This window comes from Anolis carolinensis, chromosome 3, assembly GCF_035594765.1.
Source record: "Anolis carolinensis isolate JA03-04 chromosome 3, rAnoCar3.1.pri, whole genome shotgun sequence".
Classification (NCBI taxonomy): Eukaryota; Metazoa; Chordata; class Lepidosauria; order Squamata; family Dactyloidae; genus Anolis; species Anolis carolinensis.
Window position 1 is genome coordinate 154,387,983 of NC_085843.1, and position 72,089 is coordinate 154,460,071.

The 72,089-nt window shown below is 43.0% G+C and overlaps 1 long non-coding RNA gene across 1 annotated transcript; it reads right to left on the bottom strand.

The window, feature by feature from the left end:
- Positions 1-10,467: 10,467 nt before the first annotated feature.
- LOC134297617 (uncharacterized) lies at positions 10,468-49,889 on the bottom strand. The gene is made up of 3 exons (XR_010004416.1): positions 49,468-49,889; positions 13,602-13,769; positions 10,468-11,946 (listed from the first exon to the last, which is right to left on the bottom strand). It is a non-coding gene; the product is annotated as an uncharacterized LOC134297617 (long non-coding RNA).
- Between the last annotated feature and the right edge of the window lie 22,200 nt (positions 49,890-72,089).

Below are 72,089 nucleotides of genomic sequence, written 5' to 3' on the forward strand. Positions count from 1 at the left end.
TATGAGCGGGGGCCAAGTGCCATAGTTAGGAATGAAGAAACTAACTAGACACATATATTGTCCTCCCAGAGATATTCTGACAGGCTATTATAGTGCCCCTAATGAGGTTGTCATGCATTTCTCTTTATATAGCTATTAAAATCTCCCCTACATCTGCCGGAGTTTGCCTTAGAAAAGGCAAGAGTGGGGCATGAGAGTGCGCAGGGAGCCAACAATGTTGTCTCTGTTCTGCAATGTGTCCTTGTCTTCTTGCAAGCATCACACCTGACCTAACAACAGGAAGAAATAGCTGAAAATGCCTAATACATTGAAAAGAGTTTGACAGATTTCTCAGCAGAAAATCATCTTTAGAAGAGGAGATGGGATTTCCATGGTAGTCCCTTGCAGCGATGAGAGGGCATTATGGATGTTAATATGGTTAATGGGAAGCTTTTCATGCTCGCTTTTCTTGATCTTCCTAGACAGCGAATCGCTATTGAAATAAGGTGGGCCTCATTAAATGAATCCTGTGCACTGCTGGTTAAGTTACAGTGCGCTTTTATATAGACTTTGGGATAACAAATGGAAAAAAGCAATTAGAATTAGCACACCATACGCCCAAATTCTGATTGGAAATCTATGTATGAATATGGATATGTCTTATTCGTGCCAAGCATCACCAATCCAATCATGGCAAAAGGTTTTTTGTGTGTCAGGAGCGACTTGAGAAACTGCAAATTGCTTCTGGTGTGAGAGAATTGGCCATCTGTAAGGAAGTTGCTCAGAGGACACCCAGGCCGGGCTGTGGCGCAGGCTGGTTAGCAGCCACTCTGACCAAGAGGTCATGAGTTCGAGGCCAGCCCGTGTTGGGGTGAGAACCCAACAATTAAAAAAATAAAAAAATAGCCCCTGCTCATTGTTGATCTAAGCAACCCGAAAGATAGTTGCATCTATCAAGTAGGAAATTTAGGTACCACTTATATATGGGGAGGCTAATTTACAACACCATAGAAATCACCCAGCTGCCGTTGGAATGAGGAAGTTGCCGTTGCAGTGAATGATGAAGCAGCTGCTTCCCCTGTGGCTGGAATCAAGCATACCCTCAGGACGCTGGAAGCTGGAGAAGGTTTAAATTGCCTCTGTGTCTGTCTCTGTCTCTGTTCTATGTTACATGGCATTGAATGTTTGCCTTATATGTGTGCAATGTGATCCGCCCTTCGGGGTGAGAAGGGCGGAATACTGTAAATAAATTTAAAAATAAATGCTTTGATGTTTTTACTATCCTTGTGGGAGGCTTCTCATGTCCCTGCATGGAGCTGGATCTGATAGAGGGAGCTCATCCACACTCTCCCCAGGTTGGATTCGAACCGGAAACTTTCAGGTCAGCAACCCAACCTTCAAGTCAGCAATCATGTCGGCACAAGGGTTTAACCCATTGCACCACTGGGGGTTCCTATATGGCAAAAGTGAACCACAAGTAAAATCGCTAAGTCAGTAAGCTGTTTTATGAGACTAGTTGTAATTTGCTTGCAACTTTAAGAGAAAGCTTACATCCTCCCACACCCACAGCTGCACATATTACTTATGGCAAAAGTGAACTACAAGTAATATGTGCAGCTGTTGGTGTGGGAGGATGCAAGCTCTCCACTAAATCTGCAGGTAAATTACAACTAGTCTCACAAAACAGCTTACTATACAAGAGAAGGGTCTGACCTAGTGATTTTACAATGAGTCTTCTGAGATTGCAACTGGCAATACTTTCTTCAGAAAGCTGAAAGAGATTTATTCAAGGCATTGTTATCTGGGGTGGGCAGATCCATCCTCCATTTCAAAAACAGAGTTGGAAAAAGTACAGTCCATTCCCTGTGTCATTGGACTGGCACTCCCAACATTTCTGACCCTGGCTATCCTGAAGAGGGATGATGCAACAACATTAGTATGTCTCATTTAGTTTATCCCTTTCCTAAGCTTTTCATAATGTTTTTCTTTTTGCGTCTTTTGAAAATACTATAGAATTTCTAAAAGCCCCATGGGGTACTCTTCTTTTCTCACAACTATAGCTAATCTAACAGCAATGAAAGAGAAAGCTTGGTAGAAAATGTGTGTGGTATATAGGAGTGGGTCTGGCAGTCAGAGACAACAGAAAAACAAAAAACAAATCAGTATACATACTAGAGCCAACACTATCCCTACCAAATCAGCTCTTAAAAGCACTGCCTAATCCGATAGAGAGAGAGAGAGAGAGAGAGAGAGAGAGAGAGAGAGAGAGAGAGAGAGAGAGAGAGAGAGAGAGAGAGAAATATCTCAGTACAAAAGTCATAGAACAAAAACACAGAATTCTACCTCTTGGGTTTAGTGGCTATGAGGTTTGGGAATTAACTCATACCCTGCAGACTTGCTCAGAAAAGAGTGTCAAAATTTGCTATGTTGAATGTGTTGTCGAAGGCTTTCATGGCCAGGATTACAGGGTTGTTGTATGTTTTCCGGGCTGTATGGCAATGTTCTAGAAGTATTCTCTCCTGACGTTTCGCCCACATCTATGGCAGGCATCCTCAGAGGTTGTGAGGTATATTGGAAACTAAGCAATATATATATATATATATATATGTGTGTGTGTGTGTGTGTGTGTGTGTGTGTGTGTGTGTGTGTGTGGAAAGTTCCGGGTGAGAGAAGAACTCTTTGTCAGTTGGAGGCCAGTGTGAATGTTGTAGTTAATCACCTTGATTGGCATTGAATAGCTTCATCTCCTGGCTTCTTCCTGCCTAGGGGCATCCTTTGTTCAGAGTCGTTAGCTGCCCCTGGTTCCCATATCTGGAACTCTTCTGTTTTCAGAGTGTTGCTTCTTATTTACTGTTCTAATTTTGGAGTTTTTTTTAATACTGGTAGCCAGATTTTGTTCATTTTCATGGTTTCCTCCTTTCTGTTGAAGTTGTCCACATGCTTGTGAATTTCAATGGCCTCTCTGTGTAGTCTGACATGATAGTTGTTGGAGTGGTCAAGCTCAAATAATATACTGTGTCCAGGTTGGTTCATCAAGTGCTCTGCTATGTTGGGTTTGGAAAATCAGTGTCATTTCAGCTATGGAAATGGAGGGACCCTTTCAAAGCCATTTTTCCCCTTTCAAATCCAATCTCAAATAAATGTATGTCCAAAATTATACCAACTGTGTTCCAGACCATATGAGAAGGGCATTCAGAAAAGCCTTGTTCAGAAGTTTTGCCTTGCTCAGAAGTTTTAGGATACTGCAAAAATGTCGTTCACAAAACTGGTATTTGGTAGACTAATATTTTTAATGAATTGTATTGTTGTCTTTGTTCTGGCCTTTCAGCGCATTTATTTTAATATTTATTTGTTCCCTGTTTCTCAGGTGCACTAATTTCTCTGCCTTCATAGAAGGGCAGAAACAAAACCTATGTGCGGAATGAGTTATCCCCAAAGTGGGCAGAGGGGCTGGCCGGACAGATCAATTGGGACTTGATGTGTGAACCATCCTGAAAGAAGGGTGCACCATGAATATGTCAGATGCCTGTGCATTGCTCCACAACAGGCAGAGAAAGGGAGGTTCCTTGGCTCTAATGAGGCAGATTGAAATTGGTGAATACATTTCTGTGCACAATGCGTCAGTGTCTGGTTTGTTTTAGGGAAACAGTAACCTCTTTCGCTTTTCCAGGCTAAATGCCACGCAATAGGCCAGCACCGCATGAATCTATTATGTCTCGCAGAGCTTTTAGCGGGAGTATGACTGTTTAACCAGGCAGTGACACGAGAAGAATTACTAGCCAGCCCTGCAGCTGAAAGTAGAGATTTTATTGATTCACCGCATTGCCTGCCATTTGAGCCTTGATTGATAGGCGCTCATGAATTCAAGGAAGGTAATGCTCCTCTACAAAAAAACAACAGCAGGCCCTGACTGGAACCATCTGCTAGTTCAAAAGAAAGATGGAGGCACTTCTTAAAGGAGCACTCTAGTTCTGGAGTGTGCAAGACGTCCTATCTCATGCAGAGCTGTGGCAAGGAAAAATGCAGATCTCAAGATCTAGGGATAACACTATTTTTAATAGCTTCATTATTTTTATCTCATTCTTCCCAGCTAAATCCCGGCAAGATAGGCACCTGTTCCACTTGGTTCACTTTCCTTGCTTCACTAAGCAAGCAAGGGCAAAACCTTTATGCATACTAACAAGTACGGTACTGGAGAGATGGCTAAAACCACATAACGTTGCCCTTTGGAGAAGCGGAAAGTCATAGGTGTCCTCACCAGCACCCCACACAATGTTCCAGTCAAGACTGCGGCTTCTCACAGTAGCTCTAAGAAAGCATTTGTATGTTTGAGTGCTAGTTGCAGTTTGACATGAAGCATAAGGGATTTAGGCTTAGCTTCCACATCACTAGCCTGCTTTTTCACCATGTTTGTCTAGACCAGAGGTCCCCAAACTGAAGCCTGCAGCCCGGATGCAGCCCTCCAAGGTCATTTACCCAGGCCCCGCCCTAAACTTTAGACTTAGGGTCATCCTAAGTCTGAAACAATTTGATGGCACATAGCAACAACAATCCTAAGTAACTCAACTGCCTCATCAGCCAAATCCACACCTCCTATTGCAGGGGTCCCCAAACTATGGCCCGAGGGCCACATACGGCCCATTGAAGCCATTTATCTGGCCCCCATGGCACAAATGTTGAAGGGGTTGGGCTAAATGGCCCAAGGGTTCTCTTCCAACCCTTATTATTATTATTATTATTATTATTATTATTATTATCATCATCATCATCATCATCATCATCATCATCATCATCCACTATTGCAACCTCATTGTTTTTAATCTGATGTTTTAATTCTGCGTTGTGTTTTTTTTTTACTTATTGTTTATATTTTATTATTGGTTTTGTTTGTGTCCTTTGATGTTTTATATTTTATCATTGCTTGTATTTTGATTTTGCTGTAAGCCGCCCCGAGTCCCCTTCAGGGGAGATGGAGGTGGGATATAAATAAACGTATTATTATTATTATTATTATTATTATTATCATCATCATCATCATCATCATCATTGAGGCTGGGAGGCCATCTGTCAGGGGTGCTTTGGTCCACAAAGGCAGAAAGGGGTTGGGCTATTATTATTATTATTATTATTATTATTATTATTATTATTGACACAATGACACAGCAAACAAGATAGATATGCTGGATTATTATTATTGACACAACGACGTTATATGACACAGCAAACAAGATAGACATGCTGGATTTCGTTTCACAAAATCACAAGTCGAACACTTCCCAAGTGTCTAGAACTGTGTGATGTATTTTCGGATGATGCGTGCAGATCCCAGTAAGGTGGCCTTTTGCAGTTGTTGTTGTTATTATTATTATTATTATTATTATTATTATTATTATTATTATTATTATTATTATTATTATTGCTCGGTGATCACCTGGCCAACTATAGTCCGGCCCTCCAATGGTCTGAGGGATCATGAACTGGCCCCCAGTTTTAAAAGTTTGGGGACCCCTGTCCTATTGAAATACTGGTAAGTTTATGTTGGTTAAAATTGTTCTTCATTTTAAATGCTGTATTATTCTTTCAAGTTTTTTTTTTGCACTACAAATAAGATATGTGCAATGTGCATAGGAATTTGTTCATGTTTTTTCAAACTATAGTCTGAAAATCTGAAGGACCATGAACCAGCCCTTGGCTTGAATGGTTTGAGGATCTTTGGTCACTTCTGTAAGACACATTGGAAGAGAAGTAAACCCTGGCAATAGACATATGTTTCAAAGGCATTTTGGAAAGAGGGCAATAATACTGCCCTAAAAGACAATCAAAAGGCAGCTAAGAATGCCGTTTAAAAATAATCATTGTTGCACCAGGTTTCACCCTTTGTTCAGAACATGCCTCAGGCTCTTAAACTCTCACAAAACCTAATATTATATTGCCTGTGTAACTGCTACATAGTTTAAAACCTTTTTTTAAAAAAGAACAGATTACTCCTGTTCTTTCAATTTACTCGCCAGGTTATTAGTTAGTGCAGGACAGTGGCTATGATTTGTAATGATTTCACAATGTAATCCTATGCAGAAGTAAGTCCCGTTAGGTTCAGGCGAGGCTTACCTCCTAAGCAAATATAGGAATGCAGTCATAGTAACTGCCTCAATGCCTTTCTTACCAAATGTTCATTCAAGCCCAAGACTGGCCTTAATGAAAGACTACTGGGAATAACATTACAGTAATTATTTTATTGTGTATTATATTTATATATTATTGCACAAAGTTAGCCATCATTAAGCCTATCACGGGTGCTGTTGCAGAAGAACACATTATGTTGTGACTGCGCCTTCGGGGATTATGGTTGATGGTGATGGAATTCGAAGAGGAAGAAAAAACCCTCGTGATGAGGGTTCACTGGAGGAGTTGCGCAGGAAGCGACTTAGAGAGCTATATGGGGGATCTTCTGAGGAAGATTCAGATGGGGAGATAGATGCTGAGGAACAGGTGGTGGCTGGGGAAGCGGGCACTGAATGGGCACAGCCACCGGAGATGTCTGGGGATTTGGGGCCTATGGATACTTCTGAACCTGGGGTTTCTGCAGGAGCTGATCCCAATTGGGATGCTTGGAGAAGGGAGGATGGTTCTTTAAGTGTTCATGGGGCTAAGTGTGGGCAGGATGATTGGGACTCCGACAAATTGCTAGGTACTCCAGATCCACGAGCTCTAGCTGTGTGGAGTTCAGACTCTGAGTAGATTTGGGACACCTGGTGTTTGGGTGTGAGTGTTTGGTCACCCAGGAGGAAGGGGAATAAAATGGGAATGTTTGGCCACTGCACTTTGTGTGTGGCAAGGTGTTGCTGAGGTGCCATTGGGATCTCTGTGTTTCCATGAAGACTGGACTTGGACTATGATTTGAATCTGCTGATATCACCTAGCTTGGCTCTCGCTGTGTCTTATCTTGGACCTGTTTTGGATGACTGCACCCTCTTCGGACTTTGGATTGAATTTGATCTGGCTTCTGTCTACACCCTCTGACTGACGGCTACTCCCGGCTTCTGACTATTGGTTTGTCTTTCGGAATTTCTGCTGCCTCCTGACCTGACCTTGGATTCTTCTGACGACGGCTATTCATCATCCCTTTGAGGCTTTCGGCTTATCTGCACGGTGGAAGCAGCTTTATTGCTTTTCTAGTTTGTTTATTTTCCAGCAATTAACTCTATTTGTTTCCAAAGCTGAATTGAAGCGTTATTTAGTTTTTTATTGAATGCCAGCATGGGAAATTAGCGTGGCTCGTTTTTGAGTTATTATTGTCCAATCTACTCTCGAAACACTGAAAAGTGAAGTGTTTCAAGGATATTTCCTGTGTTTATGTTATTTTCTGGCTTATCTTTGGAATAAACTCTGTTTTGTATGTTAACTGGCGTCTGACTCTTGACACATTATGGAATACTTTCTTCCAACTTTAAAGTAACCAGTGGAACTATCAGAACATGATTCCGCGTGTGCAGCAAGAAAAATCCAGAACAGACTGAATGTGTTTAAGATGCAGAAAACAGGCCATATTTTTAAGGAACCATTTTTTAAAATGTTAACCATTCTGTTATTGTTATAGTTTTCAGCACTGAGAAGCTATGCAGAGAACACCAAAAGATATCAAAGGAAGCTCCTTACAAACATATCTCTGTGCATTCTAGTGAACACAGAAGGACTTCTTTGCACATTCCACAAAGTATGGGAAAACAACGGCACTCCTGTGGAATTTGTTAGGGCTGAGAAAAATTTTGTTTGTTCCTCATTTGTCATATCTATTTCGTAAGATTCAGACATATGACTCGATATTAAGAAATGCAAAGGGCACCCATGCAATACAGTTAAGATTCAAAGCACTGACCTAGATATAAAAGGGGATTGTTGGGAGTTGAATCAACCCTGAGAGGCAGGCAAAGTTGAGAGGTGGTAACTCCAAAGTTTATATAGTAGGTTCCCTATTATTATTATTATTATTATTATTATTATTATTATTATTATTATTATTATTTATTGTATGACACAGCAAACAAGATAGGTATGCTGGATTTCGTATCACAAAATCACAAGTCGAACACATCCCAAGTGTCTAGGACTGTGTGATGTATTTTCGGATGATGCGTGCAGATCCCAGTAGGGTGGCCTTTTGCAGTTGGCAGATCGTGATTTTGTCAATGTCTATTGTTTCCAAATGCCGGCTGAGATCTTTTGGCATGGCACCCAGTGTGCCGATCACCACCGGGACCACCTGCACTGGTTTCTTCCAGAGTCTTTGCAGTTTAATCTTGAGGTCCTGATAGCGGCTGAGTTTTTCCTGTTGTTTTTCGTCAATGCGACTGTCACCTGGGATGGCGACATCAATGATCCAAACCTTTTTCTTTTCCACAACTGTGATGTCTGGTGTGTTGTGTTCCAGAACTTTGTCAGTCTGGACTCGGAAGGCCCACAGTATCTTTGCGTGCTCATTTTCCAATACTTTTGCAGGTTTGTGATCCCACCAGTTCATTGCTGCTGGGAGGTGGTACTTGAGGCATAAGTTCCAATGAATCATTTGGGCCACATAGTTGTGCCTCTGTTTGTAGTCTGTCTGTGCGATTTTCTTACAGCAGCTGAGGATATGATCAATGGTTTCGTCAGTTTCCTTGCACAGTCTGCATTTTGGGTCATCAGCTGATTTTTCGATCTTGGCTGTAATTGCCTTTGTTCTGATGGCTTGCTCCTGGGCTGCAAGGATCAATTATTATTATTATTATTATTATTATTATTATTATTATTATTATTATTATTTTCAAGGCTGGGTGGGCATCTATTGGGGGTTTTTTGACTGTGTTTTTCCTGCTTTGCATAATAATAATAATAATAATAATAATAATAATAATAATAATAATAATAATAATTTTATTCTTATATCCCGCCCCATCTCCCCAGAGGGACTCGGGGCGGCTAACATGGGGCCATGCCCAAACACGACAGCACAAATCAGATAAAACATTAAACCGAGCAGTAAAACTTCAACATGATTAAAAACAGTCATAAAAGTCAATATACACAATAATATTAAAATCCTGATTGGGGTCAAAAGATCCAGGCCAAGGTGCAAAGCAATATCAAGTTATCAGGGAGGGATAATTATACAGCAGGTGTAATACTTAAAGTGCTGAATGAATCCTAAAAACAATCCAGAGGGTCTACTGCTTAATAGGTAAAAACATGATCCCACAAGGATCAGTCAACGAAGGCCTTCTGGAATAGCCAGGTTTTCAGGCTCTTCCTGAAAGAAAGTAGGGGCCTGCCTAATCTCCCTGGGGAGTGAGTTCCACAGCCGGGGGGCCACGGCGGAGAAGGCCCTCTCCCTCGTCCCCACCAACCGCAACTGCGAAGTTGGTGGAAGCGAGAGGAGGGCCTCCCCCGACGAGCGAAGAGGTCGTGCGGGTTCATAGGGGGAAATGCGGTCTCGAAGGTAGGTGGGTCCCAAACCGTTAAGGGCTTTGTAGGTGATAACCTGCACCTTGAATTGGGCTCGGAAAATAAATGGCAGCCAGTGGAGCTCTTTAAACAGCGGCGTCAGGGGACTGGACTGGATGGCCCCTGTGGTCTTCCAGTGAAATGTTCTCTAAAATGCCCTAAAAAATCTGTGGATGCACAAATCTTTCTGAAACGTGGGGGGAATGATGCCCTGGTTATATTGTATCATTGAAAATAAAAAATCAAGAAGACAAATTAAAAAAAAACAATGCTGTTCATAAAAACTTTTTTAAATTCCCAAAAATCAGTGAATGTGAGAAACGTTCTGAAACTTGGGAGGATAACAGCGGTAAATGTGTTCTGACATTGCAGCATGTTTCATTCTAATTCCTATAAAACTGAGGGAGAAAGGAGCCCCAGAAGCTCCCCCTGTGCAATTACACAACGAAAAAGTAACAAAAATGTTGTTACATCATTATAGAAACACTTAATTTAGTAATGGGTATTGAAGCTTTTTTTCATTGATCGTACAGGCTTAGTATATGCTTGTTATTAGTCTAGAAATTTCAGTCAAAAAAATTCAGTTGGGGGGGGGCAGTACTGGCAGTACTGGTACTTTTCCCTCTCCACAGAATGACCTTTGATTTGTCCATAAGTCAAAGACCAAAATTTTGACTCCCTAACCCACCCTTTACATGAGATAAACTTTCGCATGAGTATATATTATATATTTGTAATCAATATTGTTCATTCCAAAGCTTTGGAGCTCAAAGGTTCCACTGTTGTTTCCATTATTTGTTATCAAGGTGACTTGGACTTTTAGCAATACTATGAATAAGAGGCTTCCAAGGCCCCATCTACACATGCTATAAAATCCAGAATGGTGTAGATTATAGGGGATGGTGGCATCTTGAAAACGCACAACCCTAATGTGCACTGCAACACACATCCACATGGAAAACACGTGTTAAAAAGTCAGGAGAAATTGGCAATAAAATACACTGTATTTTAGCAATGTACAGATGCTGCAGAGTAGAAATTTGAGAGGAACATGCTCAGCATTCATGTAAATAGCACCATCACTGGAAAATTTGGATAAAGGAACCAAATATGGTGATCTCAGGAAAGTAAACAAACACCTCCCCCTCTTCCGCAGAGGAAATTGCTTTCCCCTTTTTGTTTTTGAGTTGGGAGATGAGTTCTACTGCTGGTTTTCATTTGATGGGCTGCTGCAGTTCAGCACATTTCTCCTATCCGAGTAAAAAAAAGTCCTTCTGTTGTATCGATTCGGCATGAGGGGAGCTTTGTGGATGCTGTGGGACCTTTTTCATGGTTCCCAAGGTGTGTGTGGATTCTCACCAGAGTGCAACTAGATGTCTTTAATCCATATTCTGATCTGGATTATGTGGCTGTATAGAAACAGCCCTAGTCATCTGCCCTGTTCAGACTGTGCAAACTCAGGGCCGTGGCATCTTCGATTGAATAAGTCCAACTATAAGGCCTTTTTACATGCTCTTAATGTTTTAATACTGAAGATTTGTTTAAGAGTTATATTACCAGGTTTTGTTCTTTGACGCTTTTAAACAACACAACCCCTTTATCCATATGTTCAATATATACCGTTTTACTTACCCATTCTCAAAATATATCCCCCCAAAAAAGTGATTGTGGGCCTCTCTGAGTCCTCTGGTGTAATTCTGTGGTATGCTTCTGGCCCAAGTATAATCAAAATATAAAGTCTGCTATTATCCACAGTTTCAGGTATCCACGAGAATCTTGGAATGTATTCCTTGTGGATACAAGGGTCATATATACATTATTCTGTTCTTAGCTAGACTCAGTGTGGAAAGGGTGGGATACAAACATACAAACGAATGAAAACAACTTAGTCCCTTGGTTTTTTGCACACAAACGCTTTCTGTTGTCCTTATGTTCTATGTCTTTAAAACAGGTAAATGTAAAAGTCTTCCCACGACATTACGTCTAGTCATGTCCAACTCTGGGGATTGGTGCTCATCTTCATTTCCAAGCTGAAGAACCAACGTTGTCTGTAGACACCTCAAAGGTCATGTGGACAGAATGACTGCATGGAGTGCCATTACCTTCCCCCAAAGCAGTACCTATTGATCCACTCACATTTGCATGTTTTTGAACTGCTAGGTTGGCAGAAGCGGGGGCTAACAGCTGGTAGGTGGGAAACCAGGTGATGGGAGGCATGGAGTTTCCCACGCCACACATACATACACACACACACACACACACACCACCAGGCACCATTGGATTTGCCACGATACACAACAGAGAGGTAAGGATTCAGTCACTTCTTGAAACTTTTTTTTGTTCAACTGAGCCTTTTTTGCCTTCTATCCTTGGTAGATGGAATGAAAACAAATAGCTTATTAACCTATAGAATGCACTGGAGTACTCACATTATGCCCTTACACTGGACTTTCTATGATCATGGCAAAATGAACAGCAGAAACATCCAACCTGAAAAACACATTTTAAAGAAACTATTAATACAGTCAGCTCAAGCAACAGACAGGGGAAGAATTGTACATTGTCTATAGACATCATCATAGGTAGAACCATGCAGGTCAAGTTACTGATTTATTTTCAAAAAATGATTTCCTTGGCTTTTGCCCTTGCCCCAGAAGATCCTCAAAGGCATTTTGAGATCAAAAACTCTGCAATACAGTGGATTGAATCGGAACTTTGTTAGGCTTAGAGCAGAACACTTTTAGAATATTCTTTGTAATGTGCAGAGCTATCAAGTCCCGTTGATTTCAATAGTTCTACACTAAGTGCAACTACACCTGAATCCAACTCAGTAAAAATAATGAGCTCAAGAGCATCAGAAAATGTGATAGTTTTAGAATGCAATATAATTAGGCAGATAGCATATCTGCTTTTGATTCTCTATAGACATAGCACTAAACATATTTACTCCTGCCAAATTCGTAGCTTAGAACAAGTGCTCAAAATGTCTTCCTTCAGCCACGGCATAAGTTCTACTCATTATTCTCTCATGCAAACTAACTATGCAAGTTGTGATTAATTTTCAACCAGCCATACAAAATGTCATGCTAAGGTAGCTGAAGGCTTCGTTCCTGCCCTGTTGCAATTTCCGTAAGAATGCCCCCTCTGTTTATTTATACTAGCCTGTAATAACTATTGATTTGCTCAAGATTATAAAATCCAGAAAACATTAGAAAATTCATTAACAATGGCTAGCAGGGCTTTAACTTCCCATTGCAATGTGCTTCACTTTCAAAGTATTCTAAATGAATGACAACATCTATTATATACGAAAGCACAGGATCCACCCCTAATTTGCAAAGCATATTATCTCTGATCAATACCGAATGACAGAGTGCAGCTCACTAAAAGCAGCAATTTTGGAATTCAAGTGACATATGGCGCAAATCCCTCAACATCCACTCTACACTGACCAAAATAAGAGGACATGCCATTTCTAGAGTGCAGTGCTTTACAATTAGCACAATTTTCCTCTTGGGAGCAATGCCCCTATTTACATGTTGGGGTCCCCGAAGCAGAGATGACCTTGCTGTTTCCGTAGAGGAAGGGCATCACACGGCACTTTATTAAATCTACATGCCTTAGAACCTTTAAAGCACTCTGAAAGAAAAATGTAGCTCCAGAGGAAAACTTCCTCCCCTCATTTGGCACATCCAAATGTATCAAAACGCCATTATTTTCCAGGGGTTCCCCCAGCTCTACTTAGATGCATTAATAATCATTTCATGAAAGACTGTTTATTTTATCTTCCACTGGCTTTCAATTGTGGATAATTAGCACCAAGTTTACAACTTCATTTAGATTCTAGCATTGTAGCCCTAGCTGTTTATCATGTTGGGAATTAACGATCAGGAATTCTGAAAAGCTTTTGTCTCGCTTTTATTAAGCACAAAGCTGCTTTGAAAAAATGTGCTCAAAAGCATCAATTACAACAAACTACACATTTGATTGTGTGCTTTGTTTCTAAAAGCTGAGATTCTAATTATAATTGCCTGAAGATATTCTGCAGGTAAATCATGCTGGGTCAAGCTGACCTCGATGGCATTACCACAGGAATCATCATGATACATAAAAGACATTACTTTTTTCTTATTTAAACAACATACTTGCTTATCAGCCTGTGTGGTTCTCCAGATGGTATTTGGAATGCAAACCCCATCAATCTTCACAATGGGCTCTACTGACTCAGGTTGATGGGAGTTGTAGCCAAACAACATTTGAAGGGCCACATATTCTTCATCTCCATTGTAAATGAATAAAACAGTCAGCAAATGCTGCAGTGAAATGGGGAAAAACGTATTTTTAAGATCCTGTTTCAATGTTCTGATGAAGCTGGTGCTACATGGGCATTATCCGAAAGCAGAGAGATTTAGCCTTACTTTTATAGCAGTTTCTTGATCAGTGGTTCCCAACCTTTTTTTGACCAGGGCCCACTTTGACCAGGGACCACTCTCCAATATTAGTACCAAAAGGGTTACGAATCAGGTTTTGGTTAACTTTAGATTCAGTTTGGTTATTTGGGGTGCTGGTTCAGAAAATTGCATTAGATAGACCACATCAGCCCTAGTTTCTGATACAGAACGTCTGCCATCCAGTAGTCGCCATCTGCTTGCCCACAGAAAACCATTTAATAAGCCTCGGCAATATAAGAGGGTTTTTTGAGAGTAGTTGTTCTCGTTGCAACGGTGTAGTAACGGTGAGGCCATGGACCATGTTTTAGTTCTTGCGGACCACTGGTGGTCCATGGACCATAGGTTGGGAACCACTATTCTAGATGAAGAATCCCTTGGCTGGGTGACCAAATAATAAGAAATACTGTGGATGGACTTATTCCATCCAGGCACATTTCCATTATCATTGTTTCACTCACTATGTAAATAGGAAAACAATCCAAAATGCCATACAATAGAGTCTCACTTATCCAAGCTAAACGGGCCGGCAGAAGCTTGGATAAGCGAATATCTTGGATAATGAGGGATTTAGGAAAAGCCTATTAAACATCAAATTAGGTTATGATTTTACAAATTAAGCACCAAAACATCATGTTTTACAACAAATTTGACAGAAAAAGCACTTCAATATGCAGTAATCTTTTGTTGTAATTACTGTATTTATGAATTTAGCACCAAAATATCACGATGTGATGACTCATGGGCCATGTAGTCCCATTCCTAGTGCTGTTGTGACTGATGAAGAGGAAAACTTAGGTTTTCCACCATTTCAGCCAGAAAAGGAACCATTTCAGCCAGAAATTGAGCCTTTGCACCTGCAGGAGGCTTGTCTTCCAGAAATCTGCCAAACAAGCCCTGAGTCGAGTTCTCCCCCTTTTTCGCGCCGTAATTATTATCTCCAGCAAAAAGGAGTGCAGCAAGCTAATCGCAGGAGTCTGAGAATTGCAGCAAAGCATTCAGATGATTAAGCCTGCTCCCATGAGAAATTTTAGGGAGTCATACATCTGGACACAGAGATTGACTTTCGTTTCTGATTCCCCAGAGAAGTGTTCTCTGGTGGGAAAACGAGGCCTATTTAGGTTCCTTGCTCCCGAAGGAATCTTGCGGAGTCAATTCGTCAGCTACCGGAGCAGCGTGTGTGGACAGCTACTCCTGCTCTCAAGCCTTTGTTCCTGTTCCAAGCCTTCGTTCTCAGCCTTGTTTTCTCCCCGGATCTTGCCTTGTTTCCCGGACCTCGCCAAGTAATTGCCACGGATCTTGTTCTTGCTCCTCGTTTCCTTGTTGCCTTGAATCAAGCTTTGTGTTCCAAGAATCAAGTTATTTCCTAGCCTTGCTCAAGTTCATGGACTAAAGGACCTTGTCATCTCCCCTCACTTGCTTGGCAAGTGAGTGTTTCGGTTATTGGATTACAACTTTGGACCTTAATATTTCATATTGGACATTGCTTCTTTGGACTAATTTTGACCTTTCCTGAAAGGTCTACTTCTGGACTATTTCCTATACTTGTTTTTATTAACTTTATATATTTCCTTAATAAAGATATTAGATAGATTCTGGCCTCTGTGTATGGTTATTGGTGCTCTGCAGCCTGGGTCGTGACAGTTTGACTCCGCCACCCTAAGCACCAATTAACCTAGGCCAGAATGTCTACCGGAGCCGGACCGGGGGCCCAACCACTCAGTTACACCATCGACAAGGATGAAGTGGACCGCATCCGTGATAAGCTCAATGCGCAGGAGGGAGAAATAAGGGGATTGAAGGAACGCGGAATCCGTTTCCCGGCCCTGGCGCTGCCAACCAAGTTTACTGGAGAAGCTTCTAAGGTTCATGTTTTCCGTCGCCAATGCCAGGCTTATCTAGAGGCCCGTAATGCCGAGTTTCCCCAAGAAGACATCAAGGTGGCGTGGATCTACAGTCTCCTGGACGGGCCAGCGGCCAACTGGGCGACGGCACTGTTCGACCAAGACTCCCCACATCTAAGATCAGCGCAACAATTCTTGGATCACATTAAGGCGACTTGGGGGATTGAGGACAATTTGGAGGCAGCCGGCCACAAACTCCGGCGCCTCTCCCAAGGGGACAGACCCATGTCCCAGTACATAGCCGAGTTCCGAGTGCTGGCCCATAACACCGGATGGAACGATATAGCCCTCAGAGGACAATTTCGGGAGGGTCTCAACATCGAGATGCTGGAGGAAATCTCCAAGGTGGATCCTCCACACTCTCTTGAAGCACTCATTGATCAATGTTTACGAGCTGAAGTCATGATTGCCAACCGAAGACAATGGATCCGAGGCCAGAGCGGTAGGACCGGAGCGAGACCTCCCGCTCCCACCGCCGTCCAGCCGCGTCCAGTGTGGAGACCCCCGCCACCAGCCCCATACCCCAGAGGAAGCGAGGAGGTGCCGATGCAGTTGGGCAATGTGCGTCCCAGATTAGATGCCGCCGAGAAGGCCCGCCGCCAACGCCTAAATCTCTGTTGGTACTGCGGAAACGGGGGCCACTTTGCCAGAGAGTGTCCAGCCAAAGGGAAGCCCGCCGCTCGTCTGGCGGCGGCGTCCTCCACGGAGACGAAGACGTCTGAGGCGGCTGGCGCGCAGCCGGCGGGGGAAGCCAGCGACCGGGCGTAGAGAGGCTCGCCAACCCGGTCAAAAAACCCACTCAAGAGCCGCCAACCGGGGTCCTATTTCTTCTAGTGGTCACCTTGTGGTCAGCAAAAAAAGGACCCGTCATGGTCCATGCCATGATAGACTCAGGAGCCACAAACAACTTCATTGATAGAGAGTATGCCGACTCTCTGGGATTACAATATCACGACTTCAAGAACGCCCGTGTGGTGCAAGCCATCGATGGCCGCCCCCTCAAGACAGGTCCAGTAAGCCAGTGGTCGGAACCCACCAGAATGTGGATAAGGGAACACATGGAAGAGATTTCCTTCTTTGTTACCGAGGTTCCCCACTTCCCTGTGATTTTGGGAATTCCATGGCTGACACTCCACGACCCAAGCATCTCCTGGTCCAACAGAGAACTGCAGTTTGCTTCAAAATATTGCCAAAACCATTGCCTTGTAGCCAAGGTCTGCCATGCCACAGACGCTGAACCCATCATCACCTTGCCCAAGAAGTACTCAGAATATTGGGATGTATTCAATGAAAAAGAAGCCGAGAGACTACCCCCACATAGACCTTATGACTGTGCCATTGACTTGGTGGAGGGGGCCCCGATTCCGCGAGGACACCTCTACTCCCTGACTGAACCAGAGCAAGAAGCTCTCAGGGAGTTCTTAGAGACAAACCTACGCAAGGGGTTTATCAGACCCTCTCAATCCCCAGCCGCTTCCCCAGTGATGTTTGTGAAAAAGAAGTCAGGGGACCTACGCTTGGTGGTGGACTATAGAGCATTGAACAATATCACTAAACGAAACCGGTATCCCCTGCCTTTGATCTCAGACCTCTTAGACCGGCTTCGAGGGGCTAAAGTTTACACCAAACTGGATCTTCGAGGAGCTTATAATCTAGTTCGCATCAGGGAAGGGGACGAGTGGAAGACTGCCTTCCAGACAAAATTCGGTTTATTCGAAACCCTGGTTATGAATTTCGGTTTATGTGGAGCTCCCGCAACGTTCCAGCATTTTGTCAACGATATCTTTCAGGATTATCTAGATCGGTTCCTGATTATCTACCTGGACGATTTTTTGGTGTTTTCTAGATCACAATCAGAACATGAGAATCACGTCAGAATGGTGTTACAACGATTGCGGGACCACGGACTTTATGCCAAGTTGGAAAAATGCGCTTTTGATCTACAAGAGGTAGATTTCCTGGGATATCGTGTCTCGCCACTAGGGCTCACCATGGACCCGGCAAAGGTTGCAGCAGTATTGGAATGGCGGGCGCCAACCAACAAGAAAGAGGTGCAACGATTCTTGGGGTTCGCGAACTACTACCGCAAGTTCATTCCAGACTTTGCCCGCTGGTCTGACCCAATCACCAGCTGCATCCGTGGGAAACAGCCTTTCCGCTGGACAGATCAAGCAGAGAAAGGGTTCCAGCAACTAAAGAAATTATTCACGTCCCAGCCAATCCTTCAGCACCCAGATCCTGAAACCCCTTTTGTCGTGCAGGCGGACGCCCCCGATGTGGCGATTGGGGCTGTACTCCTACAACCAGTGGGAGATCATCTCCATCCTTGTGCCTTTTATTCCCGTCAATTGACCGCGCCAGAGAGAAATTACACTATTTGGGAAAAGGAACTTTTGGCCATAAAGGCAGCCTTTGAAACTTGGAGACACTGGTTAGAAGGGGCCAAATTTCCCATTGAAGTCCATACTGATCATCGGAATCTAGAGCATCTAAGAACTGCCCGCAAGCTAAATCAGAGGCAACAACGCTGGGCTTTATTCTTTGAACGTTTTAACTTCCAAATTCATTATGTAACCCCAGCCCAGACCAAGCAAGCAGATGCTCTGTCACGGAAACCGGAATACGCTGCAGGGCGCAAGGAGACCTTTGAGTCCCAGCTGTTACAACCCGAGAACTTCGCCACGCTCACAGTGGGAAACACCAAATCCACTCCCATTGAATCAACTCCCTCTACTCCAGGGCCCCTTTGTGCTCAGGAAATCAGGGCTAGTCAGCAAGCAGATGCTTGGGCACAGGACCAACTTCGCCAAGGACTACGTTTTCCCTTTTCGCTCAAGGATGGGCTACTATGCTATAGAAATCATGTTTACATCCCCCCAGGACCGGGCAGGGAAAAAGCACTTCGTCTGTGTCATGACTGCAAGCCAGCAGGGCATTTCGGACTATTCAAAACCATGCATTTGATCCTAAGAGACTTCTGGTGGCCCAAGATCCGCAAGGATGTGGAAAAATATGTCAACACCTGCCCAGTATGCCAGCGCTCCAAGACAAGAAGGGAAAGACCCTCAGGGCTTCTGCATCCCCTCCCTACCCCATCCCACCCATGGGAAATAATCTCTGCGGATTTTATCACTGATCTACCACCTTCCTGTGGATTCACCACGATCCTAGTGGTGGTGGACCTTTTTACCAAGTTAGCCCATTTCATTCCCTGTGATGGCCTTCCCACGGCCAAAGAGACTGCAGATCTATTCCTTCAACATGTTTTCAGATTGCATGGATTGCCCAAGAGTTTGGTCACAGACCGTGGGTCCCAATTCACCTCTCGTTTCTGGAAAGCACTACAAAAACTATTGGGCATAGACTCTCGTTTATCTTCGGCTCACCATCCCCAAACGGATGGGCAAACTGAGCGCACCAATGCCACTTTGGAACAATACCTTCGCTGTTATGTGAACTACCAACAGGACAATTGGGCTTCCCTGTTACCGCTGTCGGAGTTTGCCTACAACAATGGGGTCCAGGCTTCAACTAAAGAAACCCCGTTCTTTGCAAACTACGGCTTCCATCCACGTTTCTTTCCTCCTGTCATTGAAACCTCAGAAGTTCCCGCAGCAGAGGACTGGCTGCAGGAACTCACAGCGGTGCAACAACTTTTGCTCCAGCAACTGGACCAAGCCAAGGAGGACTATAAACGCCACGCTGACAAACATCGCCAGCCGGGCCCCGAAATCAAGGTAGGAGACCGGGTTCTTCTGTCCACTCGCTTTTTGCCCTCCCATCGCCCTTGCCGGAAATTAGATGCCCGTTTCATTGGGCCCTACCCAGTGGTGGCGCAACTTAACCCCGTGACTTTCAAACTCCAACTTCCGCGCTCTATGCGCATTCATCCAGTGTTCCATCGCTCCCTGCTCCTTCCGGCGGATGGTGTGCGCCCTGATGCAGACCGGCCGGCCCCCGCCCCTGTTTTGGTGGACGGAGAGGAGGAGTTCGAGGTTCAGGACATTTTGGATTCTCGCTTTCACCGCCGCCGCCTACAATATCTCATTGACTGGGTGGGTTTTGGCCCCGAGGAACGTTCTTGGGAGGACGCTTCCACAGTCCATGCCCCCGATTTAACCCGCCGCTTCCATCAGACCTATCCCGCCAAGCCGCGGCCTCGCGCCTCGGGGAGAGAGTCCCAGTTTGAGAGGGGGCTTGAGGAGGGGGATAGTGTGATGACTCATGGGCCATGTAGTCCCATTCCTAGTGCTGTTGTGACTGATGAAGAGGAAAACTTAGGTTTTCCACCATTTCAGCCAGAAAAGGAACCATTTCAGCCAGAAATTGAGCCTTTGCACCTGCAGGAGGCTTGTCTTCCAGAAATCTGCCAAACAAGCCCTGAGTCGAGTTCTCCCCCTTTTTCGCGCCGTAATTATTATCTCCAGCAAAAAGGAGTGCAGCAAGCTAATCGCAGGAGTCTGAGAATTGCAGCAAAGCATTCAGATGATTAAGCCTGCTCCCATGAGAAATTTTAGGGAGTCATACATCTGGACACAGAGATTGACTTTCGTTTCTGATTCCCCAGAGAAGTGTTCTCTGGTGGGAAAACGAGGCCTATTTAGGTTCCTTGCTCCCGAAGGAATCTTGCGGAGTCAATTCGTCAGCTACCGGAGCAGCGTGTGTGGACAGCTACTCCTGCTCTCAAGCCTTTGTTCCTGTTCCAAGCCTTCGTTCTCAGCCTTGTTTTCTCCCCGGATCTTGCCTTGTTTCCCGGACCTCGCCAAGTAATTGCCACGGATCTTGTTCTTGCTCCTCGTTTCCTTGTTGCCTTGAATCAAGCTTTGTGTTCCAAGAATCAAGTTATTTCCTAGCCTTGCTCAAGTTCATGGACTAAAGGACCTTGTCATCTCCCCTCACTTGCTTGGCAAGTGAGTGTTTCGGTTATTGGATTACAACTTTGGACCTTAATATTTCATATTGGACATTGCTTCTTTGGACTAATTTTGACCTTTCCTGAAAGGTCTACTTCTGGACTATTTCCTATACTTGTTTTTATTAACTTTATATATTTCCTTAATAAAGATATTAGATAGATTCTGGCCTCTGTGTATGGTTATTGGTGCTCTGCAGCCTGGGTCGTGACACACGATACATTGAAAACATTGACTACAGAAATGGTTTGGATAATCCAGAAACTTGGATAAGCGAGGCTTGGATAAGTGAGACTCTACTGTATTTAACAACAGATTCTTGTTACCTTAATGGCTTTCAGAGAACCAAGGATTCAGGTGTTGGCTTTGATCATGATTTCATATGTTGGCTTGTTTAGAAACTACTAGCTGAATTCCTAATTGATTTCTTGGTTTTCCTTCCCTTTGTTGATGGCAGAAGAGCTATAAGTGGAAGCAGGATTTGATCACCTAAATAAGGCCATGCTCAAACACATTATCTGAAATTAACACATCTCAGAATTGAAACAATGCTCACTCATCTCCAGGTCTCACATGTGAGAAATGCTGAAATCTCCATACCTTAATATTACCAGCTCTCTGGAATGCTGAAGGTATTCCTTTGGAATCAAGAACACATTTGTTGAAGTATTTGTTTGGAGATGATCCATAGGAGAACTGCGTGCCATTCTTAATGTTTTTTCAGTTTGCACAATTTGCAACACACCAAGAATAAAGCAATGTATGGACTTACAGCCTGAGTTGATAAATGTTCCATACTCATCATCATAGGCTATCACTCATGGCTGAGTATTACTGCCTTCCAAGTGTATGGTCTTGGCAGTAGATCCATAGGTGACTATAGAGGCCTATTCTGTCCTTTCACAGCGAGGATATTGGTTTCCAGGTGGAAGGCGGTCCCGACAAGAGTTGACTTGATGTGCATTCATCTTCACACATTTCTCCCCACTTTTGCTCTCCAGTCATGCCTCTTTGAATTCTACAGCACTATTGGTAACAGCTGGCCTCCAATTATAATGCTGGAGGGCCAGTGCTTCCCAGTTCTCAGTGTCTGTGCCCCAGTTTTAAAAGTTAGCTTTAAGCCCATCTTTAAATCTCTTTTCCTGCCCACCAACATTCTGTTTTCTATTCTTTAGTTGGGAGTATAGTAACTGCTTTGGGAGACAGTGATCGGGCATTCAGACAATGTGGCCAGTCCAGCGAAGTTGATGACAAAGGATTATTGCTTTCAATGCTGGTGGTATTTGCTTCTTCCAGAACACTGACATTTGTCCACCTTCCCAAGAAATTTGTAGGATTTTTCTGAGGCAACACTGATGGAATCATTGCAGAAGCCGTGAATGACGTCTGTAGATAGTCCATGTTTCGCAGGCATATAACAGAATTGAGATGACAATAGCTTTATAAACAAGCATCTTGGAGTCCCTATGAATGTCCCGATTCCCAAACACTCTCTGCTTCATTGGGGAAAATACTGCACTCGTAGAGCTTGTATTTGGGTATCGATGTATCATAATATCACTAGCATTACTAAGTACTGCAGAACAGAAATATATTTAAATTAAATTAAATTAAATTGAATAATCTTTTCTTCTTTTTTTTTAAGAATTGCCGCAGGAAGAACTTCCTCACTGTGAGGGCTGTTCGGCAGTGGAACTCTCTCCCCCGGACTGTGGTGGAGGCTCCTTCTTTGGAGGCTTTTAAGCAGAGGCTGGATGGCCATCTGTCGGGGGTGCTTTGAATGAGATTTTCCTGCTTCTTGCAGGGGGTTGGACTGGATGGCCCATGAGGTCTCTTCCAACTCTACGATTCTATGATTCTAGGTGCATTCATGACTATGCCGTATTCCAGGTATGTAGGATCCAAGGTCAGAAGAAAATCAACCTATTCATTATAGATTACTTGCTTAGATACAAATCATGATGTGCTCAAAGGGGGGAGATATGCTACAGGATCTGAGCATCCTGATCCGATTCAGAATAGCAGGTAGGAAAACTGGGAAGCAACAAAATGTTAAGATACATAGATGACACCATATTACTTGTAGAAAATAGCAAAAGTTTGGAATGTATTACTGATTAAAGTTAATGAAAGAATTGCAAAATAAGGCTGCAATAGAATACAGTAGAGTCTCATTTATCCAACATAAATGGGCCGGCATAACATTGGATAAACAAAAATGTTGGATAATGAGGAGGGATTAAGGGAAAACCTATTAAGCCCACTGTGGATCCAGGTGGGAGGCAGACTGCATTGGATAATACAGAACGTTGGATGAGCGAAGGTTGGATAAGCGAGATTCTATTGTAATACATTCACAAAAAGAAAGATCACATATATTTCAATGTTATTTACATAACTTGAAAGTAAATAATGAAATCCCAAAAGACCCATAAAATACTCAGCTCAAACTCTGAGATGAAAATTTGAAATAAAACAGGCATGAAGTGAAAGAGCAGCCGCGACAGCCCACAACATGAGAAGAGCCCAATTGGATCAGATAAAAAGTCCATTTTGTCCAACCAGACACAACTGAGCATGCCAGAAGAAGGATAATAGAACTATAGCCCTCCTCCAGCAACTGGTAAAAAAGTGAAGTGCTTGGAAAACTGCTTTTTAGAAAGTTATTCATTATGTAACTTATGTGAAACACATACACCACCACCACCATCCCCACCCATAAGCAGTGTCTTAACATGAACATTAACATCGTAAAAAAGACATTTTTCTATTTTCCTGGTTAGGCTTTGTTGCTCCTGAGGACTGACATGAGAATGTCTAATATTCCCTTTAAAATTAATTTTTAAAAGTATTGTTGATCCTCTGTATCTTCACATCCTGTATCCATGGATACACCCATCCATGGCTTGACAATATAGATTTTGAAAAATCCAGAAAGCAAACCTTGATTTTGCCATAAAGGACACTATTTTCTACGCTAATGTATATAATGGGACCTGAACAGCCACATTTTTTTTTTTATCTATGAATGGTCCTGGAACCAAATCCCAGTGAATACAAGACCCTCTGCAGCTCCCCCCAAAAAAACAATGTCTTCCCTCCCCGCCCATCTCTCTCTCTCTCTCTTACACATACACACCATCATTCCTCAATCATTTCATAACTTGTGAAAAGTTACTTTGTTACACTTTCTTCTTTGCTGCAGGTGGAGAGGTTGCTTGTAACTTGTTATTTCCCACTCTCAGTCACCTCTGATCCTTAAGGCAGAATGTAAACAGCATGACTACGAGTAGCTATTTGTAGGCTTACCTCTGTTGTCGACCGCGTTTCTAGGGGATCGGGCCCCTTAAGGAGAGAGCCGATCCGGTCCTGAGAGAACGGACCTTGGCGGAGCCAATAAGAGAATATGAGCCGCAATACAACCTGGAGCCGAAATGAAGAAGGTCCGCCAAAGATGAAGGAAAATCCGCCAAGGAGTCTTTATTGAGCGATTCAGCTGAAAAGGACACTAGTAGCGATCATTCAGTCTACTAGCGTAACATACATTCAAAATAAAGCCATATTTATACAATGTTTCGGTCTGACAGCCCTTTGAATTTCCCGCCCCGCTCCCCCGCCCATCTGATCGCGGATAGGCTAGAAGGCTGAACGAGGCGGGCTTTCGTTTCCCGCCTTGCTCTGCTGGCCCAATGGGGAGCCGCTTTTTGTCCCCACTCGGGCCAATCAGAGAGGAGGAGGCGGGAGCTATTGAAACAATGAAGTGCCAGGGCAGGAAATATCAGATTAACTCCTGCCAGACCGATTTCTAAAGGAATTAATGGCACCCATCAAGGATGTCCGGGTTCCTGTCACGTTCACAGATTTTAGATATGCCTTGGGGTGTCAGAGGGGAAGTGGTGATGGGTGTTGATGAGCCAAAATTGACAGGCTCCACAGGGCACCTTCCTGAGGTGTCCTGGAATTTCCTGGGATATGACAATGTTTGCTCTGGGGGCTGAATCACCTTTAGGACTATACTCCGAATTTGGTGACTCAAGCCTTATATTGTCCATGCAATCTGAATTAGATTGGGTTAAGCTGTGGCAGATTATCCTTTTGTTTTTTTGGGAAAGGGAGCCTGGGTCATAGGAGCAGGGGTTCATGTTGGGGTCAAAATATTTCCCATTTGATTTCATGATTTGACAATTTTATGAAATAGAAGGAAAATTAAAATAAAGTTAGAACATAAACCCAGCTGGGAAAAACACATATTTTCCGGGGATCCCAAAGAGTACAAATACATATAGGCAGATAGATAGATTTCAGGGAAGTAAGGGAGAATCCATAAAGGTGGGTTACATTGCATAAAGGGGAATCATGAATGATATAAACAATTGAAAACATTTGATAAGAACGAAGTTCACAACATCTGGGGAACCCAATATGGAAAGTCATAGGAGTGGAGTTCTAGCAGCATGATTTCACAATTCATGAAGTTAGCCCAACGATTTAGAAATCCATACAACAGTGAGTCATGAGGGTGTCCAGGTACATAGAATATGAAAATTCACGGATACATGAGGAAAAAGAGTTCATCTGTGATGGAAGGAATTCATAGAGATGGCATGGGGAAGGGGCACATGTGGGTTGCAGTCTTGGGAAGTATAAGATTTCATAAGTCCAGGGATAGGTCTGGGGAAGAGTGTTCTTCTCCTTCATAAAATTATGAAGGTATGAATGAAACGTGGAGGGCGCCTGTCCGGGCACCCCCTGGCAGCTGTAGAGAGGGTGAGGGTCCTTGGAGAACTATGTCTCCCCAGCAAGAGAGCAATCCCCCCACCCCCAGTTCACAGAAGGGGCTAGGGATCTCTTAAAACCATTCCGCGGGTCGCGGGGAGAGGAAAGTCCGGGATAAGGCAGCAGTTTGGCTTGAAAGGAGCAGTCGGTCCCGTTTGACAGTCAGCTGTTGAGGTGCCGAGAACTGGACCGATTTCGGTTCCGCTGGTGGTCCTTGAGTCAGGGGCCTTAAAAAGGGTTAGGACTAAAAGATGAGTGTGCTAGGGGTAATTTTGATAAAGATATGAGTCAATTTGTACCGTCCGCCGTATTAATCTATGGCGGAGAAGCCTCCGCCAGGGTTTTAAAGATCAGACGGGTTAGTGAGAGAGAGAGAGAGAAATTACATGCAAAGGAAAGAGTCAGAGAATGACACAAAATAACCAGATAGAGAGTGTTACTGTTAAAATAAATGCTACTTTTATTGGGGGATTTGTTACATAGTGCAGGGAAGGGGAAAGTGAAGAAAAAAAGATCTTTTAATAATAGTCTGCTGCGGTCCCGCTCCGTTCCCTTTTGGTGAGTGATCTGCGGAACTCTCCGCTGCGAGTTCAAATTAATTTAAAAGCCGGGGTTTCGGTCATCACCTCTGAATAAGCCATGTAAATTGGGGGCTTTTATCACTACAGGTTATGGAAATGAATTCCTTGGTTTATCTATGATTTATGGTGCATTTATATTATTTATTTGATTTACATCTCACCTTTCTCTTCTGTTGGGACCCAAGGTGACTCAGGCATGTTATGTGATAACACACCTCTTTTTCTCTATCCTTCTCTGTCCTAATGGCCCTAATCTTTCCCATAGGAAAGACAAAAACTCTCTTACTTATTTTCTCTACATCATTTTACATGCTTGCATTAAACCCCACTTTACCATGCCATTAATCCAGGCTTAAAGATTTCAAACTTGTTAGCTTTTTAAAAAGAGAGTTGCTCCAGCCCTTGATCATTAAGGTAAAGGTAAAGGTTTCCCCTGACGTTAAGTCCAGTCGTGACCGACTCTGGGGGTTGGTGCTCATCTCCATTTCTAAGCTGAAGAGCCGGCATTGTCCGTAGACACCTCCAAGGTCATGTGGCTGGCATGACTGCATGGAGCGCCCTTACCTTCCTGACGGAGCGGTACCTATTGATCTACTCAGATTTGCATGTTTTCGAACTGCTAGGTTGGCAGGAGCTGGAGCTAACAGCGGGCGCTCACGCCGCTCCCGGGATTTGAACCTGGGACCTTTCGGTCTGCAAGTCAGTGCTTTAACACACTTCGCCTTTTTCTGCACCTTCTTCACCTTTATGAACCCCGGTAACCAGAGCTGTATACCATATTCTAATTTGCGGTTGCACAACAAATGTATATCAAAGCCCTATAATAATAACAGTTACTATGTCAATCTCTACCAAAATAAAAAATAATTCCTAGCAAAGAATTTGAATTTTTCACAGTTGTTGTGCACCTATACCTTGCTCCGCTTTAAATTACCTTAGCAGTGCCCACCGAGCACCAAAGTGGTAGCAAATACTCCTTGGCACCTGGAATGATGTTTCCAGCACACACAGGCCCCTCCAATCTCCTCAAAATGCTAGGTGGAGCCCTCGGTGGCACAATGGGTTAAACCCTTTTGCGGGCAGAACTGCTGACCGAGAGATCGGTGGTTTGAATCTGGGGAGAGCGGGTGAACTCCCTCTGTCAGCTCCAGCTTCGCATGCAGGGATACGAGAGAAGCCTTCCACAAGGATGGTAAAATGTCAAACATCCGGGCGTCCCCTAGGCAACGTCTTTGCAGATGGCCAATTCTCTCACACCAGAAGTGATTTGCAGTTTCTCAAGTTGCTCCTGACATGGAAAAAAAAACATGCTAGATATGTCATTCCAGAAACCAGTGTTCATTGCCATCTGGTGCCCCATGCGTAAGAGGCAAAGAAGGGGGCAAAATAGGTGCCATCCCCTCTCTCTAGGCTGCCTGAGCCAAAGGAAAGCAGGATCACATACAATCAACTGAATGGGAAGGAGCACAGTTGATTACGAGGGTTAAATGAAAAGTAATGCCTCCACCTTCGTTACTTGGGTTTGGATGGGAATATTTTAATAAATCAAAAGCAGAAATAATCCTTAGAATGTGCTCTTTAAATACCACTGCTCATTTTCCCACATAATCACCAAACAATTGGATACATTTCTGCCAACGATAAACAAGTTTTCTGAAGCCGTTACGGAAGAAATTGACACTCTGTTTCCGCAACCAGCGTCTCACAGTTCTCTCAACATCTTTATCAGAAGCATAACGATGTCCCCGCAGATCTTCTTTCATTATCGGGAACAGATGGAAGTCAGACGGTGCTATATCTGGACTGTATGGAGGATGCTGTACGGTGGTGAGATCCAGTCTCTGAAGTTCTGCTGTGGTGGCATGTGAAGTGTGTGGTCTGGCATTGTCATGCTGCAGGAAAACATTTCCCTTTTCCTTTCAGACCCTTGTTAGTCGTCGTTTCAAAGTTTGCCGCTTTGTGATATAACACTCTGAATTTATTGTTGTTCCATGTTCAAGGAAATTAACATGGATAACACCATCTCCATTCCAGAACACTGTTGCCATGATTTTTTCCAACTGAGGGCTGTGCCTTGAATTTATTTTTCTTGGGTGAGTCTTTGTGTCGATATTCCATAGACTGACGCTTCATCTCTGGGTCATAATGGTGTACCCATGCTTCATCTCCTGTCACAATTGAATGGAGAAAGGCGTCACCTTCATTCTCGTAACACGAGAGGCGTTCCTGGCAAATTTCAAGTCTGTGCACTTTCATTTCAGGCGTTAGCATCCTGGGTACCCATCATGCACAGATCTTCCGATAGCCAAAGAAAGCAATAATGTGACCCACAAGTTCTTGTGAAATGCCGATTATGCTTGAAATTTCTCTCTGAGTGATACAGCAATCATCCTGAATCAATCTGTCAACCTTTTGCTTGTGAAACACGGTGGTTGCTGTCAGAGGACATCCAACTCTTTGTTTGTCATGCAAGTCAGATGTTCTCACCTCAGCATCTTTAAACTTACTCGCCCAATGACGCACAGTACTCCCATCAACACAATCACCATAAACAGCTTGCATTCTCTGATGAATCTCCTTTGGGGTGACACCTTCTGCTGTCAAGAATTCAATGACTGCACGTTGCTTAAATCGCATTGACCGACCATCTGCACAGGGTTCCATACTTCACACTTTAACAACACAACCGTTCAATGCTAAGGCTTTCCACCAAATGGAACTGTAGAGGAGAGTGTACTGAACAAGACAGTACCTGCTGCATACCAATACTGCAATCTGTTGAGGAGTTATGAAGATGGAGGCATTACTTTTCATTCAACCTTCATACATGGGCCCAAAGTAGCTAGATACTCCAAAGCTATGGGAAAGCTCCAGAGTATCCAGCGATTTCAGGTAATGCAGATCAAGACCACGTTATACCTGATCGGCTCTGTGCGCCTTACCCCATAGCCACATTGTATTACATTTACAGAAATCGGTGCACACATGTCATGAGATGGAATATGCTATTTCAGTTCCATTGCATGGATATCCCTATGTATAATCATCTAAGCAACACTGACAGCTCTGAAAGCTGTTTACCTTACTTCAGAATATTCTGTTGTGTTCTTTTTCAAGGAGACATCTGCACAAGGGTACAGAAACCTGTTTCACTGCATGGATTTAAAAATACAGCCAGTAGCGTAGCGACATGGACGTACAAAATGCACACAGCTTCCAATCATTTTACATTTGCTATTTAGTGACCTCTCCAACCCTCTCCTCAGGCACCAAGTCAAGCTTAAAAATATTTACCAGCAAATAAGTACCACCATGTGGGCTGGGAAGTGTTGTTTTGTGGTTGGGCTTGTTCCCAACAGTGAATATTGCACCCGGTTTCTTTTTGTAGCTCAATGCACAAAACACTTGGGGTCAAGAATTATTGAAAATTATTTGGGCAGAGGGGGCAAAGAAGGGAAAAGGCATCCAGTTCATGCATTTTTAATTACTTGAGGTTGTAAAATCACTCTGGAAAGTATTTTACTAGACTTCTTTTAGATTTCCACTATTGCTGAGCATTCGGTTACAAGAGACTGTTTTTTAATAACTTATTTTCATATTGACTTTTTAATTGGTATTCTAAAGGAGGTAAAGTGTTTTGCTTCAGAATACTAAAATTACATTTCTCACAGGGAAACCTGGGGAAATTGGAGGGAGCAGGTTCTGTGTTTATGTTCAGGGGAGGAAAGAGGATTGAGACTTCACGGTAGACAAAGCCCCAAGTATAAAGAATAGCCACGTTTTTCTCTTGTAGCAAACAAACAGAGAGACCTGTGGTAAATTAAAATACAGTAGAGTCTCACTTATCCAACATTCTGGATTATCCAATGCATTTTTGTAGTCAATGTTTTCAATACATCATGATATTTTGGTGCTAAATTCGTAAATACAGTAATCACTACATAGCATTACTTGGTATTGAACTACTTTTCTGTCAAATTTGTTGTACAACATGATGTTTTGGTGCTTAATTTGTAAAATCATAACCTAATTTGATGTTTAATAGGCTTTTCCTTAATCCCTCCTTATTATCCAACATATTCGCTTATCCAACATTCTGCCGGCCTGTTTATGTTGGATAAGCGAGACCCTACTGTATAAGATTTACCATGACATACGGTTTGGTGGGCTACAGCTTCCAGGGCTGCTTCTGATGAAATGAACTTGATTCCAATAAAGCTTATGCCACAGCAAATGTATTCATTGTTAAGATATCGTTTGTTGGGGTTTGCAACCCTTATTGCTTGTCACAAGTGGGATCAGAAATTTGTTGTTTAATGTCTATCAGACTAAGGAAGCTACACTGAACTCACAGGGGGCAGGAGAGAGAGAACACATACATAACAAAAAGGTTTATTTTCTGGCATGTTCAGACAGTCCTCTGTCCTAAATTTCGGGATGTCTGGGGGCACATCTACACTGACCATTTCGTTCGGTTCGGAGCCAGTTGGGGAGAAACCGGTTTTGTTGTGCAGATGATTAGATTGTCATATCTTGAACAAGTTTGAGATCAGAAAGATAACTACATTAATCATGGAAGGGGATCTCAAACATGTTCCAGAATCCATAGTATTTTCCCTATTTCCAGGTAAGATATCCACCAGCACTCTAGAGGCCTAAGAAGGTGTGTGTGGGGGGGGGGGCAGAAGTGGTTGCTAGAAGTGGAGGAAATTGGTATACTATCAATTCTCCCCTTGCTCAACAAAACATATTAAGAGACTTAACCGGGATTTTCCAGCAATTGCAGTGTGATTTGGCAACATGCATTTTCTGGCTGCCACAGTTTGGAGTCAACTTCAAAGGACATTAAATTGTCAGTGAGGATGTACCCATGGTAATCCTGTCATCTTCTTAAAAGCTTTCCAGATTCAAATGCCACAGATACCACCATACTGATTTATCTTGCAAGTACATACTACAAGTAAATATGCACTTTTTACCTTTGTCAACTTGATATAGACACAGGGTCTATTCCCATTCCAAATTTGCACTTCCAAGAATTTGCAGCACTTTATCAGTCACCTCGTGTTTACAATATTTATATGGTGCACTTTACCCAGTCTACTTTTACAACCTTTCTGTTTTAATCCATGTTTTTATTAGTTTTTGTCATTTATTTTTATTGGGTAATGTTTAATTTTTTATAATTGTGCATATCTCTTGTCTATTGTTGTGTTCTATATTGTTATTGTTTTTATTTGGGCTTGGCCCCATGTAAGCCGCCCTGAGTCCCCTTTGGGGAGATAGAGGCGGGGTATAAAAATAAAGTTATTATTATTATTATTATTATTATTATTATTATTATTATTATTATTATTATGTCTAAGGTAAGAGTAAGGAGCCCCGGTGGCGAAGTTCGTTAAAGCACTGTGCTGGAGACCGAAAGGTCCCAGGTTCAAACCCCGGGAGCGGCATGAGCAGCTACTGTTAGCTCCAGCTCCTGCCAACCTAGCAGTTCGAAAACATGCCAATGTGAGTAGATTAATAGGTACCGCTCCGGTGGGAAGGTAACGGCGCTCCATGCAGTCATGCCAGCCACATGACCTTGGAGGTGTCTACGAACAATGCCGGCTCTTCGGCTTAGAAATGGAGATGAGCACCAACCCCCAGAGTCGGACATGACTGGACTTAACGTCAGGGGAAACCTTTACTAAGGTAAGAGTGGTGTGTAGGACTAGAATATAACAATATATAAAACCATCTTAAGTTGTCAGTAATAATAGCAGTTATCAGCTCTATGAGTACAGTCAGTCCCCAAGTTACGAACAAGATAGGTTCTGTAGGTTTGAGTCGGAGCAGGTACATTTTTAGTGTCACTCCCAATATAGGTAGGTGTGTGTGCAGGCGCGGAGATATATATATATATATATATATATATATATATATATATATATATATATATATATGCTTCAGATAGCATGGGGAAGGCTTAAAACTCATGTGGTGTTAGTTTTACTGTCTGTGCCTCTGTGAAAGTTGCATTTTGAAACATTTGGCTTGTTCTGGAAATAAGGATTGGTGATCAAGCTTCAGTGGAGACACCTTTTCCCCATGATAAATCTTTCAGGAGTGAATTTCCCTTCCTGTTGTCTCATCCTCATTCTTAACTATGAGTAATTTGTAAATCAGATGTTTATAACTCGATGACTGGCTGAACTGGTATTGTGGACTGTATTATGCATCCTTGGCTGTGCTATACAGGTATCAAATAATCCAGACTAGTAGAGCTCTTGGGACTTACTCCATCTGTGTCATGAAAGAATGCAAGAGTACATCAAAACTTTGGGCATTGACCTGTTTTGGGAAGGCCCTATCTTGAGCAAATTTTACTCATCAGTGAATACATGTTTTAATTAGTTGTGAACAACCAGAACATGAACAGCCAACTAATGTGAACATATGTTAATCCAGAAATATGGCCAACAGACCCTGGCTAATAAACTTGAGCAAGTTTGTCTCTGAGTTTCACCACTGACCTGTTATTAATATTTCTAGAGGGGGAAATTGGTGCAGCCATTGACAGAATTTAAGGGGTGATGGGAGACAGAAACACACACAGCACCTCAGTGTAAATTTCATATTTAATTAGTAAGACTGAATGAGTCTGGCCCATAAAGAGCCTGCAATTCTCTGTAAGTGGTCTGAAACAACACACAAGGCAAATATAATAAGGCAGACAAATACACCTTGGAGGGTGGCTGGAAGAATAAAATCAATTTTTTTTAATAATTTACAAATAGCTTCCAGCCATATCTCCCATTAAAATCTGAAGGCCATTGTATTCCATATTCCCTTAGTCTTTTTTCATCATCTTAGTTATGCTCCACCAGTTTTAATAAATAAGTAATACAAGGGGAGGGGAGGGGAACCACTTAACTCAAGTGCTTTGCCACAACCCTGTAAGGCTGTTTGATTCTTTCAATCTCTAAATAGAAAAGTCAGAAAGAATCATCTCTCCGAGGAAGAATGATGTTGCAGTCGAAATGCTTTTAAATACAATACATGAGGTTCACAGATGCAAAAACTGGAGCCAAATGAAGCAAAGCCCACAGAAGGTAACATGACCAAGATTTTTTATGCAATGGATTTATACTCTGTCAAATAAAAAATATGTGCAAAAATAATTCTGCATCAAAAAATTTAATTGCTAACGTGAATGTAAAAATGTTGCATTTATAGTTAGCAAAATTTTGGGGTTTTTTTTATTTTGTGTCAAAAGCATTGCATAATAAATAAGTTTAAAAGCGATAAAATAAAGGAATCACAGCTAAATAGTTTTAGACCAAAAGCGGGCAACAGCAAGCGCATTGTCCGTAGCTTTAAACAACTCCTCCACCATGCATGAGGCAGGGCATTGTGGGCAAGCACACATATGAGGAGTTGTTTGTTCTGCTCCACAGTCACACAAGGTGGAGGATTCCTCCAGGTAGTGCCATCTTGCCAGGTTGTCTTTTGATCTGCCCACTCCACTTTTCAGTCTATTTAGGGACTTCCAAGTTGCCCATTCTTGGTTTGCCCTTGGAGGCAGACCCTCATGGGGGGTCATCCAGTTGGGATTGCCTGGTTTAGCTTCCCAGAAGGACACTCTTGCTGTTGCTGTGAAAGGGGTGATTTGGGAGTTCCCCCAAACACTTAAAATAAGAATGTCGGGTTCTTACCAAGCTGCTATGAGTTACCACTCGGAGTCCAAAGGTTGAGGACAAAAACACCTTTATTTGTAGCTACAGGTAGACGATGACCACACGTAGTGGTGGGGTCAGTAAAGATCGTCTCCCCCGACTCAAGCTCTGGGGTCCTTTTTATACCCTGGTTGTTTACAGATTTCTAGTTCCTCTTTCTGAACTAAATTTTACTGGAAATTCCCAGTTCAGTTTGTGGTGAGCTAGAATTTCCTGAGTTGTCAACAACTTCTAACCACAACTTTCGACAGGTGCAAGCAAAACACATGTAATTTATATATTGCATACATTTCTCAGAATCGGCTGACCACAACTGAATTCTTGCTTAAACATAAACACATGATGTCCTAAGACAGCAAGTTTGCAAACTTTATACTTATGGGGGACAGACTGATCCCTGGATTTTTAAAGCAGACAGGCATTCTAAAATGGAGTCACTTTGGCCAAGGCCAAGTGACCCCTTCATTCCCCCGTTTTTTCTTGTAACCAAGGAAGACATTTTCTTGGTTACACAGGCTATTTCACCTTCCCAATTACAGTGGGGTGGTGTCTTGTTCCATGGTGTTTAACTGCATGTACATGACACGCTGAACTTCCCTGCGCTGAGTGAAAATATCAGTGATCAGTCTGGCAACCATGTTTCTCAAGCACAACATGATACATGGCAGAAAAAGCAAGGCAAGAATTACAATCAGCAAAATTACAAACAATATTTTGATGAGGTCCCTCAGCCACCAGATATCCGGAAAAAAATTCAAAAGCCAATCAATCCAGCCGGTTCCCTTTGGGGTGTATTTAGCCCTTATGGTGAAGACAACGCTGTTAATCTTGGCCACATCAGATTCAATAACTCCAGACTCATTGATGTAATGGCAGCAGGTTATATTTAACCATACACATAAACCGCCTTCTGCCGCCAAAAGGTAATCTAGCGCCATCTTGTGTTGCATGAGAACTCCTGTCAATGAATCAATTTCGGTCTGGAGTGCTTTTATGCCAAAGACAGTCTGATTAGCCATAATTTCCAGCTGTGCGGAAATCCTTCTCAGTTGTTTAACATTTAGGGCAGCTCCCACCCAAGGAAACAGAATTGCTCCAAATCTTTCTCCCTCATTTAGGTACGTATTATCAGGATTGTAGCCACGTTTTTCATCATATGATCTTTTAGGCCTGTTCCACCGGTCAGTTGCTCCCAATGCTTGCAGGGGCTGCTCTCGCGGGTGTATCTCAATATTGGTGGGGACTAGGGTACCAATGGTGCAGGTACCAACCCACAGTGGGGGCAAGACTTTACCTCCCCACTTCCCACATATCCAGAAATATCCCGGAGGCAGTCCTCCCATGGCATGGTTGTCAAGCAAAATACCGGGCCTTGGCCTACCAGGAATTTGATATTCCATTGGGAAGTTTCCTCGTGTCCGGACCAGATCTTGCCGCGGTGGGGGTGCAGCTCTCGCCACTGGTGATCGTGGTGAAGGTTCAGCACCACCCACAGGCAGTTGTGGTGGAGCCGCCGCTCCCGCCACAGGTGGCTGAATTGCTGCCTGAGGCAGCTCCGACCCGGGCTTAACCACATACATCTTAGGGGGGTTATTTGCTTTCCCATTACGTGCCGGACGAGAGGGTGGTGTCTTGTCATCACCCTCTGGCGAGGAAGCTTGCCTTCTTAATCTTTGTGGTTGTGGCTGTTTAACTCTATGGTGTATATTGTCATAGTATACAGGGAGAGAGAAATTACAATGGGGGTAATCTCCTACCTCTATAAGGGTGGCTTGGGGATAATTCTTATGTTCAATCTCTGAGATCCCATCTTTTGATCGTGTCAAACAGGCTGATGCGGTTGGTGCAAATTCATCATGGGCCAACATAAATTGAGCCGAATCAGTCAACCCCTCATGGTCAGTGTATGTCCAAGGGGTGAACAGTTTCCATCCACTTAGATCCAGCAATGGACCTGCTTTCATGACCCAACCCTCATATTGGGAACGAGGGCTATGGGCACAAACCCAGCAGTCTTTTACTTCTGCTTCCTTTACTATATCTTTAATTAGTTGGTGGAACATGTTCCTGTCCCAACCCATATGGGCCTGCACCAACGGCATCATGATGAACATTAAAAAGCACAATTGTGTCCTCATCTTTACCCTTGTGTTTGTCCTCAATATTACAACACTTTAGCCAACACAGAAACAGAATACAACCCACACAGGTACCCACAATTCCCCACACCCAAACCCAAGTGTCCATTCGGTCTTTTGGGACACTCTCGGAAGTGTACCCTCCTTCCTTCTTCAAGGCGGTTCTTGGTAACCTGACCTCTGGGGCTAGCTCTAGGTAGCTTCGGGCCCCTCCTCTTCAGGGCAGCTCTTGGTAGCTTGACCCTTAGGGTGTGTGAGTTTGAGTGGATTGTCCTTATGCAGGTTTACCTTCCAGGAGTCAGGATCTTTGGTGGTGTAGTCCCTTTTTGATGCAAGTGTAATGTACCCCGGCTTCACATCTCTTAACTTCACAGTAGTAGGAGTTATCAGGACCACCTCCAGTGGTCGAACGCCTCCAGTGGTTCTTTCCACCTTAGCCGAGGGGATTACACTGCCAATTTTTCAGCCAAGCCTGGTCTCCTGGTAAGAAAAAATGTAGCGCAGTAACGGGAAAAGGGATGACACCAGCATACTTATATAGTTTATTTTAACAACATGTCCAGAGATTGGACTTCCCTTCAGAGCCCTGTTCGTTCTTTCCCCGAAGACTAAGGTCAATAACACAATGCAACTTCCAAGCGGTTCCTAACAACTGAGTTAGGCACCCAAGGACCTGGTGCACAAAGGCAGAGCCTTTGCCACCTGGTGAACAAATGGCTAGGCCATTGTCAACCCCAATGTGTAGAGCATCCCGTACCTAGGGATTGCATCCCTTGACATGGCACGCCTGACCTCTACAACTCTCTCAGCAGTGGTTGGCACCCCCACCCTGAGTATATAATCACAAACTCTAGACCAGGGGTCCCCAAACTTTTTAAGTGGAGGGCCGGTTCATGGCCCCTCAGACTGTTGAGGGGCCGAATTATCATTTGAAAAAAAAATACAAACAAATTCCTATGCACACCGCATGTGTCTTATTTGTAGTGCAAGAAAACCCCCAACAACAATTATTTATTTATTCATTTATTTATTTACTACATTGATACCCCACCCTCTCTCACCCCGAAGGGGACTAAGAGCGGCTTGCAAGTTTTATGTACTTACAATATATTATATTATTAGCATAGCACAATATTAGCATTATATATTACTATATTGTACTATACCACTGTACTGTAATATTATTAGTAATAGTACATTTAATATATAATATGCAATTAATATTATTATATTACACAATATTATTATATTGTATTATTATTATTAGCCACCCTGAGTCCCCTATTGGGTGAGAAGGGAGGGGTAGAAATACTGTAATAAATAAATATTATATTATATTGTATTATATTATAAGATTATTATCAATATTATATGTATACACAATCTATATCTATAAAAGGCTATTGGCATCACGGCGACTCACAAAACAACAAAACCCAACACCGCCCAAACTCTAAAATTGGCAACACAATCCATCATCCCTGCCTCCAGTAAGATACAACACAATCACACAAAAAACACAATCACAACACCAAAAAAAGGCCAAAACCCACAACAGGCAATGTACGCATGCGCGCGGAATATATGTGATTATTATTATTGGGTTCCTGAAAACCATCAAAATGAACAAAACCTGGCAGTCCCCATTTTAAAAAGTCTACAATCTGGACAGTAAATAAAAAACAACACTCTGAAAATAAGGGTACTCCAGACAGGAAACAACCAGAGCCAGCGAACACCTCCCAACAAAGGATTCCCCCAGGGAGGAAACAACCACGCTTTGAAGCTGCAAGCCCATTCAGTGCTAATCAAGGTGACTAATTACAACATTCATACTTGCCTCCACAAACAAAAACCCACTTAGGACAACACCACAGCAACGTGTGGCCGGGCACAGCTAGTATATTATATTATTCGGATTGCACAGTATTAGTAAATTAAAGAACAATACAATATTTAAAAATAAAAACAATTTTAACCAACATACTATGTAAAATCAGCATTTCAATGGGAAGTGTGGGCCTGCTTCTGGCCAATGAGATAGGCAAGCTAAGTAGGATTGTTGTTGTTGTGTCTTCAAGTCATTTTGGACTTTGGGCGAGCCTAAGTCTAAAACTGAGGGCGGGGGCCAGGTCAATGACCTTGGAGGGCCGCATCCGGCCCCCGGGCCTTAGTTTGGGGACCCCTGCTCTAGACCCTTGGCATCTTCGGCGAAATCAACTACTAAGGACTTAAAGAATTACATTTTAACAACAAGACGCCAGCCCATAAACATCCAGGGCTGGGTCCACTAGCCCGGCTGCAACCGGGCCCCAACTGGGCTGGTCTCCCTGGAACACAGCAGCCAAAACCTTGGCTCTATGAGACGCTCTCGCCTCCTCCCGTTTCACTTGCATAGCCTCTCGAGACAAATAAACCTGATTTGCAATTTCCAATATCCTTTCTAATGTCAGGTGGGCCAACCCCACCTCCTTCTGCAACTCTCTCCGTATGTCTGGCCAACATTGGCTGATGAAAACACTTTTCAACACTATCTTTCCATCGGCATGATCATTCCAATCCTTCATATCATAAGGAGAAAACTTCTCAAATGCTTCTCTAAGCCTCTCCAAAAATGCCACCGGACTTTCATCCTGCTCCTGTTCCATCTGGTAAATCCTTCTTACATTGGGAACTCTTGGAGTTCCTTTCTTCAAAGCACAAACAATTAACTTCTGGTACAATCTCAAAGAATCCCTACCATTTGCTGTATTTGGATCCCATCGAGGGTCTACTCTCACTGGGAACACTTTTTCCTGGTATACATCAACAGCATCTAAACTATTTGAGTTTGCATGTTCTCTCACAGCCTCTTGTCTACCTACTTGAGTCAACAACACTCTTTCTTCTGCGGTCAGCAACATTTCTATCAACTGCTTCAAATCCATCCAACTAGGATTATGTGTCAGAATGATACCTTCAACCAGATTTGCCATGCCCCTTGGATCTTCTGTCCAAGCGGGGCGGGCCGTTTTGATATTCAAAATATCAAGAGAGGTGAAGGGTTTATACTGAAACAGATTCCTAGTTCCAAACCTATGGTTCCCTTGATCATCTGGAGAGATGGGCACCAGCTGTGGTGGCTCAACTTCACTCAACTTTCCATACCTACGAGCCCTTCTCATTTGCTCCAATTCCTCAAGTGCCTGTGCTTTTGCTCCATTCAGATTCCATTCACTTTCTTCCGGGGGTAGGTATGGTCCGAGGCTAGAACCCATCACAGGCTCCCGCACAGGGACTCTAGCAGCTGCAGTGGGGTGGAATCTCCCCATTGCACCTCCCCCTTTAAGTGGTGACAGTGGAGGATAGAGGGCAGGTGTATATGGGCGAGCCGGCATAGGTTCATGGGCCGGATCCCCTGAATTTGGATAGGGGAGGTACTGCCTTCCCCATTTTTTTCCCATTGGGGTGTCAATTTCCCTTTGGGAATCACCTGAACCAACTCCTCTCTTCCTCTCGGTCATCACATCATCCTCATTCATGCATTCACATTCTCCCAACCATTCAGGCTGTTTTCGCACCACATCATACCAAGCTGAGATGTATTTGAACTGATTTGGATGCACGTCTGCAACAAATCTATAAACACTTAAAATCAGAACAGGATCGAGTGAACCTTTGGAAGGCCACTGGGGAGTGAGGGGAAATGAGACCCATTCTAACTCACATAACGCACGCAACTTATTTGGCCTCATTCCTTTCTCAGTAGTGTACTTCTTAAATTGCTCAAAATTATTTAACATACATTGGAGGGGGGTCATGGACCCTCCCGATTCTTTTGATTCTTTCCCACCCATGGTGGTATGTAAAAAAACCAATTTCCTAATGGAGTATGCCCCCGGACCGTGTTTGGATCACCCGTGCACGTCTTGTTACTAGGGTTTGCCTCCTAGACCCGATTGGATCTCCCTTTTCAGGTCTTTCCTAGAGCTCTTTTCTCCCTATGGGGTTCTCTTGGTTCCCAAGGGATTCCTACGGGACCTGGAACTATCTTTACAATTTAAAACTTCCCTCCCCGCAAAGCTTCTTCTTTCCCACCCACCGGGGTGTGAAAGATCAACCCAACAACAACAACAAGCGGTTCAAGAGGTATACTTGCCTAATTTTCGTCCCGTCCCGCGGCGGCCGCCTTTCCACGAGTGGTGGTTGTCTCACAACTTCTGTTTTGGAGGAGAGCACGCCTTCCCTTGCCTCGGGTGATGTGAAGGGAACCACCGGTCTTTACCTCTATTCAGAGGCCGTGGCCACGTCTCGGTGCGGACCGTACGCAGCACCCTGGAAGGGGAGGGAGCACGCCTTGCTCCCAAGAGCAACTCCGAGTGGACTTCAACAGAGTCTTGGCAAAACTACAAATCCCAAAATTCGAGCCCCACGTTGGGCGCCAGAAATGAAAGGGGTGATTTGGGAGTTCCCCCAAACACTTAAAATAAGAATGTCGGGTTCTTACCAAGCTGCTATGAGTTACCACTCGGAGTCCAAAGGTTGAGGACAAAAACACCTTTATTTGTAGCTACAGGTAGACGATGACCACACGTAGTGGTGGGGTCAGTAAAGATCGTCTCCCCCGACTCAAGCTCTGGGGTCCTTTTTATACCCTGGTTGTTTACAGATTTCTAGTTCCTCTTTCTGAACTAAATTTTACTGGAAATTCCCAGTTCAGTTTGTGGTGAGCTAGAATTTCCTGAGTTGTCAACAACTTCTAACCACAACTTTCGACAGGTGCAAGCAAAACACATGTAATTTATATATTGCATACATTTCTCAGAATCGGCTGACCACAACTGAATTCTTGCTTAAACATAAACACATGATGTCCTAAGACAGCAAGTTTGCAAACTTTATACTTATGGGGGACAGACTGATCCCTGGATTTTTAAAGCAGACAGGCATTCTAAAATGGAGTCACTTTGGCCAAGGCCAAGTGACCCCTTCAGCTGGAAGAACGTCAAGAGGAGTGGTGGTTCTCATGAAGCTCCTCCTTGACTTGAGTCTACTGGGAGGAGGCTGATAGTCATGCAGTGGGTGGCTTTCACAAAGTTTGACTTTATTTCTCTCACCGTTAGCAGCAACTTCCCGTCGCACATTGGGGGGGCAATGCCAGCTAGCTTATAGAGTTTATCAACAGGTGTAGGTTTAAGGCATCCTGTGATTATTCTACATGTTTCATTCAGTGCTATGTCCATCTGCTTCTCATGGACAGACTTGTGCCAGACAGGACAGGCATACTCAGCAGTTGAGAAAGACAAGGCCAGGGCTGATGTTCTTATTCATTGTGGGTCTGCACCCCATGCGCTGCCAGTAAGTTTCCGCAGGATGTTGTTGCGTGCAGCTACTTTGCGCTTGGTGTTCATGCAGTGTTTCCTATATGTTAGTGTTCGATCTAAGGTGACACCAAGATGTTTAGGATGGAAACAGTGTTCGAGCTCTTGGCCTTCCCAGGTAACTTTCAATTTCTTATTGGCTTCACGGTTACGTAGGTGGAAAGCACACACTTGTGTCTTGGCAGGGTTAGGCTTCAGGTGGTTCTCTTTGTAGTAGCTGGAGAGATCTTTCAAGGCAATAGTGTGTTGGCTTTCAACTGTTTCAAAATCTTTTGCTTGTGTTGTTAGGCCAAGGTCATCAGCATATATAAAGCTCTTTGTGAATGGTGGTTGTGGCTGATCGTTCGTGAAGATGTTAAACAAGGTCGGTGCAAAAATACTTCCTTGGGGTAAACCATTCAGGATCTACTTTTCCGATCCTGACACTCCACATAGAAGGTGCCGTTTTCCAGAAGGGTCTGGACAGTTTTTGTAAAGTCAAAGTCCCGGGTGGTATGGTAGACTTTATGCAGCATTTTTCTATGTTGCACCGTGTCATAGGCTGCTGTAAGGTCCACAAAAACTGTTCCCGTAATGCAGCCTTTCTCATAGTCTTCCTTGATATGCTCAGTCAGATGAAAAATTTGTCCTGTACAGTTTTGTTTTGTTTTTTGGATTAACAGAGCTCTATGTTGGATGACATGTAAGGATTATTCATTCTTGGCTTTTGACCTTTGTGGAACCTCCCCTTTTTTGCCTTCTGCCTAGACTTTTGTAATGGAAAAAATTACCTAGCATATGCCTGGGCTACCTTCAGATCTGTAAGCTACAGTTTGCTCATAACTGTAGCAAAATTAGCTGGAGGTTAAACTAGATATTTGCAATTTAGAGCCATGGCTTTAGCAAACCCCTTAAGCTGATTATAAACAGAAGATACTCTCCACCATTCCTGTTAACTAGTTCTAGTTCTTCTCCTCTGTAAGCTTAAATCCAAGATTTGAATGTTCATCGATCGTGGACGATAGTCTCAAATAATATGCCTATATGAATGGGCCATCACAGATTAATCATTCCCTTCTTCTTGGTTTTACAGTACTTTGATTTGGTTTTGTAGCTTTACCACCCTTTAGCATATGAGCACTGGCAATTGGAAAACAAGTTTAATTCACTAAAATCTTCAGTGGATGGAGTGTGCCTCTACACTGCAGATTGGTATTCTTTAGCTGCCATGAGTTAATGCTATGGAATCCCACGAGTTGTCATTTTATTTTGTATTGATTGAATTTTATCCTGCCTTTCTCCCACTATAGGGATTTCAGGTGGTTAACAATAAATATAACACAATACAAATTAAAATACAGTGTTCCCTCACTTTTCGCGGGGGTTAGGTTCTAAAACAACCAACAATAAGTGAAAATCCGTGAAGTAGGAACACTATATTTATTTTATTATTTATACATTATTTTAGTAGTTATACACTATTTTAAGTCTTTATCAACCAATCGTGTGTTGATAAATCGCCTCCTTTTCCTCCTGTTGCCGCTTGGGCTCCTTTTCTCTCCCTTTGGCTTCTCCTTCCTCTCTTCCTTAGGCTGTAAATTGTAATTTTTTATGATTTATAATATTCTTTCAGAGTTTATTTAAAAACCGCAAAACAGCGAATCTGCAAAAAACGAGCCGCGAAGTAGTGAGGGAACACTGTAATGCAAATGTAGTAAAATATGAGTATAACAAATTTAAAAACCTATATGTATAAGTTAGTCTTATTTATAAGTCACGTACAGGTTTGGGGCTATAAATTTGGATTTTGATGTGATTTGTGAATAAGTCAAGGGACATTCGGCAGAGAGGAGAAAGCACCAATGCGACTCAGTGCTAGCCGCCTGGGCCCATTTCCCAACCTAGGTATTTTTAAAAAGTGGCTCAACTACAGAGAGAGTAAAGAGAGTCGGTGCTTCTTTTAGGTTATCCCAGGATGGAGTAAGTTCTCGCCTTTTGCCACTCTACTTAGAGAAGGAAATGATTCCTTTTTTGAGAAGGATTAAGGCACAGAATTTACACTGACATATGGATAAGTCAACACAGATTTTGGGAGTTGATTTTTTTAACTCAAATTTCTAGACTTATACATGAGTAGAGTAAACCCTTTGTGTCATTAGACATAAAATATTAAAATACTTTCTAAAACTACACATCCATTCTAGAATCCTACTCACTCTGTCTCATATTATTCCTGGTGGCAAAGCTCTAGATGACATCTCCCAACAGTTTCATGTAGATGTTAAATAGCATAGAGGGCATGACTGAACAGCAAGAGACACCACAGTCCAAGGAATTGAATAAGAATCCCCCAGTACCACCTTCTGAGAAAACACTTCTAGGAAAAAAAATGGAGCCACTAAAGAATAGTAGCTCCAAACCCCATCCCAGAGAAGCAACTCAGAAGAATATCATGGTTAATAGTATCAAAAACCACTGAAAGGTCCAGCAGAACCAGCAGGGACACCCTCCCCCTGCAAATCTCTTGGGAAGACAGGCAGACAAATATCAGCATTCTGGAAAAAAACAAAGACCACCTTCATTGAAGCAATGATTCTCCACCATCAGATTTGCTGGATAGTTTATTTATTTATTTATTTACAGTATTTATATTCTGCCCTTCTCACCCCGAAGGGGACTCAGGGCGGATTACAATGAACACATATATGGCAAACATTCAATGCCAATAGACAAACAACATATATAGACAGACACAGAGGCATTTAACGTTTTTCTCCAGCTTCACGATTCCGGCCACAGGGGGAGCTGTTGTTTCACTGTCCAGTAGTGGTTGTACTTCCTCATTCCATTCCTCGTGTTTTGCTGGCAGTTTTATGATGTTGTAAATTAGTTAAATTAGCCTCCCGCATAAAGCGTACCTAAATTTCCCTAATTGACAGATGCAACTGTCTTTCGGGGCTGCATAGGTCAACAGCAAGCCGGGCTATTTAATGGTTGGGGGCTTAACCCGACCCGGGCTTTGAACTCATGACCTCTCGGTCAGTAGTGATTTATTGCAGCTGGTTACTAGCCAGCTGCGCCACAGCCCAGCCCATAGTCCAAATGTCTGGTCACCATCTCCCAAATGAAAAATGGGATGTCAGCGGACAACAAAAGAGATTTACAGATGTGCTTAAAGCTAACCTTGAAAAGTGTGGTAAAAACACTGAGAACTAGAAATCCCTGGCACTCAAGCACTCATCCAATTGGAGGTCAGCTGTTACCAAAGGTACTATAGATTTTGAAGAGGCACAAATAGATGGCAAAAAAGAGAAATTTGCCAAGAGGAAGGCACATCAAGCAAATCCTTGTTGTGACTCCTTCTGCCTGGAAATGTATGTTCTCAGTATGAAAGACTATGTAGACCCTGAATAGGTCTTCACAGTCACTTATGGACCTAGCACCAAGACTATACCTTTGGAAGGCAATCATACTCAGCCATGAGTGAGTGCCTCTGATGATGACTCCCACTGTTCCGTTCTCTGAGTAGGTTATTCACCAAGGTGACCAAAGCTGTCTCTATCACATAATGAGGCTTGACACTAGGATGAAATAGATCTAAATAATCTGCACAGTACCTTGCCCCAAAATGCAAGATTGGAGACTGGCCTATAGTTGTCAAGTACAGTAGATTTCAGGGAAGGTTTCTTTAGAAGTGGTCTTACAACAACCTTCTTGAGGCATGCTGGGACCTGTCTTGATTCAAGGAAGCATTAATCACTTCCCTTATCCACTCTGGTAGTTGTCCTCTGGTCTGTTAAATGAGCCAGGACAGGCAACAGAAGGAACATATGTAATGGTTTTCTCCGCACCAAGAATCCTGTCCACATCCTCAGGATGCATTAGTTGAAAAGTATTCGCCAACACTGGACAACAGGTGCCAAGAGTACAAGTTCTTTAGTCTTCTTTATCAAAGAGTGCTAATGCTTCAGCAAATCCCATTGAGCCATGGCACTCAAAGTGGTACCAAACTGCATTACGGTAATTCTGCAGAGTAGGTACACCCTGAGAGTAAGCTCTTAAAGTCTGATGGAAGAATATGAGATCCTGTACTGAATTAGCCTCCTGCCCAGTGTTCAGAACTACGTGAAAAACAGTTCTAAACTGTGGTTTACATGTTGCACAAGCCATGGTTTGTGTTTTAAGCTCAATTTGCCAAGTTATTATAAAAAGTAAAGGTAAAGGTTTTCCCCTGACGTTAAGTCCAGTCGTGACCGACTCTGGGGGTTGGTGCTCATCTCCATTTCTAAGCCGAAGAGCCAGCGTTGTCCATAGACACCTCCAAGGTCATGTGGCTGGCATGACTGCATGGAGCGCCGTTACCTTCCCGTCGGAGTGGTACCTATTGATCTACTCATATTTGCATGTTTTCAAACTGCTAGGTTGGCAAGAGCTGGGGCTAACAGCAGGCATTCATTCCGCTCCCGGGATTTGAACCTGGGACCTTTTGGTCTGCAAGTTCAGCAGCTCAGCGCTTTAATATTTATTTGTTATCTGATTGAACATTGTAGGGCCTGTGCCCATAGTTGCCATGTTCTAAATATGTGTACCAACTGGTCGCTGACCGTAATAAAGTGAACTTGACTTGACTAAATATGTGTAAGACTAGAAATACCATTTTAACAATTTGGATAGATCATGATTATGTACTTTATTCTTCACCTTGTGTAACATTAGTAACACGGAAGCATTCTTCCCCTGTAATGTTACTGTGTTACCTTTTCTTAGTGTGCTTTTGAAGGACCAGTGTTGTTTATATTGGAAATGCAAATGAATTGGTTCACTAATAGTGTTGTTATCAATTAAACATCATGAATTCATTACCTGTCCATGAAAAAGCCAAACTCACATTAATCCAACCACATTCATTGTTCAGCTATTTTATGCAAAATTCATAGCGTAGATTCCATTCCATAAACAATTCATAACATGAAAAATAGGTTCCACAAGAGGTGCATACCATCCATGTCGAGACCAGCTAGGTATACCCAAGCAAATTAAATGTAAACATGGAAAATTCCCTTTTTGTCCACATGAGTTTGATAATAAAACTTAAATAGCCTAATCTGGTGGGGCATGGCATTTTCTTAAAAATATGCAGCATTTACTTAGTCCATGGTGAAGGATAGGAAAATCAAGCAGTTCAGCTCAGAACTATAGAGAGAGGTTTCCCCTCCATCAATCAGTACCCAGGACAACACCTGAAACAGCCAAAGTGCTTCTTTTGGGCTGCGTTTATATAACTAGAAATCAGCCATCAATTCAGGATAGCCTAGCACACAATTTTATTCTATTTTCAAATGAATTGCAGTTCATGCTTTTTGCTGCATACCACAATCAGGAATCAATAGTCTCCAAACTGAATTCATACAGTATTACACCATCTCTGGAAAAATGGGTCACTGCTATTATCCTGATTTTGCAGGCAGAGGCTGAGGAAGGAGTGTCTTGTTTAAGGAAACCTTAAACAGAGCCCTGCCAGGTTTTGATCTCGATTCTTCTGGACTAATAATCAGTCTCGGAGCTACCCTACCCTACGCTAGCTCTGTTCTTTCTTTTCTGGTTTTGTTTTGGCTTTTTTTGGTGGGGAGAGTGTATCATTTTGCAAAACCTACCAAAAGTATTTTATTCTATGTGTTAACAGAATCAACACAATTCCTACACCCAGTGAGAACAAAGACAGGACAAATTTGATACAATCTTGTTTTCTTAATCATAGCCCTCTATTGACATTCAGGTGGTCTACTAGAGTCATATCTACTGATCTCACACAGAGCTCCTCTGTATGCAAAAAAATGAAATTTCAGAGTCCTGGTCCATTCATATAACATACCTCTCAGCATTTCACAGAAGAAAACTGGGTTTTGTCTACCCCAAAGCAGACCAAGTGCTTTCAGTACTTAAAGCATATCTCTTCCATCTCTACTCCCAGCCAGCTGTAGTGGCCAGGAGCTTTCATTGAGTTTTGTGTCAGTCTTGAAGGAGATACAGCAATATGGAAGGAGAGGTAATGATCTGATAGTTTGGAGCAGAACTAAGGTTTCTTTGCTATGCTGCACAACCTCAGCTACAGAATGGGATCTGTCTAGCAGAGACTACTAAGTGTCTTCCCAAATTACAGATCCTCGGATCTCATAGGATAGAAGCTATTACTGGTTACTATTCCCTGAAAGCTATATAGCGACCTGAATCCTATTCTTAGTCCCAACTACAGTAGATCCACTGATTCAATAGGATTCACCTATTGATAGACTTGTCTTTTAGTGGGACAGAGTGAACAGGCTACATGAGGCAAATTACCATATATACTCGAGTATAAGACGACCCGAATATAAGCCGAGGCACCTAATTTTACCACAAAAAAACTGAGAAAACATTGACTCCAGTATAAGCCGAGGGTGGTAAATTTCAGAAATAAAAACAGATACCAATAAAATTACATTAATTGAGGCATACGTACGTTAAATGTTTTTGAATATTTGCATAAAGCTCAAATTTAAGATAAGACTGTCCAACTCTGATCAAATCATTGTTCTCATCTTCTTCAATGTAAATGTGCTTATGTATCCTTTTAATAATAATAGAGTAAAATAATACATGTAATAATAATAATAATAATAATAATAATAATAATAATAATAATAATACAGTAGAGTCTCACTTATCCAACATAAATGGGCCGGCAGAATGTTGGATAAGTGAATATGTTGGATAATAAGGAGGCATTAAGGAAAAGCCTATTAAATATCAAATTAGGTTATGATTTTACAAATGAAACACCAAAACATCATGTTAGACAACAAATTTGACAGAAAAAGTAGTTCAATATGCAGTAATGCTATGTAGGAATTACTGTATTTATGAATTTAGCACCAAAATATCATGATATATTGAAAACATTGACTACAAAAATGCGTTGGATAATCCAGAACGTTGGATAAGCAAGTGTTGGATAAGTGAGACTCTATACTGTAATAAATACAGGAAAATAATACAAGTACAGTAGAATCTCACTTATCCAACATTCTGGATTATCCAACGCATTTTTGTAGTCACTGTTTTCAATACATCGTGATATTTTGGTGCTAAATTCGTAAATACAGTAATTACTACATAGCATTACTGCATATTGAACTACTTTTTCTGTCAAATTTGTTGTATAACATGATGTTTTGGTGCTTAATTTGTAAAATCATAATGTAATTTGATGTTTAATAGGCTTTTCCTTAATCCTTCCTTATGATCCAACATATTTGTTTATCCAACGTTCTGCTGGCCCGTTTATGTTGGATAAGTGAGACTGCACTGTAATAATAAATAGAGTAAAATAATAAATGAAATAATAATAAGATCAGAGTGAAATAATAAATGTAACAACAACAACAACAGAGTAAATTTCTGCCGCTTCTGGAATACAAAGTTCTGGAACACAACACACCAGACATCACAGTTGTGGAAAAGAAAAAGGTTTGGATCATTGATGTTGCCATCCCAGGTGACAGTCGCATTGACGAAAAACAACAGGAAAAACTCAGCCGCTATCAGGACCTCAAGATTGAACTTCAAAGACTCTGGCAGAAACCAGTGCAGGTGGTCCCGGTGGTGATCGACACACTGGGTGCCGTGCCAAAAGATCTCAGCCGGCATTTGGAAACAATAGACATTGACAAAATTACGATCTGCCAACTGCAAAAGGCCACCCTTCTGGGATCTGCGCGCATCATCCGAAAATACATCACACAGTCCTAGACACTTGGGAAGTGTTCAACTTGTGATTTTTTATACGAAATCCAGCATATCTATCTTGTTTGCTGTGTCATAATAAAATAATAGAGTAAAATAAATTTAATAGTAGCAACAATAATAGAGAAAAATAATAAATGTAATAATACCAATAATAATAGAGAAAAATAATAAATGTACCATATATTATCGAGTATAAGCTGACCCAAATATAAGCCAACCAGGACCCTCAGCCGAGTATAAGCCGAGGGGGGCTTTTTCAGTCTTAAAAAAATGGCTGAAAAACTTGGCTTATACTCAAGTATATACAGTATTTCGACTACCAGGAATGTTTCAATGAGTGTAATTTAAATGGCATTCATAGGGTTCAGATCATTGGTATACTATCTGAGCAGTATATATCTCACAATACCTGCCACAGGAAAAACACCAAGGAAAGGGTCTTCTTGCATTAAGGTTTGGTTTCTGTTCTTCCAAGAAAGAATCTGAGTCTAAATGGGCCTTTGGACTAATTCAACTGGGCTGTTTATCCATTCTTGTTCACATGAAGAATGAGAAAGCACAGCAGAAAAACCCTTGCAAATCTAAATTCTCCATGTGGACAAATTAAAACACAGTACTCAGCACTTGTAGCACTATAATTTCATTTTTCCTGCCTTGGCTGTATTGTGTGGAATTGTGAAAATTCTGATTTAAGGAAGGGCCATTCACAACTCTCAGGATTCCGTGTGATGTTGTCATGGCAATGAATGTGGAACTATGGTGCAATAATTGTGTAGTGTGACAAGGGCCCTTGGGAATATATTCTGTAAGTTGTGACCCTGCAAGGAAGGCTAAGTAAAACATGCCTATGTATACTAACTCACAAAAAAAATTCTGAAATACAATTATGTGTGCACTGAGCACTTCTATTCAGAAACACTGTGGCTAAAATTGTTGAACATAACTGATCTAAATCTTTGTTACCAATGAAGCCGGAAGTGTATTTATTAGGAGTGTTTGATGCAGACTTTTTAAAGAATTCTAACACAGACAAATTGTTTATTTATTTTATAACTGCGGCTAGAATGGTCTTCGTGAAATTTTGGAAGCAAGATTTAATCCCCACAAAAATACAAAGGCTAGACAAAATAAGAGAAATAAAAAAAATATGGACAAATTGACCTTTCTGTTAAAACAAAATAATGGAAAGGGAATGAAAGCGATGGATTGGACTAATTTTGAGGAATACTTTAAAAAGAACAAATAAAAGATATGACAATACTTAGGTATAGAAATGGAGGAAAAGAATGCGACTTTTTTTTTAAGAGAGAGAGAAAAAAGATAGGAAAATGGGTTTTTAACCTAGAGTTCCTATGAAGGGCAAAGGAAGAAGAATGGAAATCAAGCAACCTTGATCAGGTCATATAAGTGTTATTTATTTCTATAATTGTATTTTTACTTTGCTTAATAATGTGTTATTATGTTGCTATGTAATGTTTGTGTTGTTTTTATGATTGGAAACCGCCCTGAGTCCCATCCGGGAGATAGGGCGGTATATAAATCGTATTATTATTATTATTATTATTATTATTATTATTATTATTATTATTATTACCTTTTTTCTCCCTTTTTCTTTTTTAATTAGCTACACACTCTTTTTGGTTTTATTTCTTCTTTCACACTTCTATCCTATTTATAATTTGTTCTCACTCTTTCGCTGTATATATCACTTGAAATTTCAATTAAAAATATGTTTTTAAATAAATCTTTGTTACCAAATAGTTTTAAATAAGCTACTGATACTGTATCTTGCAATAGAAGAGTAATAATCTGTCCTTGTAAGGTTGCCGTAAGATTTTCTGTACACATTGAAAACACCTATATAATGTTCAGTTGAGGAAGGTGCATCGAAAAATTAACTAGAGCTGACGTCTAGTCTTATCAAGATTCTTCACACATCTCGTGATCCTTCTTATTGAAACCATAAAAGCTACCACCTCATTAAGCTTTGCAGGGCGCTCTTCTGTGCTGAGCAGAGAGTCCTCCTGCACTGGACTCTTAATAAGAGGTGTTTTTCCATCTAAAAAGGAAAACCGGGGGTTTTGTTTTCTTCTTCTCCAAGGACAAAATCAAAGGCAAAATCATATCTGGACCAAAGTCTGCTGTTCTTAAGTGGCGTGCTTATTTTATTTCATTTTGACTGGGCAAAGTTGATTGGACAAAGCAGATCTGTTCCTATATAATTGTCTGGCTCCTTTTCCTAGGTGGAAGCGGAAAGAAGTTACATTGAGGGGAAGGGAGAGTGAGGTCTCTCTATAGTATACAATATTTTGTCTTGTTTTTTTGTGCTCAGCTGGTCCAACACATTTATATATAGTAGAGTCTTACTTATCCAACATAAACGGGCCGGCAGAACATTGGATAAGCGAATATGTTGGATAATAAGGAGGCATTAAGGAAAAGCCTATTAAACATCAAATTAGGTTATGATTTTACAAATTAAGCACCAAAACATCATGCTATACAACAAATTTGACAGAAAAAGTAGTTCAATACGCAGTAATGCTATGTAGTAATTACTGTATTTACAAATTTAGCACCAAAATATCACGACGTATTGAAAACATTGACTACAAAAATGTGTTGGATAATCCAGAACGTTGGATAAGTGAGTGTTGGATGAGTGAGACTCTACTGTACTTGTGATAGAAAACCAAAAAAAACACATCATTTTCATGAGCTATTTAGTTCTTTCCCGTTCTCATATGTATATATCAGAGGGTTTATACGCAAGTCTAAAGAGTAGAACTGTCCCACAATAACCACCTTGATTCTCCCACAGAATGTCTCCTCCTAGAACAATTTTAATACCAAGTGACTTTTTTTTCTGACCAATGACCTCATCACATTGTCCTTCAGCCAGGGGACAGCAAGGGCATCCAAAGGCAGCGAGACAAATCCGGTGGGCAGTGGAGGAAACCGTTAGCCAACACCTCACATCACCCATCTCACCTCTTCCCCATCACACAAGGGAAACCATTACTGCCTGGCTTCCCCCTGCACTGTCCTCAGCTTGCCTAATGAGAACATGGGCAGCCACGCATGTTCTCAGGGCTCTGTCCTACAATGCTTCTAGGACAAAGCCAGGATGGATCCCTGCCAGAAGTTGCCCTGCGTCATGTGATGGGTTTTGGTGGGCTCCATCCTGGAAGCATCCTAGGATGAAGCCCAAGCCTCATATGATGTGGTCCTAAAAGTAAATCAAAGAAAAAGGTCAAGAAGTAATGGGCAATATGGAGGAAGAGAACAGGGCAGCCACCTCAGATAAATAATTTTGAGTACAATACCATGAAAGTACACCAAATTGTTAATCAATTAATTAGTTAATCTTGTGTTTTACTGCCAGAAAGAAAAGGAGTCACTTGGAAGACATTCTAATTGATTTAAAAAAAAAACCTCAGTTGCAACACCCCCTGGTCGTATCCAGGCTGAATTATACTTTTGGGCCAATCTGGTATGTCATATGGCCAATCTGCCCCAGATATTGGGCACACAGAAAGTCCCATGGCTGCTGCAGAGGTGGGAGGGATTTTATACTGCTCTTCATTTTTTAGCATCTCCAGCCATGACACAGGTCCTACCTGTCCACTGTCATGTGCTTCCCAAGCCTTGGAAACACAGGATGATAGTGGGCACAGTTGCAGCCCATTCCAACAGTGTTCCCACAGGTCCAAAGTTTGTGGGGGAGGGTTATTTCAATACTAAAAATTCTGGGCATGAAAAAAACACACCCCAAGATTCATCAAGACACTCCATGATATATTGTTTTTTCTTAATTATTAAAACATTTTTCAAGGCTCCAAAGTTGCAAAATGCCATAGTGCTAGAGTTTCTGGAACAGACCTAGCAGCAGCTGTACCCTAAACCTCTATCATACTAACCATTTTATAAAATGTATCAACTTGATGATTTTTATGTAACTTGTATCTTTTATGTACTGTGTCAGTTCTTAATCCAATTGTATCAAAATATATGTAAGAGGCAGCTACCTTTCCATGCCTCCAGTTTGCATACTCCTTGGGAAAGGAAATCACAGCTAGGGTCCCTCCAGCTATTTCCCAAACCAGATCAATATCAGAACCTGTCTGTGTATATGCAGATAGATGATCCTCTTCGTCAGTAGAATAAGTTCAGGAAGTTTGTTCATTTAACCTGAGGCTGAGAGTCTGCTGCTCCTGTGGAAAAGGGGGCTCTGCAGATATGAATGCATTAACTGTCTATGCAGACAGCCATGCCCTAGATTGTCTGGAATTACCACCTTTTTTTGGGTCTTGCACCTTTGTTTCACATGGAACTTGTCACTTGAATTAATCAGGGACATCAGCATATCCATGCCACCATTTCCTCCTGGATTGTGCCCTTCTAAGGAGCGTCCCTGTAATTGACTGGCTCTTTAAACTATCCAACTACCAGCTATCTGGCCACAAGAATCTTCTCCTGCAGGCTGTGACATCAAGGAAACCACCAGGCAATGCAGGCGTGGATCCTAGCCTGCCTCTCTTTTCAGCCAGTCAGGGGAAAGAGCAGGAAGTCTGAAGGCTGTCAGAACTGTATAAGACGTCATGTTTTCTTCTATAAATTTATGCTTTTATCTTTTGAAGGGCCTTGCTTGTACTTGCATCTTATTTGGCCAAATCATAATAAACCTCTGCAGCTGTGCCTTCAACTCAGTGTGCCTGTATGTTCTGGCAGCTCTGGTTTAGCGAAGATTTACTGGGCACAAACCTCTCTATCCACAGTCCTAAATGAAATAACTAGCTACAATTTGAAGAGACTGATTTATTTATTTATTTACAGTTTTTATATTCCGTCCTTCTCACCCTGAAGGGGACTCAGGGCGGATCACATTGTACACATATAAGGCAAACATTCAATGCCATATAAACATAGAACAGAGACAGAGACAGACGCAGAGGCAATTTAAACCTTCTCCAGCTTCCAGCTTCCTGAGGGTATGCTTGATTCCGGCCACAGGGGGAGCAGCTGCTTCATCATCCACTGCGACGGCAACTTCCTCATTCTAATGGCGGCTGGATGATTTTTATGGTGTTGTCAGAGGCTGGATGGCCATCTGTCGGGGGTGCTTTGAAGGCAATTTCCTGCTACTTGGCAGGGGGTTGGACTGGATGGCCCATGAGGTCTCTTCCAACTCTACTATTCTATGATTCTATGATTTGTAAATTAGCCTCCCCACATATAAGTGGTACCTACATTTCCTACTCGATAGATGCAACTATCATTCGGGTTGCTTAGGTCAACAACGAGCAGGGGCTATTTTTTATTTTAATTGTCGGGTGCTCACCCCAACACGGGCTGGCCTCAAACTCATGACCTCTTGGTCAGGGTGATTTATTGCACCTGGCTGCTAACTAGCCTGCACCACAGCCTTCCTTCTGCTCCCATTTCCCAGAGCTGCACCCCTCTTGGGTTTTGGATTCTTCAAAGCCTTTCAGTGTTAAGGTTATACTACCCTTTGCCTCTTCCCAAATTATCAATGGACTGTAAATAGCAACAAACATTACATGCCATCTAGTTTGTCCCTAATATAAGGCAAAATAAATGAGGAGCTGAAACAAAGGGGAGCTAGATAAATGCCTGTGCCCTTTTCTCATTCTGCACTTCTCAAGGGCATGGACAATCTGCCACCTCACCTTATCTTGACTTCGGGCTACCTCTATTTTCTGTTCCTTAGTTAAAATTTTATTTTAAGGGCAAACCCAGTACTAGTTATGTGACCCTCGGGAACTGAAAAGGAAAGAGAGGCAAGGAGGAGGAGACATCACTGAAGTGAATAAGAGACAAAAGTGGCTCTCTGAGTTGGAGGAGGAGGCCTTGTCAAATTGCTGCTGTGGAAACCACCAAGAGCAAGGAGGACAAAGCTTTGTCACATTATCATTGAAAAGCCATTAGAAATCTGGTGGGCACCTCCTCCTGCACAGATTGCAAACTCCTCTCTTAAGACACACAAACAACTTCATGTGAGGGCTTTTACTCTCTCATAATGATGGAAATGAACTGGAAAGGAGATGGGTGGAGCACAAGGCAGGCAGTCTGGAGAGGGCTTTAAAAAAGGAGTTTACCCCTTCTGAGGTTTTCCTTCTTCTTTTTCTTTTTACAAAGTTTTATTCATGAGTTGTTAACCATTTTGTTTAGCAAATCGGTTTATCCCAGTGACCTTTCCTTTGCTTTAATTTTCAAGATGGCAGATGGCACTAAAAATACACCCCCAGCCCCTTTTTCTCCTTGCAAAGTGCAGCCCCCAAAGCCAGCCTGTTTGTTTAGTCTCTCTGGACACGCATCAACATGCCAAGCACAGCTTTGCAATGACAAAATAGTCCAGAAGACAGGGAGAAAGAAAAACCTCAGACATGGGGCACTGCTTTTCTTTTCCAGTGTTTGTGGCCTTTTTCATGTCACTGTTTGCAAACAGGCAGCAGTATTTGCACACGACCAGTTTTCCAAAGAAATTTTGCCATCATTTATCCTTTCAACAATGAGATCCCAATATTTCAGAAATGCTAAGTAGTATCTGTGTGTACGGCATCAACAACAAAAACCAGATGAAGGATGCGAGATCAAGTATTATAATAAACAGTCTATTGTCCTGCAAATGAGTGAAAGAAACATACAAATAAGAAAAGGCCGTGGGAGGAGGGAAGGATTTTGTGTTTTTAAGACCTTGGTCAACCAACAAACAGCAGTGCTTAATGCCATCTGCTCCAATACTGTAGGTGAGGGGGACAATCTCCTGTTTATGGTTTTATCCCAGTTTCCCACATATACTCAGAAAACAATATTCTAGATTTACATTCTCACAATCTTTGCAGTTAAGTATTAGGGACAGCTGTTTCAGAGTAACATATTTCCTTGCCACTGACGTTAAAGTGTTCTGTTATTATTATGTTTACTGGCAGTTGTTTGGTCGTTGGCAAAATTCCTGCAGAGTTCTGTGAAACTTGCTGATATTGCTTATCCTGCATTTGTTACAACCTACACGTTAAAATATTCAAGCTTTGCTTATTACAAGCAAAACAGCATACAGTGCCATTTTTATTTGTATTGCACTTTGATTTGATTTGGACTCTAGAAATTATTATTACTAGGTAAGCAATGCAGCAAGCAAATGGGGGACCGGGAAGTTGTTTAAAGCAATAGTTTGCTACTTAAAACTGATGCAATGTGGTTAAAGTCTTCTCCTTTGCCACAATTATCTGTAATTTCTAACACTAATAAATTGGGGCTATAGTTCAAGTCATACCTACTTAAGAAAAAGTCCCATTGAACTGAGTGGTGCATACATCTAAACCCGTGGTTACCAACCTTTTTTTGAACTGGGTCCACTTTGACCAGGACCCACTTTGACCAAGGACCACTTGACTGGGGACCACTTTGACCAGAGACCACTCTCCAACATTAGTACTAAAAGGGTTACAAATCAGTTTTTGGTCAACTTTAGATTCGGTTTGGTTATTTGGGGTGCTGATTCAGAAAATTGCATTGGATAGACCACATTAGCTCTAGTTTCTGATACAGAACATATGCCATCCAGTAGTCGGGGCCGGGCTGTGGCGCAGGCTGGTGAGCAGCCTGCTGCAATAAATCACTCTGACCATGAGGTCATGAGTTTGAAGCCAGCCCATGGTGGGGTGAGCACCCATCAATTAAAAAATAAAAAATAGCCCCTGCTCGTTGCTGACCTAGCAACCTGAAAGATAGTTGCATCTATCAAGTAGGAAATAAGGTACCACTTATAAAATGGTGAGGCAAATTTAACTAATTTACGACGTTGGAATGAGGAAGTGCCATCACAGTGGATGATGAAGCAGCTGCTCACCCCTGTAGCCAGAATCGAACATCCCCTCAGGAAAAGGTTAAATTGCCTCTGCGTCTGTCTCTGTCTTGGTTCTATGTGTATATGGGCATTGAATGTTTGCCCTATATGTATATAATGTGATCCACCCTGAGTCCCCTTCGGGGTGAGAAGGGCGGAATATAAATACTGTAAATAAATAATAGTCGCCATCTGCTTGCCCAAAGAAGACCATATTTAATAATCTAGAGCTATTGTGCAATAGTCAGCTCTGGGGAAAGGAGCAAAAATAAAAAATAAAAAGAAGGTTCGCGGACCAGATTTTCATTCTTGTGGCCCACTATTGGGCCGTGGCCTATAGGTTGAGAACCACTGGTCTAAGCAGACATATATAGGGCTGTATGGTTTAAGTGCATAGAAATCATAACTTTTAGCATTTCACAAATGAAAACCAGAATGCATAACAATATAACAGTGTGTTAAAGATGGTAAATAATAATAATAACAGAGAATATACAATATAGGAGAATATGCAGCAGTTTGCTTATGGCTGAGCCTATTGGGAAGGGCAACATTCTACCTCACGTCTATATCCTCCCATTGAGTTTGCACTTTGAACTCAGGGCACTTCTACCATGACACTATAATCTGCTTGGAATCAGTTTGGAAGAAACCAGTTTCACTGCCATGCCTGAACCCATTTGAGGACAGAATGGTGATTAATATAGAACCTGACTTCAAGCTGCTTTGCAGGGTTTTATTTCCAATTTCCCAAAGAAATGAGCATCACTGTATCAGAGGCATAAAGGGAAATGACACTTAAGAACAGAGATAATAAATAATTACCCCTCCCAGTGGGTCAGTTGGCCCCTGCTGACCAGTTATGCCCTTGGGGTGTTTTTGGCATCCCCAGTTTGGGTTTCTTTACTGCGCTTCAGCAAGGGAAAATGTCTACAATGTAATAGTAATAGTAATAATAATAATAATAATAATAATAATAATAATAATAATAATAATAATAACTACTTTATTCTTACACCCCGCCTCCATCTCCTCAAAGGGACTTGGAGTGGCTTACATATGGCACAAAGTGCCTAAAACAGAGCACAAAATAACACACAGTGCAATACAATAAGGAGCCTCCAGTGGCTCAGTGTGTTAAAGCGCTGAGCTGCTGAACTTGCAGACCAAAAGGTCCCAGGTTCAAATCCCGGGAGCGGAGTGAGCGCCCACTGTTAGCTCCAGCTCCTGCCAACCTAGCAGTTCGAAAACATGTAAATGTGAGTAGATCAATAGCTACAGCTCTGGTGGGAAGGTAATGGTGCTCCATGCAGTCATGCCGGCCACATGACCTTGGAGGTGTCTACGAACAACGCCGGCTCTTTGGCTTAGAAATTGAGATGAGCACCAACCCCCAGAGTCAGACATGACTGAACTTAATGTCAGGGGAAACCTTTACCTTTTTACAATACAATAAAGTAAAACATATAGCATACAACAGTTTAAAACTCAGAATGCCCAAAACCTACGGTGACAATGTACTACGCATTTTGCAGAGCTGATTTCACCCTGGATCTGGAATACACATAGATCAGCTGCGTCACATTTTTTGGCTGAACTCAGACTTTCCTGGGACTTTTTTTAAGCGCTGGTATCAGTGTTGATGCATGTTGCAGCATGCATTTTCAGCATGCATATTCTTGTCGCTGTGGTCAGATCTCATCTGGAATCCTGTCCAGAAAGGTGGACTGTATCCAGAGAAGAGTGACCAAAAATGATCAAATGTTTGGAAGTCAGGCCCGATGAGGACAAATAAAAGAGAAGAGAAGAAGGCTGATAGCCATGATAGCATTTACCCTACAATTGGGGTTACTTCTGCCCATGGTGATTCTGGCATGAATTTCCCAGCAGAGCACATCTGGCCTGCAGGCCATATAAGGCCCATTAAAACATCTGGTCTGGTCTGGCATGGGGAAGGATACCTGCCCCAGTCCACCCACTTAACCCAGCTCCTGTTGAACCAAGCCTCCATACTCAGGCCTGAGCAACTTCTTTCCTTATGCAGGTGCATTCTGTTTTATCCACTCTTATTTTTGCTGGCTGAGCTGAAGCTGGTAAGTATGTGTGTACACAGGCAAACTGGTAAGTATGTGCGTACCCAGTGTTATGATTGAGCCTCATGGCTCTGTTACTGACAGACGTGGGCGTAAGACTCCTCGAGAGTCAGATACTCTCGAGGAGCGAGAGAGAAAAAGACTGCGAGACATATTTGCAGCACCATCTGACGAAGAATCTTTCGAAGGGTTTACGGAGAGAATGGAGGAGGGGCTGGTTAGCTCAGAGGAGGATGAGATGGATTGGACTCGGGTAAGGGAGGAATTGGGTGCCACTGGCCATGATGGGACAGAAGATGAATGGGGACCTTCAGGATTAGACCCATGGCTTAGCTGGAGGGATGGGACGGGATCCACAGCTGGAGATGCTGTTGGGCGTAGTCAGAGGTGTTCCAGCTCTGACGAGGAAAGTGATGAGGAAACGCCCGGGTTAAGGAGGACAGCTGACAGTGATGAAGATTTGTAACTGGCATAAAATGGGGCTTGGGAGCAATTGCAAATTGCGTCGGGCAAGGTAATCTGGGCAAACGCTTGGGATCCGTGTGTGTGTGGGACGCTTCCCTGAAGACTTGTGTGCTTTCCTGTGCTGTGACGTAAGTTGATTGAAATCCAGGGTCAGACGGCGGGAGGGATTGTGTGGGCATTTGTTTGTGCAAACCTGTGCTTACTCTTATTAGCTTGACCTTCCGTCGTCTTTCTGACGGACGCCATCTCCTGCTTTGAGAACCCGGACTGAACTGACCACGGCTTGTCTTCCCCCCTTCTTGGACTTGGAAAAACTACAAACGTCTGCTTCTGGCTTTGATTTACGGAACGGAACTGGTCTACTCTACTTCTACAATCCTTGGCTGAATTGCTCGTGTTGGAGATCCTGTCTACTGTGTGTGTGTGGGAGCGACGCAAGTTACTCTAAGCACAGTGCTGGCAGCAGAGAGGAATCTGCTGCCAATTAGTTGCATTCTTTGTATCTTTTGTTCCTTGGCTTTCGTCCTGTTAATACCTAGGCTGAAGCAAGCAGTTTGTTTTTACCCGGATTAAACTCCGGTTTAATCCGGTTTATCTTTTGAACATTTACTTTTGTCCCTTTTTGCTCCTAAAGGCAAAAACTGCCTGGCCCTTGTGTTTTTACGGGCATTTTTGAGTTCTGTAATCTAATAAACTCTGTTACTTTGAATCTTGTGGCGTTCTGTCCTTGACAGATTGCCCGACGCCTATAAAAAGTTTATTGCAGCAATAAACCCGTCAGGAAGACGATGGATGAGTTAAGAGCCAAAGTAGACCAATTGCAAACGGCCTTAAGCCAAACAGCTTTTGCTGTGAAAGGACATGTTTTGACTCCTGAACGCTTTGACGGAACCAGGTGCAAGTTGCCAACCTTTTTGGCACAAGTGGAGCTTTATTTTTCTCAGCTCAGTGCTCATGCTTTTCCTACTGACACTAGTAAGGTGGCTTTTATTTTGAGTTTGTTGACCGGTCCCGCAGGACAATGGGCCACTAATTTAATTTTGGGAAATGACCCAGTCAAGGACAATTTGAATAATTTCAAAAGGTTGTTAACTGATACTTTTGGGGATCCTCTCCGCACGGAGAACGCTGGGTGGGCTCTGTATCGGTTGAAACAGGGAAAGGGGACTGTTTTGGATTACTTAAATAAGTTTAACCTGTATCGCCACCAGCTGGATTGGGGGGAAAATGCATTCATGCTTTTATTTACTGCCGGGTTAAGTGATATGCTCCAGGATGAATTAGCACGCTTGGAGCCGGCTGAAAGCTGGGACGCCTTAGTAGCTAAGGTGCTGCGTTTAGACGCAAGGTTCGAGGCTCGTAAACACTCAAAAGCAATGTGTGCGCCACCCATGCATGTAACCAGGGCACCTGTGGTGATGGGGGAAGAGCCCATGGAGCTTGGGGTTTTTAAAAAGCTGTCTACAGAGGAAAAGAGCCGTAGGAGGCAGCTGGGCTTGTGTTTGTACTGTGGGAATGCTGGGCATTTTGCCAAAAATTGTAATGTGAAACCTTCCCAGCTTTCGGGAAAAGGCCAGCCCTAGTGCGACGTGAGTCCAACGCACTAGGGCTCCTCAAGCAGTCAACTGAGGGAAGGAAGCATGTTTTCGTACCCATTACATTATCTGTTGGGGGAAGGGAACTTGTTTCTACTCTGGCACTGCTGGACTCAGGAGCTACGGTCTCCTATGTAGATATTGAGTTTGCTAAGAAGCATGGCATTCCTAGAGTGCGCAAGGCATGCGACGTGTGGGTGGAGGGAGCAGATGGGAGACTGCTGGAGACTGGGGTGGTTAATCAGGAAACCTCAGCAGTAACGTGGGAGGTGCAGGGAGTAACGGGAACGTTTGTGTGGGATATTACGAGCTTGCCTAGATATGATGTGATCCTGGGGATGGATTGGCTAGCTGTAGTAAACCCACAAGTGGATTGGGCAACACGTAAAGTGATCTTAAAGAGGCAGGATTGTTGCACTCTAAACGTTACTCATGCTGATATGGAGGGAGTGCCTGCTGAGTATGGGGAGTTCTCTGATGTATTTTGTAAAAGAGAAGCGGACAAATTACCACCGCACAGGCCATATGATTGCGCCATCAAGTTGGCAGAAGGTGCGAAACTGCCAGCAGGGAGGCTGTATGCCTTGACTGTACCGGAAAGGCAAGCTTTGCGGGAGTTTTTAGATGACAATTTAGCCAAGGGGTTTATTCGCCCATCTAGTTCTCCAACTGCGGCACCAGTATTCTTTGTAGCCAAAAAGACTGGGGAACTTAGGCTGGTCTGCGACTATCGGATCCTAAACAAATACACCATTCGGGATAGGTACCCGCTCCCTTTAATCTCGGAACTGTTATCAAGGGTGCAAGGGGCTAAGGTCTTTACCAAGCTTGACCTGCGGGGGGCCTATAACTTAATCCGTATACGGGAAGGGGATGAATGGAAGACGGCATTTAACACGTGTTTCGGATGCCACGAGTTCCGAGTCATGCCTTTTGGGCTTTGTAATGCTCCTGCGGTCTTCCAGAGGTTCATGAACGATGTGTTCAGGGACCTAATTGACCAATTTTTAGTGATTTATTTGGATGATATCTTGATTTTTTCTAAGGACGAGAAAGAACATCGTCAACATGTCAAGCAGGTTCTGCACCGACTGCGGGCTAATGGGCTTTTCGCCAAGGCTTCCAAATGCGTCTTTCATGTGCCTGAAGTGGAGTTCCTAGGTCATGTAGTGTCAGGTAGGGAACTTAAAATGGACCCACATAAGGTTGACGCCGTCAACTCATGGCAGGAGCTGAAAACTAAGAAGGATGTACAAAGGTTCTTAGGTTTTGCTAATTACTACCGGGAGTTTATTCCGAATTTTGCAAAGCTCACGGTACCTTTGACGCAGCTTCTGCGCAAGAAACAGCCATTTGTGTGGGGGCGGGAAGCTCACGAGGCGTTTCTACAACTTAAGTCTAGTTTTCAATCAGACAACATACTAACCCATCCTGATGTTGACAAACCGTTCGTGGTAGAAGCGGACGCTTCTAGCTACGCGTTGGGGGCTGTATTGTCTCAGAAGGATTCCTCAGGGACCTTGCGTCCCTGTGGATTTTACTCGCGGCAACTAACACCCTTCGAGCAGAACTATACCATATGGGAGAAGGAGTTGTTGGCGATTAAGGTGGCGTTTGAGGTGTGGCGGCACTGGCTTGAAGGGGCACGGCACCAGATCGTGGTCAGATCTGATCACAAGAACTTAGAGCACTTGCAAACAGCAAAGAAGTTAAACCAGCGTCAAATCCGATGGGCTTTGTTTTTCTCCAGGTTTAACTTCAAGGTGCAGTTCGTAGAGGGGAAGGCAAACTTGCGGGCCGATGCTTTATCCCGCAAGCCGGAGTTTAAGACCAATGAGCAGGTTGTATGTCAGACCATCTTGCCTACTGCCTCTCTGTGTGTTGTAGATAATGAGCTCGGGTTACATGACCAGATCCTTGAGGCTCAGAGGGATGATGTGTGGACACAGGAGCAACTGATGCTGCTCTCAGCAGGTAATCGTACCATACTGCCGCATCTACAAGATCAAGACGGAGTATTGGTACGCAGGGGGCAGGTCTACGTACCAGTGGGGGCCCTCAGGTTGGAGGTGATTAGAGCCCACCATGACGAACCCATGGCTGGGCACTTTGGCAGATTCAAGACCGTGCAGCTCATTACCAGGAGCTATTGGTGGCCAAAGATGCGGCAAGACATTCTGCGCTTTTGTGACAGCTGCGCCGTTTGCCAGCAGAGTAAGACGCCTGTTGGGCGCCCTAGAGGGTTGTTGTCGTCTTTACCTGTTCCGGACAGGCCATGGCAAATCATTTCCATGGATTTCATTTCAGATTTGCCTAAGTCTGGGGGTTATACTTGTATTTGGGTGGTGGTGGATTTATTTAGTAAACTGGCTCATTTTATTCCTTGTTCAACCATTCCGGCGGCCCCTACGTTGGCCTTACTATTTACTAAGCACATCTATCGTTTGCACGGGGCACCCGAGGTGATTATTTCAGATAGGGCTCCGCAATTTGTGTCACGCTTTTGGAAACATTTCCATGAGTGCTTGGGGACTAAGTTAAACGTTTCTTCAGCCTTTCATCCGCAAACGGATGGACAGTCGGAACGGGTTAATGGGCTCTTAGAGCAATATCTGCGTTGTTTTTGTTTAGATCAACCCACAGCTTGGGTGAAGTGGCTACCGGTGGCGGAATTTGCTTACAACAATGCGGTGCACACATCTAGTCAGCATACGCCGTTTGAGCTAACTTATGGTTTTCACCCACGGGGAGGTGTGGCGCCGTCGACCAATGTGGTCTCTTCGGACCCTGTGTACCGCTCTACGGAAATGGCTGCATTGCATGATGTTGCCCGTCGCTTACTGCTGGAAGCTAAGGCAACGCAGAAGACTCAGGCTGACCGCCACAGGCAGGCAGGGGAGGAGTTGGAAGAAGGGGATTTGGTGTGGTTATCTTCCAAACATATTAAACAGGCTGGGGGAAAGTTTGCGCCTCGGTATTTGGGTCCCTTTCCTATCGTTAAAAAGATTTCTTCCGTTGCGTTTCGTTTGCGTTTACCGTCTAGTTTAAAGGTCCATCCAGTCTTTCATCGTTCGCTGTTGAAACTTGATACCTCTAGTCGTCGTGGTGCTATAGCGGAGGGTATCACTGCCACTTCTCCGCCATCGGGGGAGGAGGCCTTTGTGAGAGGGGATAGTGTTATGATTGAGCCTCATGGCTCTGTTACTGACAGACGTGGGCGTAAGACTCCTCGAGAGTCAGATACTCTCGAGGAGCGAGAGAGAAAAAGACTGCGAGACATATTTGCAGCACCATCTGACGAAGAATCTTTCGAAGGGTTTACGGAGAGAATGGAGGAGGGGCTAGTTAGCTCAGAGGAGGATGAGATGGATTGGACTCGGGTAAGGGAGGAATTGGGTGCCACTGGCCATGATGGGACAGAAGATGAATGGGGACCTTCAGGATTAGACCCATGGCTTAGCTGGAGGGATGGGACGGGATCCACAGCTGGAGATGCTGTTGGGCGTAGTCAGAGGTGTTCCAGCTCTGACGAGGAAAGTGATGAGGAAACGCCCGGGTTAAGGAGGACAGCTGACAGTGATGAAGATTTGTAACTGGCATAAAATGGGGCTTGGGAGCAATTGCAAATTGCGTCGGGCAAGGTAATCTGGGCAAACGCTTGGGATCCGTGTGTGTGTGGGACGCTTCCCTGAAGACTTGTGTGCTTTCCTGTGCTGTGACGTAAGTTGATTGAAATCCAGGGTCAGACGGCGGGAGGGATTGTGTGGGCATTTGTTTGTGCAAACCTGTGCTTACTCTTATTAGCTTGACCTTCCGTCGTCTTTCTGACGGACGCCATCTCCTGCTTTGAGAACCCGGACTGAACTGACCACGGCTTGTCTTCCCCCCTTCTTGGACTTGGAAAAACTACAAACGTCTGCTTCTGGCTTTGATTTACGGAACGGAACTGGTCTACTCTACTTCTACAATCCTTGGCTGAATTGCTCGTGTTGGAGATCCTGTCTACTGTGTGTGTGTGGGAGCGACGCAAGTTACTCTAAGCACAGTGCTGGCAGCAGAGAGGAATCTGCTGCCAATTAGTTGCATTCTTTGTATCTTTTGTTCCTTGGCTTTCGTCCTGTTAATACCTAGGCTGAAGCAAGCAGTTTGTTTTTACCCGGATTAAACTCCGGTTTAATCCGGTTTATCTTTTGAACATTTACTTTTGTCCCTTTTTGCTCCTAAAGGCAAAAACTGCCTGGCCCTTGTGTTTTTACGGGCATTTTTGAGTTCTGTAATCTAATAAACTCTGTTACTTTGAATCTTGTGGCGTTCTGTCCTTGACACCCAGACTTGCTCCACACAGTCATAAAAACTTTCATTTTAAAAATATAACTTTGTAATTTATAATAGTATAATAATATATAATTTAGTAATCATTAATTTTTTTTGTTTTGGTTGCATGCTGCAAGTTGCTTCTGGTTGTGAGGGAATCAGCCGTCTACAAAGACATCGACCAGGGGATGCCTGGATGTGTTACGATTCTGCGGGGAGACTTCACTCATGTCCCTTATTTGAATATCAGCCAGCATGCCAATGCCTTAAATCAAGAAATAGTTTTCTAAGATCTACAGAGATACTCACAGGAATGCCTCAGCAAGCGAAAGTCCAGAAGTGGCAGGCTAAAACCTGGAACCTCAAGCCATAACTGATACTGAATGAGACACTCCCTGCTGGGCACACAGAAGACTGGGCAACTTGGAAGGCACTGAACAGACTGCACTCTGGCACCACAAGATGCAGAGCCAAGCTTAAGAAATGGGACCACAAAGTAGAATCCACAACATGCGAGTGTAGAGAAGAGCAAACCACAGACCACCTATTACAATGCAGCCACATGCACAATGGAGGACCGACCTTCTTGTAGCAACTCCAGAGGCACTCCAAGTAGCCAGCTACCGGTCAAAGGACTTTTAGTATAATGCCAAGTTTGTAACTTTGTTTGTGTTTTTAAATATATTACAACTGTACCCTCAGTTTGCTTCTGGCACGACAAATATAAATAAATCATTAATTTATAATTTATAATAAATAATTTATAAAGTTTAAAAACAAAGGTATGGTCACTGTTATGGTTGAGCCTTATGGCTCCAATTCTGGGAGACGTGGTCGTAAGACTCCTCGAGAGTCAGACTCTCTTGAGGAGCGAGAGAGGAAACGGCTGCGGGACTTATTTGCAGAACCGACAGACGAAGATTCCTTTGAGGGTTTTACCGAGGGAATGGAGGAAGAGGTGGTTAGCTCAGAGGAGGATGACATGGAATGGACTCGTGTGAGGGAGGATTTGGGTGTTCCTGGTAATGATAGCATGGGAATTGACTGGCGGGTTGCAGGATCGGACCCATGGACGAGTTGGAGGGATGGAACGGGATCCACAGCTGGGGATGCTGTGGGGTGTAGTCAAAGATGTTTTAGTTCTGATGAGGATGATGATGATGAGGCACCTGGAATTAGGGGAGCAGCTGATAGCGATGAGGAGTTGTAAACTGGCATAAAATGGGGTTTTGAATCCAGGGCTAATTGCGTTGGGCAAGGTAATCTGGACGAACGCTTGGGCTCTTGTTGGGAATTTCCTGAAGACGGGTGTGTTTCGTTTGCTGAATACCTTGGACCTCCGTCGTCTTCTTGACGGACATTATTTACCTACTCTGGATTGACGCTGGACTGACTGACTGACTACGACCTTGGACTATCCGTTCTGTGGCTATCGGTGGAATTCGTGGAACCTTAGACGCCTGAACCTGGCTATCGACCTCGGACCGGATTGGGACCCCGCTGACCGCTGCAACCCTGATTGATGTGTTTGGACCCGGAGTTCGCCCGCTGCACGGAGGAGTAACAACTTAGTTACTCAACCACAGCTGCTGAGTAGCAGAGAGGAATCTGCTGCCAGTATTTATGTTTTATTGAGTCTTTGTTTACCAGCTTTTGTTTGTTTAAAGTGCCAGGCTGTAGTAAGCATTTTTGGTTTAACCCGGATTAAACTCCTGTTTAATCCGGTTAATCTTTTGAACCGTTTTGAGTGACTTTTCATATTGAAGGCGAGTGTTTGCCTAGCCCTTTGTTTTTTACGAGCATTTTTTGGTTCTGTATCTTTAATAAACTGTGTTGAATCTTATCTGGTGGCGTTCTGTCTGTGACAGTCACAAATAATGTTATACATTTCCAAATGGCCCTTGGGAGAGAGAAAAGGTTCCCCAGCCCTGCCCTAAAGGCACCAGATTGTGTTTTATTTTGGAATCTTAGTAGAATCAACTGGTTACTACTTAGATAGACTATCTTCCATACCAAATGCCATGTGCTGTAGGCTCTATTTCAAAGGAAGGAACTGGCAAGACCACCTCTGAGTATTCCTTGCTCAAGAAACTCCTATGAAATTAATGGGGTCACCATAAGTCAGAAGGCAACAAGAAGGCACATACACACACATTCCTCACCATTTAAAAATATGGTGTAATGAGCCAGCTGCTTGTCCCTTCCACATTTGTCATTACAAGAATCGGCTTTCCTGTGATAACTTTCACATCCCAGATGCTGAATCCCACCTTTTATTAGATGTCACCTTGTGCGTCATGGTCATTATGTAGCAAATTCATTACCTATCTAGTAGAATTTCCACTTAGTGAAAATAATTTCTTTTGCTTTCCTCTTCCGAGGTAGAGAAAACTGAATACAAGGCTCTATTTTTCCTTCTCTTTTTACAGCGTACTACTGAAGAAATAAATATACACACAGGAACTCTCTCATACACACACACAAACTACAGAAAGAGGCATGCACCAGTTCGCTCATTCAGGCATTTCAGCTACATCAAATGAATTTTCCATTAAAAATAAAAAGCCTATCATCAGCAGAATAGGTATCAATACTCATTATATTCTGTGCTCTCTCGCTCTCTCTTGCAACCAACAATACAGGCATGATGGCAGTGGACGCTTTTGCAGAGCAGACATAACCCATGGTTAATCACAGGGCAACACCATGAATGCAGATAAAATTTGCAAACACTGAAGTTAAATGATGGAGTTTATTTTCATTAGCAAAATGATTTTTGAAATCTTTACAAGTGTTGCTATGTTGCTGCATGAAACAAGACCTAAGCTACAGAAAAGATGAACATCAACTTTATAGCTTCTTGTTGTTTGGAGCTGAATATGCTACTGCCTTACTAAAACGATGAAGAGTATCCTAATTCCTGATACATCGAGCCCTTCGTATCCATGGAATAAACATCTATAGCTTGGAAATACTTTAAATAAATACATTCCAAAACACAAACTTGAATTTTGCCATTGTATACAGGAAACACCATTGTATTATGCCATTGTACATAACAGGACTTTGCATCCATAGATTTTGGTATCCAAGGGACATCTTGAAACCAAATCCCAGCATATACCAGGGGTCCACTGCATATTTATTGTATTGTATGCTTTTCTAGGTAAAGGTAAAGATTTCCCCTGACGTTAAGTCCAGTCGTGACCGACTCTGGGGGTTGATACTCATCTCCATTTGTAAGCCGAAGAGCTGGAGTTGTCCATAGACACCTGCAAGGTCATGTGGCCAGCATGACTGCATAAAGCGCCGTTACCTTCCTGCCTGAGCGGTACCTATTGATCTACTCACATTTGCATGTTTTTGAACTGCTAGGTTGGCAGGAGTTGGGGCTAACAGCGGACGCTCATTCTGCTCCCGGGATTTGAACCTGGAACCTTTTGGTCCGCAAGTTCAGCAGCTCAGCGCTTTAAAGCACTGTGCCACCAGGGGCTTTTCTACACATTGCTTATTTTGTCAGCTGTAGTAAAGTATTTGTCACAGAAGATCTGTTGGTCATTGCGGCTCTTCCTGTAACACATCTAACTCAGGAATTTGCTACCAAAATGCTGGCTGTTTCAAGATTAGTGGTAGAAGGGGGGGGGGGGAAGAATGAGGCTCAAAATTAAAGTGGCAAACTAGAGATCTGTTAGTTATCTCTATTACTTGTCCTAATACTCCAAAAGTGTCAGTCATATTTCTGACTTCAGTCGCTGTATAAATACACTGAAAAGCAACAATTGGCTCATTTCACACAAAATGATCAATCTGAATAATGCCTGGATGCCTTGCCACATTTCTCAGTTCCTGCAAAAATTGGAGACTTTCTTTTAAATGGCTAGGAATTCCCAGAGTAGCTAAGACAGAACCCAAGATGGTAAGATGGGAGGTACAGCCCCTTAAGGACCTCATTACAAAGACCAGGCAATGCATCCCACTTCACCTGGCTTCGACGAGAAAGGAGAGGGGCAGCAGGACAAATCTGTCACCCCACGCACAGCTCCCTCTGAACAACATTTCCCCATCACATGTGGAAAATGTCACCCTCCAGGTGAAGTCCTGTACTGGCTCCATTGGAGCCAGCAGCACACATGAAACCTCCTGTGTTCTGCGGAAAGCATCCAGTGACACTTTCACCTCAGTTAGAGACAGGGCTTCCACTGGAAATCACACAACGTTGTATGATGGTCAGCATGGGGCCATTAGACCCATGCCGGCTGTCCATTAGATGGGGTGAAAGCATCCTAGGATGCTAAATCCCACCCCCCCACCCCCCCCACACACACACACTTGATAATGTCCTTAGATCAAACCATACCATCAATAGTCTAAACACAGACTTGTAGCAGGGTTTCCCCTAAGTCAAGAAAACAGAAATGTAACAACGTAAGTATTGGAGTCTGAACAGAGCTAATTCGCTAATACAAGCTAGGACCTCAGACTCTTATACAATTTTGTTAACTCCAGCCATTCAGAATCAAGCTGTTTGTAAATGAATCACTCATTTTGTCACTAATATCTTGGGTTCTTTTTCTTGAAGATTTTTTATTCTGGATTGACCTTTTGTTGATTGATTTTCCAATTAATCCCCAATCAACCAGGCTCATCAGTCCAAACTGCCCTAATTCCCAGAATCTACTGAAGAGTAGGGACTTCATCACACAGAGGACTCTCACCATGCTGCTTTGTTAGCCTCTGTGGCTCTGTTGCCCCATATGTCACTTTGTCACGGAAAGTGGCTTCAATGGAGCCAGCACAAGACAAGCAGGCTCCCATGTTTGGAGGGAATGCTTTCTAGGATGCTTCCACTTGTAACACCCCTAAGCAGCGCGAACATTGGAAACCAACACGGAGGCCAATAAACAATCTAATATCTTTATTAAAGCAATAAAAGTTCTAAACAAAATAAGCAGAGTATATAGTCCAGCAGTTGACCTTTTAGAGAAGGTCAAAATTAGTCCAATAAAATGAAGTTATATGTCCAGTATTAGAGTCTAAAGTCTATAATCCAAATAACCGAAACACACTCAAACTCTTTGGAAGTTTGAGTGGGGAAAGAGCAAGGTTTCGCAGGAAGATTCTTGAAGTAAAGTCCAGAACAAGGATTCAAGGCTAGGCAAGGTATTTCGTGATGGATCTGAAACACAGCCCAAACTTGGCAAGGAGTGGGACGCAACTCCCAGACTACTCGTGAGTAAATGCACCAGTGGCCCGTTTGGAAGCTTAGGAACAAGAGACGATGTTCTTCTTTCAATAGTCACGTTGACACCGCGATGGGGAAAACTCAGTGCAGAACTTTTATTGAAGTTCAAGAGTTCCCCCCAAGCAGGTGTTTGACTCCCCAAATCTTCCCAGAGAACGGAGCTGTTTCAACATCGCACCAGATGCTTGCCTCCCCGAAACTTCCCAAGGGAACCGATTTAGCCACAATCTCCTCTCTCCGCTAATCTCACTCTTCTCCTTAAAATCTGCCTTTGGGAGTGATATGTTTTGAGAAAAGCCCTTCTATCAAACACCAAACTTTCCTGAGAACCAGGCTCCGTTTCAAGGGCGTCTCTAATTGGCTCTGGCACTGAAATGTCAACAGGAGACATCTGGAAAGGGACAGAATCTTGCTGAGATGGAAGAAAGCCCAAGTCCTCTTCAGTTTGATCTATGATGGCTGCGGGGTCATGGGCCAAAGGTGCCTGAGACATCACACCACTCTGGTTATGGGCAAAAGCTCCGCCAAAAGTTCAGTGACATTCTGTGATGGGCAGGAAGCCCATCCATCGCTGGACTGGCAGGGAAGTGTCCTACAACACTAAAAAGCCCTGTATGATGAAGTATTAGATGTAAACATCTATTTTTTGTTTCTGATGTTGGGAAGGGCCACTGGATTGCATTTCTGACCAGTATCTGGGGCTATACTTCCACGGTGAGCACAAATAAAACTGAAATAGATGTGGTGGAAGCAAAAGGCTAACCAGACTACCATGTTTCATGCATTTGCTGTATGGATCGGCCATTCAAATGTTAGGTTCACATCACTCTGATTGTCATCCTTGGATGCATGAACTGCTGACCTGCATCCCTATGTATGAATAATGGACAGATTTACATGATAAGTGGAGCTGCACATGACAGGGCAAATGCGGAATGTTTACATGCACAAGAATATTATCCAAAGTTGCTGCCACATCTGTTTGGGCCCCTTACTGCTTTCATTCAATGGACATATCCGATTATTGCATCAGTTACTAGCATGATAGATGGTCCTTTTATTTTGTTCCTCATCTTCCAGTAATAATACAATGAAAAAGCCCAAATATGAAATCGTGACCATCGTAACTCTCGTAAGGATAAAGATGCGAAAGAAAATGATTGATGTGTCTTCCCAAGTGAAAGGCTGCAACCGCAATGCTACTCTGAGGAGAGGGATGAAGCTTATTATGACAGAGTCTTCACGTCAGGCACTGCAAAACACATTAATTCTGATCATCCTCTTCTATTGCTACAAGCAGATAACATTTTAATCAATGGCTCCAGTCAAAATAATCAGTTTAATATCTTCATCTATGCAGAATCTCTGTCAGAAGTGCTTGCTGAACCATATGTAGGTTTGCTGAGCTTGCCTTAGGCCACAACCCAAATTTTGAGCCAATGCTGGGGCACC